General features: G+C 49.5%; 1 protein-coding gene and 1 pseudogene across 1 annotated transcript; both read right to left on the minus strand.

Annotated features, from left to right (window-relative positions):
- Positions 1 to 26,132: 26,132 nt before the first annotated feature.
- On the minus strand, positions 26,133 to 56,423 carry LOC139266949 (netrin-G1-like). Its single transcript, XM_070884587.1, has 8 exons — positions 56,212 to 56,423; positions 52,633 to 53,480; positions 39,115 to 39,758; positions 35,932 to 36,108; positions 34,817 to 34,836; positions 30,314 to 30,481; positions 28,136 to 28,270; positions 26,133 to 26,362 (listed from the first exon to the last, which is right to left on the minus strand). The coding sequence occupies exons 2-8, from the start codon at positions 52,873 to 52,875 to the stop codon at positions 26,133 to 26,135; spliced, it is 1,617 nt and encodes a 538-aa protein (XP_070740688.1). The 5' UTR covers positions 52,876 to 53,480; positions 56,212 to 56,423.
- Positions 56,424 to 62,557: 6,134 nt separating this feature from the next.
- On the minus strand, positions 62,558 to 62,791 carry LOC139267581 (U2 spliceosomal RNA; annotated as a pseudogene).
- Positions 62,792 to 72,089: the final 9,298 nt, after the last annotated feature.

A 72,089-nucleotide genomic window follows, 5' to 3' on the forward strand; every position in this document is an offset into this window, starting at 1 on the left:
CTTCGATAAGGTAGCCCATAATAGACTGATGAACAAGGCCAGAGAATGTGGAGTCAGGGCAGAAGTAGCAGAATGATTAATACAACCTGTGGTTAATGTCTGGTTATTGGATTGATTTCTATATTCAACAATCCAACACTAGAGGGTGCCATTGCCTTGGGAACTATGGGAGTGCGGGTTACATCCTCAGAGTGACTATTTGCACTCGGTTTTTCAGTGTCCTTCTGAGCATGCGCATTGGACTCCGCCCGCTTTTTGAGCATGGGCCCTCGACTCGGGCGTGCATGCGCAGTACGACATATGAGGAAGTCGGAAGTGGGGCGCGAGACAGAGAGACAGCCACTGGAGCTGGAGCTGGAGCTGCTTCTAGCTTTTGGATTATTTGGAACATTTTCGCAGCCTTTTGTGGGAGAGAAAACTTCGGAGCAGTGGCAGAGAGAGAGAGAGACTGGGGAGGGGGAGAGAGAGAGAGAGAGAGAGAGAGACTGGGGAGGGAGAGAAAGAGAGACTGGTGAGGGAGGGAGAGAGCGAGAGACTGGGGAGGGAGGGAGAGAGAGAGACTGGGGAGGGAGGGAGAGAGAGAGACTGGGGAGGGAGGGAGAGAGAGACAGACTGGGGAGGGAGGGAGAGAGAGGGAGAGACTGGGAAGGGAGGGAGAGAGAGAGAGAGACTGGGGAGGGAGAGAGAGAGAGAGAGACTGGGGAGGGAGAGAGAGAGAGAGAGACTGGGGAGGGAGAGAGAGAGAGACTGGGGTGGGAGAGAGAGAGAGAGAGAGACTGGGGAGGGAGAGAGAGAGAGACTGGGGAGGGAGAGAGAGAGAGACTGGGGAGTGAGCGAGAGAGAGAGAGACTGGGGAGGGAGAGAGAGAGAGAGACTGGGGAGGGAGAGAGAGAGAGAGTCTGGGGAGGGAGAGAGAGAGAGAGGCTGGGGAGGGGGAGAGAAAGACACTGGGGAGAGAGAGAGAGCGAGAGAGACTGGGGAGGGAGAGGGAGATAGAGAGAGAGAGAGACTGAGGAAGGGGGGAAGAGAACGATTGGGGAGGGGGAGATAGAGACTGGGGAGGGAGAGAGAGAGAGACTGGGGAGGGAAAGAGAGAGAGAGAGAGACTGGGAAGGGAGAGGGAGAGAGAGAGATAGACTGGGGGAGGGAGAGGGAGACTGGGGGAGGGAGAGGGAGACTGGGGGAGGGAGAGGGAAACGGGGAGAGAAAGAGAGAGACTGGGGGTGGGAGTGGGAGAGAGAGAGAGACTGGGGGTGGGAGAGAGAGACTGGGGGTTGGAGAGAGAGAGAGACTGGGGGTGGGAGAGAGAGACTGGGGGTTGGAGAGAGAGACTGGGGGTGGGAGTGGGAGAGAGAGAGAGACTGGGGGTGGGAGAGAGAGACTGGGGGTTGGAGAGAGAGACTGGGGGTGGGAGAGAAAGAGACTGGGGGTGGGAGAGAGAGAGACTGGGGGTGGGAAAGAGAGAGACTGGGGGTGGGAGAGAGAGAGAGACTGGGGGTGGGAGAGAGAGAGACTGGGGGTGGGAGAGAGAGACTGGGGGTGGGAGAGAGAGAGACACTGGGGGTGGGAGAGAGAGACTGGGGGTGGGAGAGAGAGAGACTGGGGAGGTGAGAGAGATATACTGGTGGAGAGAGAGAGGGAGACTGGGGGTGGGGGAAGTGAGAGAAAGACTGGGTGGGGGGAGGGAGTGAGAGCCTGACGTAGGAGAGAGACTGGGGGATAGAGAGACAGAGACTGGGGGAGAGAGAGGGAAAGCGGGAGACTGGATCGCAGGGGAGAGTGGGTACTCAGGGAAGACGGATCACGTTCTTCCATCCAATTTTACACCCACACCCTATTTCTCAGAATGCTCAGTGCGTGTGTGACTTGGGACATCATTGGAGCGGATAAAATGCGGAGTCACGACACTGTCACTATTCACTTCATACCCAATAAACCTGTTAACAATCAGTGACCCACGTACAATACCCATCTATGGTGGGAATGGGGCAGGAACTTGGGTTAGGATGGGGCAGGAACTTGGGTTGGGATGGGGCAGGAACTTGGGCTGGGATGGGGCAGGAACTTGGGCTGGGATGGGGCAGCAACTTGGGTTGGGATGGGGCAGGAACTTGGTCTGGGATGGGGCAGGAACTTGGGTTGGGATGGGGCAGGAACTTGGGCTGGGATGGGGCAGCAACTTGGGTTGGGATGGGGCAGGAACTTGGGTTGGGATGGGGCAGGAACTTGGTCTGGGATGGGGGAGCTTTATCCTGTCTGGGTTCTGAAGTCAGAATGGCTTGAATTACATTTTTCAAAGTCACTCAAAACTTGGGCTGGGCAGTTCCAATTACACATTCCAGAGAAACGTCTGGGTGTGTATTATCCTCCAAGGGGACCAATCAGCAATTAGGCCATGTGATCTGTGGTGTCCCTGCACCTTACTACAAAATCACATGAAGCGTGTACTGCAGACACAGTCACTGTGTGACCTGAACCTTGGCATGCGTCTCTGTCACCTGAAGTGATTCCGGCCCGTCCAGGCTGGCCGCGGGGACTGTGTATGCTGTGGACTGTCCTTATTGCTCGTCCACTGGCAGTGGTATGGGTGACAACTTATGCTCTTCTTCAGGTTACTCCGTGTCTATGCTGAACCTTTTCTTTACTTGGTCCAAATGTTTGCGGCATATCTGCCCATTGTTTAGTCTGACCACTATGATCCTATTGTCTTCTTTGCCAATTACTGTGCCCCCAAGCCACTTGGGTCCCAAAGCATGGTTAAGAACAAATACCGGGTCATCCATTTCTATACACCTCCTACTTGAGTTTCGATCATGGAGCTCGGTTTTGGACTGGCGCTTGCCCTCAACAATGTTTGCCAGGGCTGGGTGAATGCGGGACAGCCGCGTTTTAAGTGTGCGTTTCATGAGGAGTTCCGCTGGTGGGACTCCCGTGAGCGAGTGCGGGCGGGACCTGTAGGCCAGCAGGAGGCGCAATAGGTGGTACTGAAGGGAGGGTCCTTGGATGTGTAGCATGCCCTGTTTTATGACTTGGACCGCACGTTCCACCTGGCCATTGGAAGCCGGGTTGAACAGCGCTGTCCGGACGTGTTTGATACCATTGCCTGACATAAACTCCTGGAATTCATGGCTGGTGAAACACGGGCCATTGTTGCTGACCAGGATGTTCGGCAAGCCGTGGGTCGCGAAAACCATACGCAGACTCTCCACGGTGATGGATATCGTGCACAAGTTTAATATGATGTACCCGATCCATTTCGACTATGCATCGACAACGATCAGGTACATTTTCCTCATGAACGGCCCGCATAGTCTACGTGAATACGTGACCATGGTCTGGTGGGCAAGGGCCACGGGCTGAGTGGGGCCTCCCTGGGGGCATTGCCCAGCTGGACACACGTCGTGCACCTGCGAACCCAGTGTTCCAGGTCTGAGTCAATCCCCGGCCACCATACATGTGACCGAGCAATGGCCTTCATTAACACGATGCTAGGGTGCTCGCTGTGGAGTTCCCTGATGAACGCTTCCCCTCCTTTCTTGTGCATGACTACCCAGCTGCCCCATAGCAGGCAGTTGGCTTGGATGGAGAGCTCATCCATCCGTCTCTGAAACAGTCTGACCTCCTCAGGGCATGCCCCGTGTGCGGGCACCCAATCCCCAGTCAGAACACATTACTTTATCCTGGATAGGACGGTGTCTCTGTTGGTCCAGAGTTTGATCTGGTGAGCTGTGATGGGGGAGCCTGCGGTGTCAAAAGCCTCAATGGCCATGACCATCTCAGCGCTTTGCTCCGACGGCCCCTCAGTGGTGACCAGTGGGAGCCTGCTGAGCGCGTCAACGCAATTTTCGGTGCCTGGTTGGTGCCCTATGATGTAATCATACGCAGCCAGCGTGAGAGCCCATCGCTGTATGCGAACTGACGCATTGGCATTGACAGCCTTGCTGTCAGACAACAGGGATGTTAATGGCTTGTGGTCCGTTTCTAGCTCGAACCGTCTACCGAAAAGGTACTGGTGCATCTTTTTCACACCGTAAACACAAGCGAGTGCTTCCTTTTCGACCATGCCGTATCCATGCTCTGCCTGGGAGAGTGACCTGGAGGCATAAGCCACTAGTTGGAGTTGGCCATCATCATTGCCCTGCTGCAACACACACCCAACCCCGCAGGATGATGCATCGCATGTTAAGACCAGTTTTTTACAGGGGTCATACAAAGTCAACAGTTTGTTACAACACAGCAGATTCCTCGCCTTATTGAAAGCCCGTTCTTGACAGTCCCCTCAAAGCCATTCACAACCTTTACGCAGGAGCATGCGTCGCGGCTCCAACAATGTGCTTAGGTTCGGCAGTAAGTTCCCGAAATAGTTCAAAAGTCCCAGGAATGATCACAGCTCCTATGTGTTGCCGGGCCTGGGTGCCCGGCAGATCGCCTCTGCTTTTGATCCAGTGGGCCGGATCCCGTCTGCGGCAACCCTCCTGCCCAAAAACTCGACCTCTGGGGCCAAAAACACACACTTGGTCTTTTTAAGCTGCAAGCCTACCCGATCCAGTCAGCGTAGCACCTCAGGTTATGGAGGTGTTCTTCGGTGTCTCTACCCGTTATGAGAATGTCGTCTTGGAATACGATTGTTCCAGGAATGGATTTGAGCAAGCTTTCCATGTTTCTCTGAAAGATAGCTGCTGCCGAACGAAAGCCAAACGGACACCTGTTGTAGATAAATAATCCCTTGTGCGTCATGATGGTGGTCAGAAGCTTGGATTCTTCAGCCAGTTCCTGAGTCATGTAGGCCGAAGTGAGATCCAACTTCATGAACAGCTTGCCACCTGCCAGCGTGGCAAAAAGGTCCTCCGCTCTCGGGAGCGGGTATTGGTCTTGCAGCGGCACTTGGTTGATGGTGGCTTTGTAGTCGCCACAAATCCTGACCAAGCCATCTGCTTTAAGGACAGGAACGATGGGACTTGCCCAGTCACTGAATTCCACGGGCGAAATTATGCCCTCTCTGAGCAGCCTGTCCAATTCACTTTCAATTTTCTCCTGCATCACATACGGCACCGCTCTGGCTTTGTGGTGCACTGGTCTGGCGTCCGGGGTGATATGTATCACTACTTTGGTGCCCTTCAAAGTTCCGACACCGGGTTGAAACAGTGACCTGAATTTTTGAAGGACCTGTGAGCATGAACTTCGCTCCACAGATGAAATGGCGTGCACATCCCCCCATTTCCAATTCATCTCAGCTAGCCAACTCCTCCACAAAAACGCGGGGCCATTTCCCGGGATGATCCAGAATGGCAGCCGGTTCTGTGATCCATTATGTGTTGACACCAAGTTTGCACTGCCTAGCACTTGGATGATCTCTTTGGTGTACGTCCGTAGCTGCGTGTCAATGCGTTCCAGTTTGGGCCTGCTAGCTCTGTGTGGCCATAGTCTCTCAAATTGTTGGGCGCTGATAAGTGACTGGCTAGCTCCAGTATCCAGCTCCATGTGAACCGGAATGTCATTCAATAAAACTTTAATCATCATGGGTGGCGTTTTAATGTATGGGCTGTGGATGTCAGTCACATGAACCTGCTGAACTTCAGCATCGATGGTTTTTCCCCAGGCATCATTTGCATTGCAGACCCCTCATCTGGTTCCTCTGTCTCGCTACAGCCTCGCTACAGCCTTTTTGCACATCCTGGCCAAGTGTCCACTGACATTACAAATCCTACAGGTATATTGCTGAAACCTGCAGCTTTTCGCAGTATGTCTACCCCCGCACCTCCAGCATGAGCTCAGATTGTTGTTAACAAAAGGACTGTTACTAGGCATTCCTCTCTGATTGCCCATTTGGTTGTTTCTAAGCACTCTGATGGTGGGTGTTAATGGTCCCATCGCGGGACGCATTGTTCCTCGAGATGGCGTGAATTTCTGATCCCCTTTCCATTGTCCCTGTTGCGGGCCCACCCTAGAGTCTGTTGCTGCCTGGGCGGTTTCAAAATGCCCTTGCCTGCCTGCGGGGTCCCGAGCCGCATTCACCATGTTAACTCCCTGGTCCGTTGCCACGTTGGGACCAGGGCTGCGCGCGTAAATTAGCTTGGGAGAAATTTAGAACTCAGCAGAGGAGGACAAAGGGTTTGATTAGGACAGGGAAAATGGAGTACGAGAAGAAGCTTGCAGGGAACATTAAGGCGGATTGCAAAAGTTTCTATAGGTATGTAAAGAGAAAAAGGTTGGTGAAGACAAACGTAGGTCCCCTGCAGTCAGAATCAGGGGAAGTCATAACGGGGAACAAAGAAATGGCGGATCAATTGAACAAGTACTTTGGTTCGGTATTCACTAAGGAGGATACAAACAACCTTCCGGATATAAAAGGGGTCAGAGGGTCTAGTAAGGAAGAGGAACTGAGGGAAATCTTTATTAGTCGGGAAATTGTGTTGGGGAAATTGATGGGATTGAAGGCAGATAAATCCCCAGGGCCTGATGGCCTGCATCCTAGAGTACTTAAGGAGGTGGCCTTGGAAATAGCGTATGCATTGACAGTCATTTTCCAACATTCCATTGACTCTGGATCAGTTCCTATGGAGTGGAGGGTAGCCAATGTAACCCCACTTTTTAAAAAAGGAGGGAGAGAGAAAACAGGGAATTATAGACCGGTCAGCCTGACCTCAGTAGTGGGTAAAATGATGGAATCAATTATTAAGGATGTCATAGCAGTGCATCTGGAAAATGGTGACATGATAGGTCCAAGTCAGCATGGATTTGTGAAAGGGAAATCATGCTTGACAAATCTTCTGGAATTTTTTGAGGATGTTTCCAGTAAAGTGGACAAAGGAGAACCAGTTGATGTGGTATATTTGGACTTTCAGAAGGCTTTCGACAAGGTCCCACACAAGAGATTAATGTGCAAAGTTAAAGCACATGGGATTGGGGGTAGTGTGCTGACGTGGATTGAGAACTGGTTGTCAGACAGGAAGCAAAGAGTAGGAGTAAACGGGTACTTTTCAGAATGGCAGGCAGTGACTAGTGGAGTGCCGCAAGGTTCTGTGCTGGGGCCCCAGCTGTTTACATTGTACATTAATGATTTAGACGAGGGGATTAAATGCAGTATCTCCAAATTTGCGGATGATACTAAGTTGGGTGGCAGTGTGAGCTGCGAGGAGGATGCTATTAGGCTGCAGAGTGACTTGGATAGGTTAGGTGAGTGGGCAAATGCATGGCAGATGAAGTATAATGTGGATAAATGTGAGGTTATCCACTTTGGTGGTAAAAACAGAGAGACAGACTATTATCTGAATGGTGACAGATTAGGAAAAGGGAAGGTGCAACGAGACCTGGGTGTCATGGTACATCAGTCATTGAAGGTTGGCATGCAGGTACAGCAGGCGGTTAAGAAAGCAAATGGCATGTTGGCCTTTATAGCGAGGGGATTTGAATACAGGGGCAGGGAGGTGTTGCTACAGTTGTACAGGGCCTTGGTGAGGCCACACCTGGAGTATTGTGTACAGTTTTGGTCTCCTAACTTGAGGAAGGACATTCTTGCTATTGAGGGAGTGCAGCGAAGGTTCACCAGACTGATTCCCGGGATGGCGGGACTGACCTATCAAGAAAGATTGGATCAATTGGGCTTGTATTCACTGGAGTTCAGAAGAATGAGAGGGGACCTCATAGAAACGTTTAAAATTCTGACGGGTTTAGACAGGTTAGATGCAGAAAGAATGTTCCCAATGTTGGGGAAGTCCAGAACCAGGGGTCACAGTCTGAGGATAAGGGGTAAGCCATTTAGGACCGAGATGAGGAGAAACTTCTTCACCCAGAGAGTGGTGAACCTGTGGAATTCTCTACCACAGAAAGTAGTTGAGGCCAATTCACTAAATATATTCAAAAGGGAGTTAGATGAAGTCCTTACTACTCGGGGGATCAAGGGTTATGGCGAGAAAGCAGGAAGGGGGTACTGAAGTTTCATGTTCAGCCATGAACTCATTGAATGGCGGTGCAGGCTAGAAGGGCTGAATGGCCTGCTCCTGCACCTATTTTCTATGTTTCTATGTTTCTATGGTTTCCTCTTCCCCTGCCATGAAGGACTGAGCTATCAACGCGGTCCATTCTAAAGTCAAGTCCTTGGTATTTATGAGCTTCCCGAAAATCCCGGCATGATTAATGCCCTCAATGAAGAAATCCCTTAACACCTCCCCTCTGCAAGCATCTGTGGACTTACAGAGACAGGCCAAGCGCCGCAGGTCCGCAACGAAGTCCGAGATGTTTTGCCCTTCCCGACGCCGGTGTGTGTACAACCGGTCCCGGGCCATGTGTATGCTACTCGCCGGCTTGAGATGCTCACTGATCAGCTGGCTGAGCTCTTTGAAGGACTTGTCCGCTGGCTTTTGGGGTGCGAGCAGGTCTTTCATCAGCACATACGTCTGTGGTCCGCAGCTGGTCAGTAGATGCGCCCTCCGCTTGTCAACCACTGCCGCTCCCAGCCAGTCCTTCGTGACAATGCTCTGCTGGAGTCTCTCCATGAAGTCGTCCCAGTCCTCAGCTACACAGTAACTACCAGTGGTCATCCTCGTGGTTCAGTGATTCCCGTTTCTCGTTGCCCAATGTGGTGTCCCTGCACCTTGCTACAAAATCACACGAGGCATGTACTGCAGACACAGTCACTGCGTGACCTTAATCTTTATTCCCAGAACCAAGGAGTTTTAAACCTGGGTGGGACCTCCCCTTTTATACCTGGAAACCCAGATGAGGAGTGTCTCCCACAAGTTCACCCCCTGTGGTCAGGGTGTGCATTTCTAGGGTATAAGTACAGTGTAGAGGAGTTGCATAAAGTGTCCAGTTACATGAAGGTTACTGTTGCATGATGGTTATATACTACATACACACAATGCCCCATCTATGGTGGGGATGGGGCAGGAACTTGGGCTGGGATGGGGAAGGACCTTGGGCTGGGATGGGGCAGGAAATTGGACTGGGATGGAGCGGAAACTTGGGCTAGGATGGGGCAGGAACTTGGGCTTGGATGGAGCGGGAATTTGGGCTGGGATGGGGAGCTTTATCCTGTCTGGGCTCTGAAGTCAGAATGGTTTGAATTACATTTTTCAAATTCACTCAGAACTTGGGCTGGGCAGTTCCAATTACACATTCCAGAGAAACGTCTGGGTGTGTCTTACACTGCAAGGGAACCAATCAACAATCAGGCCATGTGATCAAGGAGAGCCAATCAGAGCATTTTGTAGTACAAATAGCTATGTCGTGGCATAGAAACATAGAAACATGGAAAATAGGTGCAGGAGTAGGCCATTCAGCCCTTCAAGCCTGCACCACCATTCAATAAGATCATGGCTGATCATTCCTTCAGTACCCCATTCCTGCTTTCTCTCCATACCCCTTGATCCCCTTAACCGCAAGAGCCATATCTAACGCCCTCTTGAATATATCCAGCCAACTGGCATCAACAACACTCTGCGGCAGGGAATTCCACAGGTTAACAACTCGCTGAGTGAAGAAGTTTCTCCTAATCTCAGTCCGAAATGGCCTACCCCTTATCCTAAGACTATGTCCCTTGGTTCTGGACTTCTCCAACATCGGGAACATTCTTCCCGCACCTAACCTGTCCAGTCCCGTCAGAATCTTGTACGTTTCTATGAGATCCCCTCACATCCTTCTCAACTCCAGTGAATAAAGGCCCAGTTGATCCAGTCTCTCCTCATATGGCAGTCCAGCCATCCCTGGAATCAGTCTGGTGAACCTTCGCTGCACTCCCTCAATAGCAAGAACGTCTTTCCTCAGACTAGGAGACCAAAACTGAACACAATATTCCAGGTGAGGCCTCACTAAGGCCCTGTACAACTGCAGTAACACCTCCCTATTTCTATATTCAAATTTCCTAGCTATGAAGACCAACATACCATTTGCCTTCTTTACCGCCTGCTGTACCTGCAGTGATTGATGAACCATGACACCTCGGTTTTGTTGCACCTCCCCTTTTCCTAGTCTGCCGCCATTCAGATAATATTCTGCCTTTGTGTATTTTCCCCCAAAATGGATAACCTCACAATTATCCACATTATACTGCATCTTCCATGCATTTACCCACTCACCAAACCTGTCTAAGTCACCCTGCAGCCTCTTAGCGTCCTCCTCACAGCTCACACCACCACCCAGTTTAGTGTCATCTGCAAACTTGGAGATATTACACTCTATCCCTTCATCCAAATCGTTAATGTATATTGTAAAGAGCTGGGGTCCCAGCACTGAGCTCTGCGGCACTCCACTAGTCACTGCCTGCCATTCTGAAAAGGACCCGTTTATCCCGACTCTCTGCTTCCTGTCTGCCAACCAGTTCCCTATCCACGTATATTACCCCCAATACCATGTGCTTTGATTTTGCACAACAATGTCTTGTGCGGGACCTTGTCAAAAGCCTTCTGAAAATCCAAATACATCACATCCACTGGTTCTCCCTTGTCCACTCTGCTAGTTACATCCTCAAAAAATTTCAGAAGATTCGTCAAGCATGATTTCCCTTTCATAAATCCACACTGACTTGGTCCGATCCTGTCACCACTTTCCAAATGCGCTGCTATTTCATCCTTCATGATCGATTCCAACTTTTTCCCCCTACCGATGTCAGGCTAACCGGTCTATAATTACCCGTTTTATCTCTCCCTCCTTTTTAAAAAAGTGGTGTTACATTAGCTACCCTCCAGTCCATGGGAACTGATCCAGAGTCGATAGACTGTTGGAAAATGATCACCAATGCATCCACTATTTCTAGGGCCACTTCCTTGTGCTATCAGGCCCCAGGGATTTATCGGCCTTCAATCCAATCAATTTCCCGAACACAATTTCCCGCCTAATAAGGATATCCTTCAGTTCCTCCTTCTCACGAGACCCACTATCAACTAATACCTTCAGAAGGTTATTTGTATCTTCCTTCATGAAGACAGAACCAAAGTATTTGTTCAATTGTTCTGCCATTTCTTTGTTCCCCATTATAAATTCACCTGAGTCCGACTGCAAGGGACCTACGTTTGTCTTTACTAATCTTTTTCTCTTCACATATTTATAAAAGCTTTTGCAGTCAGTTTTTATATTTCCTGCAAGCCCCGTCTCATACTCTATTTTCCTCCTCTTAATTAAACCCTTCGTCCTCCTCTGTTGAATCCTAAAATTCTCCCAGTCCTCAGGTTTGTTGCTTTTTCTAGCCAATTTATATGCCTCTTCCTTGGCTTTAACACTATCCTTAATTTCCTTTGTTAGCCATGGTTGAGCCACCTTCCCAGTTTTATTTTTACTCCAGACAGGGATGCACATTTGCTGAAGTTCATCCATGTGATCTTTAAATGTTTGCCATTGCTTATCCACCGTCAACCCTTTGAGTATCATTTGCCAGTCTATTCTAACCAATTCACGCCTCATACCGTCGAAGTTACCTTTCCTTAAGTTCAGGACCCTAGTTTTCGAATTAACTTTGTCACTCTCCATCTTAATAAGGAATTCTACCATGTTATGGTCACTTTTCCCCAAGGGGCCTCACACAACAAGATTGCTAATTAGTCCCTTCTCATTACACAATACCCAGTCTAGGATGGCCAGCTCCCTGGTTGGTTCCTCTATGTATTGGTCTAGAAAACCATCCCTAATACACTCCAGGAAATCCTCCTCCACCGCATTGCTACCAGTAAGGTTAGCCCAATCAATGTGAAGATTAAAGTCGCCCATTATTACTGCTGTACCTTTATTGCACACATCCCTTATTTCATGTTAGATGCTGTCCCCGACCTCACTACTACTATTTGGTGGTCTGTACACAACTCCCACTAGCGTTTTCTGCCCTTTGGAATTAAGTAGCTCCACCCATACCGATTCCACATCATCCAGGCTAATGTCCTTCCTTACAATTGCACTGATTTCATCTTTAACCAGCAACACCACCCTGCCTCCTTTTCCTTTCTGTCTGTCCTTCCTAAATGCTGACTACCCTTGGATGTTGAGTTCCCAGCCTTGGTCTCCCTGAAGCCATGTCTCTGTGATGCCAATCACATCATATCCGTTAACTGCTATCTACGCAGTTAATTCATCCACTTTATTCCGAATACTCCTCGCATTGAGGCACAGAGCCTTCAGGTTTGATTATATCCCTGAGGTAATAATTATACAGAGAGCTGTGAGATCCGATATATCAATGTTTGTACTCTGAGGTGCGGAGGGGGAGTGATATGTCAGTGTGTTTACTCTGAGGTGGGGAGGGGGAGTGATATATCAATATTTTTACTATTCTCTTCTATTCTATTCTAACAGTGAGCCGTTTGATATCAATTAGCGAGGCTGATTGATAGATTGTTGGCCCCAATTGTGTCCTTAGTCTCCTGACCTGCCCTGGTGTTAATCACATCGATTGATCACCAGAAATATCAGGCGGAGGGAGAAGGCCAGAAGGAGGCAGTAATAGGGGGTTGGATTTCTGTGCAGTTAAATGTTCTCTCAGATGTTCCCGTTCACACACTGAGCTGTGTTTGAAGATCGGAGATATGGGCGAGTGTTGCACTAAATCCCATGGACTGTGGGACCCGGGTTAACATAATGAGACATTAATTAGAGCGATGAACAGATCACTATTATTCAAATGTGGCCCAGAATCAGAACTGAGCATCAAAACGAGAGAGCGGAGCCCCCGGACTATGGGCTGTTTGGGAGGTCAGCTTTCATTCGCTGCCAGAGGCAGAAATCTTTGTGAAAGATCGCACTTAAAGACAATGTTCAGATGTTCAGTGTTGTTGTGTTTAACCAGAATCTTTAAACAGATTATTGAGGCTCAGCGGGTCTCAGATGAAACAATCTAATAACATTGAAGTGTGTGGGAGCTGTGATATATCAGCTGGTGAACACGGGGCATTTCATTTCACTGGAGGAGCGGATACAGCGGGAGCAGTAGATCGCATCGTGACCAGAAATGGGGGTGAACGTATTTAACCCCCGATCTCTCTGCAGCCGGCTCCTCACTGCTGCTCTTCTCTACCTTAGTGTCTGCAGCAACTCGTCAAGGCTTCTTCAACAGCACCTCCCAACCCACTCCCTCCACCCGCACCGCACCGTGGCTGCAGTGTGTACCATCCACAGGATGCACTGCAGTAACTCGCCAAGGTTTCTTCAACAGGACCTCCCAACCCACCAACTCCACCATCGAGAAGGACAAGGGCAGCGGGCCCATGGGACATCACCACCTGCAAGTTCTCCTTTGAGTCACATACATCATCCTGACTTGGAAATATATCGGCCATTCCTTCATCGTCGCTGGGTCAAAATCCTGCAACACCGTCCCTAACAGCTCCCTCAGTACTGTCCCCCTGACAGTGCAGCACTCCCTCAGTACTGCCCCTCTGACAGTGCAGCGCTCCCTCAGTATTGCCCCTCCAACAGTGCAGCGCACCCTCAGTACTGCCCCTCCGACAGTGCAGCACTCCCTCAGTACTGTCCCTCTGACAGTGCAGTGCTCCCTCAGTACTGCCCCTCCGACAGTGCAGCACTCCCTCAGTACTGTCCCTCTGACAGTGCAGTGCTCCCTCAGTACTGCCCCTCCGATTGTGCAGCACTCGCTCAGTACTGCTCTTCTGACAGTGCAGCACTCCCTCAGTATGGCCCCTCTAATAGTGCAGCGGTTCCTGATGACTGTGACATATCCTCCTGTGAATTTTGCAAATCTCTGTCACAAGTTTTAAGTTCATTTAAAAATATAATTCTTCTCACTTCTCCCCAATCTCCTTGGGATTGGAATCCTAGAGCAGGTAGATTCTGGTCGCCAGTAAATCCCAACCCTTTAAATTGAGACAAGGCTCCAGTGTTCTCACACTGTGCCTGCACTGGGAGCCTGTCCTTGTGTCCTGTTTTACATCGGCCTTTACTCCCATATTACTCCAGTGTTCCCACACTGTACCTGCACTGGGAGCCTGTCCCTGTATCCTGTTTTACATCGGCCTTTACTCCCATATTACTCCAGTGTTCCCACACTGTGCCTGCACTGGGAGCCTGACCCTGTGTCCTGTTTTACATTGGCCTTTACTCCCATATTTGTCTCCAGTATTCCCACACTGTGCCTGCACTGGGAGCCTGTCCCTGTGTCCTGTTTTACATCGGCCTTTACTCCCATATTACTCCAGGATCTCAGTCAGAGTCTCATTGAACTGAACCTGCTCCTCCGAGGAATCTCTCCCTATTCTGTGCTTTATAACTTCATCTTCAGACTGTCTCTCCCGAGACTCTTTAAAGACGGAGATTCAGTCCTCAATTGGCTCCCATCAGCCCTCCTCCCCAAGCTTTAAACTTCACTGCTCATTCCCAGAGGGAGAGTCATGGCTCAGAGTGTTGGTGCCAATCCCATTTCTAATTGATTCTACCACATCCTCCTTCCAGAAAATCTCTCCCCCAGAATCCCAAAGGAAGTGTCTGGGCCCACTGCCCCTCCCTGTGTAACCATAACGCTGAACAGGACCCAGATTCTGAGAGGGGACAACCAGCCTGGGAGACATTCCAACCATTCCCATTATCAATGACCAGCTTTACTTGAAATAAGATTGCTTTATCTCCTGATGATCCTTTTTGTCATGTATTCAACTGCCATTGTAACCCATGTATAAACTGACCCAGGTTGTACACTGTGAGAACATTGACCACTAGGTGGTGAACCTGTGGGAGACACTCCTAACCTGTTCTTGCAGGTACAAAAGGGGAAGCTCCACCCACCTTCATCTCTTCAGTGCTGGCTAATAAAGGTTACTGGTCACAGAGTGACCTTCTCTCAAGTATGGGCCTCGTGTGCATTTATACTGTATAGTAAGGACATATTATTGGCGACGAGAAACTGGGATTTAAACCACGTGAGCATGGCCACTAGCAGCACAGACCAGAGGTACTGTGTTGGTGATGATTGGGACGATACTATTGAGAGACTCCAGCAAAGTTTTGTCACCAAGGAATGGTTGGGACAGGATTCGGCCGACAAACACTGGACTCATCTCCTGACAGTTTGTGGATCCGGGACGTACTCCCTGATGAAGGACCTTCTAGCGCCAGAGAAGCCGGCAGTCAAAACTTTTGAAGAGCTCAGTAAGTTGATCAGGGAACACTTTAAACCGGCAAGCAGCATGCACATGGCAAGATATCGGGTTTACACGCACTGGCAGCGAGAAGGGCAAATCGTTCCAGACTTCATGGCAGACCTCCGGCGACTGGCGAGCCTATGTAAGTTCACAGATGCATGCAGAGCGGCAATGCTGCGAGACGTTTTTATTGAAGGCATCGGGCACGCTGGGGTTTTCAGGAAACTGATTGAGACCAAAGACTTGACCTTAGAAGCGGTGGCTCTGATAGCCCAGACATTTATCTCAGGGGAGGAAGAGACCAGAATGATGTTTGACAAAAATCTTGGTTTAAATGCAGCAAATGGATAGGGAGTCAACATTGTTAACATGAGACACAGTTCTCCAGGCAGGCAGTGGTAATCAGACATGCCCCAGCATGTAGGCGAATCCAAAGGGGGAATTCAACAGAGACAATGGCTAGCTGAACAGCGATTCATGCCATCGCAAGGGACAATGCGGCCACGAATGGGGCCATTAACACCTGTCAATGGTGTGCTTAAGAACAGTTACAGAGACAGTCGGAGACGATCGACTGGTAATGAATCTTTTGTTTCCAACAACGGCTCATGGAGGGTGGAGGCAAACACACAGCCAGAGCTTGCAGGTATCAGCAATATACCTGCAGAAACGGCAACATCTCCGGTCACTTGGTACGTATGTGCACGAAGCCTGTAGCCAGATTGAAGTACAAGGTGGATGGGCCCGATGTAAGCCCGATGAGGCCAGATGAACACTGGGGGAAATCGCTGGAAGCTGAAGTTCAGCGAGTTCATGTGTAGCACATATACAGTTCATACACCAGGACGCTACCGATAATGATGAAAGTGCTCTTCAATGTCATACCAGTATCAATGGAGCTAGACACAGGGGCCAGCCAGTCCCTGATGAGTATCAAACAGTTCGACAAGTTTTGGTTGTCCAACGCCAGGAGGCCAAAATTATTGCCCATTGACGCACAGATACGGACATATACAAAGGAGATGATTCCGGTGCTAGGCAGCGCCACGGTAGTCATCACCTACAAAGGTTCGGAGAACAGATTGCCACTCTGGATTGTCCCCGGGGACGGTCCCGCACTACAAGGGAGGAGTTGGCTCGCTGTCATGAACTGGAAATGGGGCGATGTCAATGCAATTTCTTCTGTGCAGTGAGTATCATGCTCACAGATCCTGGACAAATTTAACTCATTCTTTCAACCCGGCATTGGCACTTTCATGGGGACAAAGGTAGTGATTCACATAAACCCGGATGCCATGCCAGTACACCACAAGGCCAGAGCGGTGCCGTACATGATGCGGGAAAAGATAGAAGGCGAATTGGACCGCCTGTTGAGGGAAGGCATCATCTCACCAGTCGAATTCAGTGACTGGGCAAGCCCGATTGTGCCGGTGCTCAAGGCAGATGGGTCGGTCAGGATATGTGGTGATTACAAGGCCACCATCAATCGTGTGTCACTCCGAGACCAGTACCTGCTACCGAGAGTGGAGGACCTCTTTGCGACGCTATCCGGTGGCAAATTTTTTTCAAAATTGGACCTGACCTCAGCTTACATGACCCAGGAGCTGGCGAGTGAGTCAAAGAAGCTGACCACCATCATGACACACAAGGGGTTGTTTGAGTACAACAGATGTCCGTTCGGGATTCGTTCGGCCGCCGCGATCTATCAGCGAAATAGGGAAAGCCTCCTCAAGTCAATTCCAAGGACGGTGGTTTTTCAAGACGACATCCTCATCACAGGTTGCAACACTGAAGAACACCTCCACAACCTGGAGGAGGTGCTGCACAGACTGGACCGGGTAGGGCTGCGACTGAAAAAGGCGAAGTGTGTCTTCCTAGCTCCAGAGTTAGAATTCCTGGGGGTGAGGGTAGCAGCAGATGGGATCAGATCTACTGCGTCCAAAACGGAAGTGATCCAGAGAGCACCCAGACCCTGCAACAAGACGGAGCTGCGTTCATTCCTGGGGTTCCTGAACTATTTTGGTAACTTTCTTCCCAAATTGAACACGCTTTTAGAGCCGCTTCACGTGCTCCTATGCAAAGGTCGCGATTGGGTCTGGGGGGATAGCCAGGAAAGGGCTTTTGATAGAGTACGCAATTTATTATGTTCCAACAATCTGTTAACGCTATATGATCCATGTAAGAAACTTGTTTTAACGTGCGATGCGTCGTCCTATGGGGTCGGGTGTGTGTTGCAGCATGTTAATGCCAAGGGTCAGTTACAGCCAGTAGCTTATGCCTCCAGAAGTCTGTCCCAGGCAGAAAGGGGCTACGGGATGGTAGAAAAGGTGGCGCTTGCATGTATATATGCAGTAAAAAAAAAATGCACCATTACCTGTTTGGCAGGAAATTTGAGCTGGAAACAGATCACAAACTCCTCACGTCCCTTTTGGCCAACAACAAGGCCATAAATGCTAATGCATCGGCCCTCATACAGAGGTGGGCACTCACGGTAGCCGCCTATGACTATACCATTCGGCACAGAAAACTGCGCCGATGCACTCAGCAGGCTCCCACTAGCCACCAACTGAGCATGCTGCTGAGATGCTCATGGCTGTTGAAGCTTTTGAAAGCGAAGGCTCACCCGTGACAGCCCGTCAGATCAAAGTCTGGTTAAATAGAGACCCGCTACTATCTTTAGTCAAGAAATGTGTCCTCAATGGGGACTGGGCAGCCACGTACGGAGCATGCCCTGAGGAATTTAAACCATTTCACAGGCACAAGGATGAACTCTCGATTCAGGCCGATTGCCTACTATGGGAAAACTGAGTAGTCATGCCCCAGATGGGCAGAGAGGTGTTCATCAGAGAACTCCACAATGAGCACCCGGGCATTGTCATGATGATGGCAATTGCCAAGTCACACGTTTGGTGGCCAGGGATAGATGCAGACGTGGAACTTTGTGTTCGCAGGTGCAACACGTGTGCCCAGCTGGGCAATGCGCCCAGGGAAGCCCCCCTTAGCCCCTGGTCCTGGCCTGTCAAGCCATGGTCACGCATCCATGTGGACTATGCAGGTTCTTTCATGAAAAAATGTTTTTGGTTGTAGTAGACGCCTACTCCAAATGGATCAAGTGTGACATTCTCAATTCAAGCACATCTTCTGCCACGGTAAAAAGTCTACGGGCAACGTTTACCACCCATGGTCTACTGGATGTCTTGGTCAGTGACAATGGCCCGTGCTTTACAAGCATTGAATTCCAGGACTTCATGGCAGGCAATGGTATCAACCATGTCAGAACGGCACTGTTCAAGCTGGCCTCAAAGGCCAGGCGGAATGAGCAGTAGATAATCAAACGGGGATGCTCAGAATCCAAGTGGGTTCCCTACAAAGCCGCTTATCACGCCTCCTGTTGGCCAATAGATCCCGACCACTCTCGCTCACAGGGGTTCCACCCGCAGAGCTGCTAATGAAAAGGATACTCAAAACCGGGTTATCCCTTATACACACCAGCATGAAAGAAATTGTTGAGAGCAGGCACCAGCCACAATGTGACTACCATGACAGGATGCACGGGTGCGATGTATTGATGTCAATGACCCTGTCTTTCTCCTCAACTACGCTGCAGGGCCCAAATGGCTCACAGGCACTGTGATTGCCAAAGAGGGGAATAGGATTCTAGTAATTAAACTTACCAATGGACAAATCTGCCGCAAACACGTGGATCAAACAAAAAGGAGGTTCAGCAATACCAAAGAAGAAGCAGAGGAAGAACACGATGTAGACTTCACTCCACCACCGGTGACTGAACAGGCTGAGGCACCACAAACAGCAGACACTCAGTTCAGCGCCCAACAACCAGAGCCCCAACTCAGGTGCTCTGCAAGGGAGCATAAACCACAAGAGAGACTTAACCTGAGATCCCAATAAGACTTTGGGGGAGGTGATGTCATGTATTCAACTGCCATTGTAACCCATGGATAAACTGACCCAAGTTGTACACCGTGAGAACATTGACCACTAGGTGGTGAACCTGTGGGAAACACTCCTAACCTGGACTTTCAGGTACAAAAGGGGAAGCTCCACCCACCTTCATCACGTCAGTGCTGGCTAATAAAAGTTACTGTTCACAGAGTGACCTTCTCTCAAGTATGGGCCTCATGTGCATTTATACTGTATAGTAAGGACATATTACTTTTGTTTTTTGTGCTTCACACATTTGTTCATTTCAGAAACAAGGTTGGGATGTACATGGATCATTATTGTGAACAATGTGATAATTTGCTGGAACAGACTCACAGCCCAGGGACCGTCTGTCTCGGGATTCCCACTGTGAACTGGGAAAGAGTTAAAGGTCTAGCTCAGAAACTGGCAGAGTACCGGCAAATATTCACAAGGTTTGTGAAGGATAATTTCTGTTGAATATCCATTGGGATTTTTCCGATTGTTATTTTGTGTGAGTGGTAAATATCCCAGCACCAGGTCCGTTGTTGGAGAACAGAATTTACACTGAAACAAGACCTTTACATATTGAGAAGCCCAGAGCCATTGTCTTCAGTCCCCACCACAAACTCAATTCCCTGACCACCGACCCCATCGCTGACCACTGTCTGAGGCTGAACCAGACCGTCCACACCCTTGGAATCCTGTTTAACCGTGAGCTGAGCTTCCCACCCCAAATCCTTCCCACCAAGACCGTCTATATCCATCCCCGTAACATCACCCGTCTCCGCACCTGACTCAGCTCATCTGCTGCTGAAACCCTCATCCTTGCCTTTGTTATCTCTTGACTCCACTATTCCAAAGCTCCCCTGGTCAGCCTTCCATCTTTCACCCTCCGTAAACTACAGCTCATCAAAAACTCTGCTGCCTGAGTCCTAACTCGCACCAAGTCCCGTTCATCCATCACACCTATGCTCGCTGACTTACATTGGCAACACCTCAATGTTAACTTCTCATCCTTATTTTCACATCCCTCCATGGCATTGCCCCTCCCTATTTCTGTTAGCTCCTCCCACCCTCCAACCCTCTGAGCTCTCTGTGTTCCTCCAATTTTGGCCTCTTGTGAATCTCTAAATTATATCACCCTGCCATTGGTGGTCGTGCCTTCAGCTGCCTGGGCCCTAAGCTCTGGAATTCCCTCCCGAAACCAATCCATCTCTCTATCTCTCTCCTCCTTTAAGATGCTCCTTAAAACCTACCTCTTTGACCAAGCTTTTGGTCACCTGCCCTAATATATCGTTATGTGGCTCGGTGTCATATTTTGTCAGATTTACGCTCCTGTGAAGTGCCTTGAGACGTTTTACTACATTAAAGGTGTTATATAAATGCAAATTGATGATGTTATAGGATGGCCACTACACCAACCGTACCCCTCTGATACATCCCATGATACTGTTACCATAGTGATGAATGAAGAATTAATTGTGAGAGAGCGCAGAGTTAATTAACGATGGCCTGAATTGAGCCCAAACTCTCCAGGAATCAGTGAGTGCCTCCTTGCCTCGTGGATTGAGGCAGTGTGTTGAGGGCGGGCTCTCTGTGACTCTTCCTGTGATTATATTGATACTCAGATCTCCTGGTATTACTGGGAGCGCTAATAGTATCAATAACCTGACCCATAACCCTTACAGATTGTGTTAACACAATATCAATACTGAGAACATCAGTAACATTACACAGGCAATAAAATTACAGAGAATTACTGGATTAAGACAAGGTTAAGTCTCGCTCAATGCTCTCACTGAGTGGTCTAGTCCCATCTCTCGCAGTAATGGCCTGGTGCAGATCGAGAATTTCCAGCAGTAACGTTCAGTTATAGTGTGTGTTGGCCTCGATTTATTACAATCATTAACCATCGGATAATCCTCACTGTTTCCCAGAATTCCATGACAAATCTTTCATTTATATTATCCCAAGTACTAGACAATTATTCCCAATCACAGCATATCCCACACACTGTGCTGTATAATGAGCGATATAAACCATGCAAAACTCCCTCAGTACTGTGCCTCCGACACTGCAGCACTCCCTCAGTATTGACCCTCCAACAGTGCAGCGCTCCCTCAGTACTGAACCTCTGACAGTGCAGCACTCCCTCAGTACTGCACCTCCAACATTGCAGCACTCCCTCAGTATTGACCCTCCAACAGTGCAGCGCTCCCTCAGTACTGCACTGGGAGTGTCAGCCTGGATTCTGTGCTTGAGTCTCTGGAGTGAGATTTGAACCCACGACCTTCTGACCCAGAGGCGAGAGTGCTGCCCACTGAGCCACGCCTGACACTGAGCTGTTGGTTGAAATTGTTTTTTCGCTGATGCATCGAATGAGGAAACGAGGTCAGTGTGGAGATTGAAGAAAGAAATGTGGCCGAGGAGGGATCATGTCCGTTTAATTTCTCTAAACCCTGGGATTATTCTATAAAGTGCTTCCTACACACAAAGGAGCAGAGATTTCAGTGTTTGCAATCTGATGGGTTATTGAGATTCTCATCCTGCTTCTAGTCTCTGGATTTCAATTTTATTTCACTCCCGTTATTAAACTGTGATACAACAACAACTTTCCTTTCAACAATTCCCGGTCCAATCAACTTGATTGACCCTGGGGTCCATCACAGACCCTTGACCCCTGAGCCAAGTGATGTCCATCAGACTGACCCTTGATCCCTGGACCGAGTGGTGTCTGTCAGACTGACCCTTGGACCGAGTGTGACCTCAGACTGACCCTTGGACCGAGTGGTGACCATCAGATTGACCCTTGAACTAATGGGTGTGGAATTTTCAGGGATTATATTATATTATTATTGGGGTTTGGGGTCTGGTTGGGGTTGGGATTTGGATGATTGCTGCTTATTATCCTGTGCCAGCAATGTCCTGATTTATACTTTGCTCACACTGACCCTGGATACTGAACCCACGATTAGAATCTGATTTCTTTTTACATTTAGAGAGTGGCGGAATCCTGAACTCTGCTCCCTGCAGTTACAGAAATCAATGTAACCATTTTCTAATGACGGGAGATTGGTGGAAGGAGGTCACAAGCTGCAAAACCCAAGGAGTAAAATGAGAAAGTGTGGGAGCCGCTGTGATGTGAGGTGGATATGGGGGAAAGGTCGCTGGGTTTGAATGCTGGAGCTGTCTGATCTCAGGCACATCATTAGTTTAGTGAGGGGAGAAATCTTTCTTTGACAAATACCAGGAGAAATGAAACAGAAACCACATTGCAGCATCTGAGCTCAGACAGGAGACAAAAGAGTAAAGATTGCAGCCTTCGAGACTGAACCTATTACTGAGATTTCATATTTGTGGAAAGAGGATCAGGTTTTTATAATGGTGATATCAGAAAGGATTAGATATTGGAGGGGGATTGGATCAGTCATTTTCATAAGGAATTACGTTAATTTGCAAGAAATGATAGATAGTTAACAAGAGTGAACAAGATTTAATTATTTGAGGATTAGTATTCTCAACCTATGTCCCTTGTATTGTACAGACAGACAGATTGCCCTTTCATAAATCCAATCTTATTATTATTTTCTACGTGCCCTTAATAATAGATTCTAGAATTCTCCCTGCAACTGATGCCAGGCTAACTGGACTGTAGTTCCCAGTTTTCTCTCTCCCTCCTTTCTTAAATAGTGGGGTTACATTTGCTATCTTCCAATCTGCGGGAACCATCCTATAATCTATAGAATTTTGGAAGATGATAACCAATGCATCCACTATTTCTATAGCCACCTCTTTCAAAACCCAAGGATGTAGGCCATCAGGTCCAGGGGATTTATAGGCTTTCAGTGCCATTAATTTCTCCAGTACCATTTTTTGACTAATATTAATTTCTTTCAGTTCCTCATTCTCTACTATTTCTGCTAAGTTGTTTGCGTCTTCTTCGGTGAAGACAGACAAACACAAAATATCTGTTTAATTTCTCTGCTATTTCCATATTCCACATTATAATATCTCCTATTTCAGCCTGTCAGGGAGTCACATTTACTTTCACTAATTTTTTCCTGTTTCTATACCTATACCATTTTACATATCTATAGAAGCTTTTAGTCTGTTTGTACTCTCATATTCTAATTTCTCTTTCTTTATCAATTTCTTGGTCCTCCTTTGCTGAATTCTAAAATCCTCCCAATCCTCTGGCTTGCTACTTTTTATGGCAACATTATAAGCCTCTTCCTTTGATCTAATACTATTTTTACTATTCTCATTAGCCACGGTTGAACCATATTTCCTGTGGGGTTTTGGTACCTTAAAGGAATGTATTTTTGTTATAAATGATGTATTAATTCTTTAAATGCTATCCATTGCCTGTCCACCATCATACCTTTTAATGTAATTTCCAACTTAGCCAATTCACCCCACATACTTACGTAGTTTGCTTTATTTAGATTTAAGACCCTAGTTTCGGATTTAACTAAATCACTTTCAAACTTATGTAAAATTCTATCACATTAGGGTCACTCTTCCCTAAAGGCCCCTTTACTACAGCTTATTAATGAACCTTTCCTCATTGCACAATACTAGATCTAAAATAGCCTGTTCTCCAGTAGGTTCCTCAACATATTTTGTATACATTCCATGAATTTGTCCTCTACACTATTACTGAAAATTTGGTTTGCCCAGTCTATATGTAGATTAAAGTTCCCCATGATTACTGTATTACCCTTATTACATGTGCTTCCAAATTCTCATGATTTATACTCTGCCCTACATTACAACTCCTGTTCGGGGGCCAAAAAACAACTCCCACCAAAGTTTTCAGCCCCATGCTATTTCTTAGCTCCAATCAAACTGATTCTATTTCTGGATTTTCGGAGCTAAGGTCCTTTCTCTCGACTGTCTTTATCCCATCCTTTATTATCAGGGCTACCCCTCCACCTTTTCCATGTTGCCTATCTCTTTTAAAAGGTAAGTATCCTGTAATATTTAGTTCCCAACCTTCGCCACTTTGCAACCACGTCTCTGGAATGGCTATTAGTTCAAAACTATTAATTTCTATCTGCGCTATTAATTCATCTATTTTATGGTGAATGCTTCACGCATTCAGATATAGTGCCTTTAGCTTTGACTTATTTATATTCTTCCCTGATGTCACCTTAGTCACTGATGCCTTATTAACTTTGTTACTTTCTCCGTCTCTTCCTGACCCAGTCTGCTTATTTTTACCCAAAACTCTATTCTGCTCCAGTGCCTTGACATTTCTCTTGCTGCTTTTAAATTTACTCTTTCCTGAAATCTCCCATCCACCCTCCATTAGTTTAAATCCCAATTGGAGGTTCGAGAAATATTTCTATATTCAAGGACTTTCTATCTCCTGAGCACCATTTATATCAAGGCAAGGTCTTTCTTGCAAGGATGTTGGTGTTTGAGTCTAAGGCCCTTCCCCAGATGTTGCAGCAACTGTGTCAGAGACCTGGGAGGGAGTTACAAGCTCACCCTCCCATCCAGTCAATGTTGGGCAGTGAGAGGGAGGGAAAGGGAAGATGGAATGGTTGTAACAATGAAGGAGGAAGAAGTGAGAAGTTTACAAATAAACATCGACACTGATAAAAAGGTCGCTGGAAAGTGAACATACAGAAACCCAAATACTTTCCACAGACTCTCCCTGTCCCGTGTGTCCGTGCCTGAGATTTATATTTCAGCTGACTTCAGTCAGAAATAAGAAACACATCTTTGAATTATTGATCTTTCCAACCTGTATATTTCAACTTGTTTTAACTCTCATTCGACATCCTGTCAACAGAGGCAGTAAATATTTCATTGAGGAAGTCTGTTGATATCATTGTTTGCTCAGGTTTCTTCCTGACAGTCGATGAGAAACAGGTTCGGAGAAATTTCAGAGTTTTTTTTAAAGGAAAGTTGAACTTTAGGTATGAGCTGCGGTTCAGTGGCAGCACTTCACCTCTGAGTCAGAAGGTCGTGGGTTCAAGTTGGCCCCAAAAGAATTGAGCCCATAATCCAGGCAGATACTCCCAGTGCAGTACCGAGTGAGTGATGTCATCTCATCCATGCACTGTCAGAGGGGGCAGTACTGAGGGAGTGCTGCACTGCCAAATGGAGTGAGGGAGGGAGTGAGGAAAGGAGGGAGTGGATGGACTGAGAGTGATGGAGTGTAACTGTTATATATGCAGACCATAGATATACTCTCTGTGTAGTCACTATATAGTTACATAAGATGGAGACTTGTTAACTGATGTACCAGCAATAAGGTTTATACTGTGTATAAACTATGCTGGCGCCACCAGAGGGTGCAACTGGTGGAGACCGGGGTTTCCTGCTCCTGTGGCAGAGGCTGTCCACCAGAGGGCACTGCGGTGGGAGAACTGAGGGTCACCTGCATAGGTGTGCAAGGCCCAGTATAAAAGGCTGCCCACCAAGCTTGTGCCTGACTCTAGAGTTACAAATAAAGGACCAAGGTCACTACAGTTTGAGTACAACACATTGCCTTGTGGAGTCATTTATAAGTGCATTATAGACAAAACATTAACAAGTATGAGTGAGTGCTGCACTATCGGAGGTACCATCTTTAGGATGAAACATTAAACCGAGGCTCCGTCTGCCCTCTCAGGTGGGTGTAAAAGATCCCATTTCAAGATTTTGAAGAAGAGCGGGTGAATTATCCCCGGTGTCCTGGCCAATATTTATCCCTTGACCAACATCACGAAAACAGGTTGTCTGGTCATTATCACATTGCTGTTTGTTGAGAAAATCCTTCATTGTCTGTGAGGTGCTTTGGGCCGTCCTGAGAGGGTGAAAGGCGACGTAGAAATGCAAGTCCTTTCTTTCTTTCTTTGTCCCAAAGCTGGACATGGGCCGAGCAGCTGGCAATTACAGAATGAATATTAGCAGCTGCCTGGGCCCCGCGGGGAGTCCGAGAGTCCAGTCCCCACTGACTGCCCATTCCTTCCGGCCTCTCACATCCAGTCGGGCTGGGTGGGCTCCGGCCTCGGTTCCACTTTGCCTTTCCCAGGGGTGGGAGCGAGTGAGGGGAGCGTGTTTTACCGGCGACGCAGTAAACGCTGGATTCTCCTGCGCTCTTCGCACCTTCCCGTGAGCGGCCATGGCGCTGGAAGCCGGTCAGAGCGGCGGGCGGCCGTTAGCGGTGGTTAGCAGCGCAGTCAGCGACAGCAGCACCCGGTGTAAGGTGGGGTCCCGCGGGGATTGGGAGACACACCCTCCCACTTCCTCCCCACACTGGCCTTTCTCACACAGGAGCCCGGTGTAGGGAGCGGGGCACACACACCTCCCATTGTCCTCACACACTCCTCCGTTCTCACACCGTGTCAGAAAGTTATCACACACGCCCGCTGCAAGAGGTCAGAGAAAAGAAAGGTCAGGTCATAGAAACTCTCCCACGTTACAGATTGTTACAACTCTCTCTCACTTTTACAACAACTTGCATTTATATAGCATCTTAAATGTACTAAAACGTCCCAAGGTGCTTCACAGGTTATCAGACAAAATTTAACACCGAGACACAAAAGGAGATATTAGGACAGGGGACCAAAAGCTTGGCCCAAGAAGTAGGGTTTAAGGATTGTCTTATAGGAGGAGCGAGAGGTGGAGAGATTTAGGGAGTGAAATCCAGAGCTTCGGGCCCAAGCAGCTGAAGGCACGGCCCCCAACGGTTGAGCGATTAGAGTCGGGGATATGCAAGAGGACAGAACTGGAGGAGCACAGAGATCGTGGAGGGTTATGCAGCTGGAGGGGGTTACAGAGATAGGGAGGGGTGTAAGGCTGGAGGGGGTTACAGAGATAGGGAGGGATGTAGGGCTGGAGGGGGTTACAGAGATAGGGAGGGGTGTAGGGCTGGAGGGGGTTACAGAGATAGGGAGGGGTGTAGGGCTGGAGGGGGTTACAGAGATAGGGAGGGGTGTAGAGCTGGAGGAGGTAACAGAGATAGGGAGGGGTGTAGAGCTGGAGGGGGTTACAGAGATAGGGAGGGGTGTAGGGCTGGAGCAGGTTACAGAGATAGGGAGGGGTGTCGGGCTGGAGGGGGTTACAGAGATAGGGAGGGGTGTAGAGCTGGAGGGGGGGTTACAGAGATAGGGAGGGGTGTAGGGCTGGAGCAGGTTACAGAGATAGGGAGGGGTGTCGGGCTGGAGGGGGTTACAGAGATAGGGAGGGGTGTAGGGCTGGAGGGAGGTTACAGAGATAGGTAGGTATGAGGCCATGGAAGGATTTGAACACAAACATGATAATTTTAAATTCGAGGCATTGCCAGACTGGGAGCCAATGAGGATCAGCGAGCACAAGGGGGATGGGTGAACGGGACTTGGTGCAAGTTAGGATGGGATTAAATATTGAGGCAGAGACTGAGGATTAAATTCTGTGTCCAATTATTCTGTCTAATTCTGGGCACATTAGGAAGGATGTCAAGGCCTTGGAGAGGGAGCAGAGAAGATTTACAGGAATGATACTGGGGATGTGGGACTTCAGTTATGTGGAGAGACTGGAAAAGCTGGGATTCTTCTCCTTCGAGCAGAGAAGGTTAAAGGGAGATTTAATAGTGGTGTTCACAATTATGAAAGGTTTTTGATCGAGTAAATAAGTAGAAGATGTTTCCAGGAGCAGGAGGGTCAGGGACCAGAGGTCACAGGTTGAAGGTAATTGGCAAAGGACCAGAGGGGAGATGGGAAGAGTTTATTTATGCAGCGAGTTGTTGTGATCTGGAATGCGCTGCCTGAAAGGGCGGTGAGAGCAGATTGAATCGTAACTTTCAAAAGGGAATTGGATAAATATTTGAAAAGGAAAGATGTGCAGGTCTATTGGGAAAGAGCAGGGAGTGGGACTAATTGGATCGCTCTTTCAAAGAGCCAGCACAGGCCCGATGGGCCGAATGGCCTCCTTCTGCGCTGTCTGATTCTATGACCCGCCCTCACTGAACTCCAGGCCTCCCTTTGCGAGGAGCTGTGCCACTAATTGTGTGGCAGATTATGGGAGAGTCCAGGGGGATTCACTCACTAAAAGCCTCTGTGTTTCCCCCCACGGTATCTCTGCTATCGGATACTCTGCTGACCCTGACACCCAGAAGCCGGGGCGGAGTGAGGGGAGGGGCTGGTGCTGGAACGGTTACTTACCTCGACAGCCCCTGTGCCAGTAATATCCGGGCAGGCATCTGTCACACTTGGGCCCTGTCGCCCCCTCCTTACAGTCACAATACCCCGTGTCATTACAGCGATGGTAGAGCGAGCCATCAGGGTGACACTCACAGTCTGCAGAAACAAGACAACACACACACTGCACACGGCTGTTCCCAATAAACACAGCGACACAACCTCAGCGACAGGAATGAGTGCGAGCCGGGACAAGGGAGGCTCAGACTGTGGGGGTGAAACAAGTCTCCAACACTTTACAAACAGCTTCAATCCTCCACACACTGACTGCACACGGCCCATGTTCCACTCCCTGGGGCGACTGCACAGAATTCACGCAGGTTAACAAGGCCAGAACAAACAAACCAGGTTCATCAATAGAGGATAGAATGCACAAGCACAGAAGTGATGTTAAACTTGTATCGAACCTTGGTTAGACCGCACTTGGAGCACTGGGCACAGTTCTGGTCTCCGTATTATAAAAAGGACATAGAGACACTGGAGAAGGTACAAAGTAGATTTACAAGGATGATACCAGAACTGAGATGTTGTACCTATCAGGAAAGGCTGACCAGGCTGGGGCTCTTTGCTGGGAAAGAGAAGACTGAGGGGTGACCTGATCGAGGTCTTTAAAATTGTGAAGAGGTTTGATAGGGTGGACGTAGAGAAGATGATTCCACTTGTGGGGAGTCAAAAACTTGGGTCAAAAATATAAGATCGTCATGAATAAATCCAATAGGGAATGGAGGAGAAACTTCTTTATCCAGAGAATGGAACTCACTACCACAGGGAGTGATTGAGGCGAATAGTGTCGATGCATTTAAGGGGAAGCGAGATAAACACATGAGGGCAAAAGGAATAGAAGGATATGCTGATTGGGTGAGATGAAGAGGGGTGGGAGGAGGCTCGTGTGGAGCATAAACACCGGCATGGAGCGGTTGAGCCGAATGGCCTGTTTCAGTGCTGCACATTCTGTGTAATTGTGTGTGTGGAGAATGGGAGGAGATGAGGAAATGGAGAGAGAGGATTGTTGGTGGACACTGGGGGGGAGGGGTAACATTGAGCAGAGGGAAGCGACGCTGCTACAATGCAGGATGGTCGTTTACCGAGAGTACAAACAACATACAAATTCCTGAAAAACAATGGAGACAGGGAGACGATGATTATATCGTCAAAACACAGAGCTTTCGCTATAACTCAACAAAGCCTGGGACAGGACTCATCGCTACGGAAAGCCTCGGCCAGGCCTCATCGCGAGGGAAAGCCTACACCAAACCCTCATTGATGGGTTGGATCAGGGCCTCATTGCTGGGGAAAGGGTGGGTTGAGGCCGAGTTGCTGGGAAAAGGTTGGTTCAGGGCCGAGTTATTGGGGAAAGGTTGGGTTGGGGCCTAGTCACTGGGGAAAGATTGGGTCGGGGCCTGGTCGCTGGAGAAAGGTTGGGTCGGGGCCTGGTCGCTGGAGAAAGGTTGGGTCGGGGCCTGGTCGCTGGGCAAAGGTTGGGTTGGGGCCTAGTCACTGGGGAAAGGTTGGGTTGGGGCCTGGTCACTGGGGAAAGGTTGGGTTGGGGCCTAGTCACTGGGGAAAGGTTGGGTTGGGGCCTAGTCACTGGGGAAAGGTTGGGTCGGGGCCTAGTCACTGGGGAAAGATTGGGTCGGGGTCTAGTCACTGGGGAAAGGTTGGGTTGGGGCCTAGTCGCTGGGGCAAGGTTGGATTGGGGCCTAGACACTGGGGAAAGGTTGGGTTGGGGCCTAGTCACTGGGGAAAGGTTGGGTCGGGGCCTAGTCGCTGGGGAAAGGTTGGGTTGGGGTCTAGTCACTGGGGAAAGATTGGGTCGGGGCCTGGTCGCTGGGGAAAGGTTGGATTGAGGCTGGTTACTGGGGAAAGATTGGGTCGGGGACTAGTCGCTGGGGAAAGGTTGGGTTGGGGTCTAGTCACTGGGGAAAGGTTGGGTTGGGGTCTAGTCACTGGGGAAAGGTTGGGTCGGGGTCTAGTCACTGGGGAAAGGTTGGATTGAGGCTGGTCACTGGGGAAAGAGGAGCTGATTTCCGACGCGCTTTGCTCAGCCCTATCGAAGGTATTTTCTTTGTTTCTTTATCTTGTTTTGGGCTGAAAGCAGAAGGGTGAAAGAAGGAGAGAGCAGAGATTGTAACAGGAACTGACCTACGCAAACGTTGTGGTGGTCCAGCTGTGCTGAAGGGTTTCGGTGGTAGCCCAGCCGACATAACTGGCAGTGTCGGCCTCTAGTGTTGTGCTTACAGCTCACGCAAATGGCGGTGGTGAGCAGCTCGAGGTAACTGCACCGGTTCGAATGGCCGAAGCATTCGCAGGCTTGCAGGGAAAAGACAGAGAGTGTAGACGGGACACAGACAGTTTGCAGACTGTGAGAGGGTCACATGCTGCAGGAATGAGAGGTGGGGAGGAAATGGCTGGAATGGGAGGGAGGGAGGGAGGGAACACGGAGGCTTTTAGCAGTGAGGGGAAAACATCAGACTCCTGGCTAGTTACGGTTTGTATTGAATCAGGCAGATGGCAATGGATGGTCCCAATCCCAGGTTTATAGAGTCTGTGCCGGGTTTTACACAGCACTGCCAAGTTAGGGGCCTTTCAACAGTGGTTCAGTGGGCAGCACGCACGCCTCTGAGTCCGAAGGTCATCGGTTCAAGTCCCATTCCAGAGATTTGAGCCCATAATCCAGACTGACGCTCCCAGTGCAGTACTGAGGGAGCGCTGCAGTGTCGGAGGGGCAGTTCCGAGGGAGCACTGCACTGTTGGAGGGGCAGTACTGAAGGAGTGCTGCACTGTGGGGGGGGCTGTACTAAGGGAATGCTGCACTGCCAGAGGGGCAGAACTGAGGGAGTACTGCACTGTTTGAGGGGCAGTACTGAGGGATTACTGCCCTGCCGGAGAGGCAGTCCTGAAGGAACAATATATAAATGCAAATCCTTGCTTTCTCCTCTGCTCTGAGCCAGTCGCGGTGTTTGAGAGTTCCTACCTTGCTCTGGGGTCGTGACCTCTAGTGATGAGATTCTTGGCCGTGTGCGACCGAGCTTTGGGTCAGCTGCATGTGTCAGGAGAAATCAGCAATTATTAATCCCAGCTGGAGAACATCTGTACTGTGTGCACACACATCGAGTGGACACTGTCCGGGATGGCAGGAGTATCCGAGAGACAAGAAAACAGACATTTCCATCTCCGCTACACCGCCAATCAGATAGAAACTCACACCGAGACTCGGGAGGAGATATTAGGACAGGTGACCAAAAGCTCGGTCAAAGTGATAGGTTTTAAGGAGATTCTTAAAGGAGCAGAGAGAGATGGTGTGGAGAGGTTTAGGGAGGGAATTCCAGAGCTTCGGGCCCAGGCAGCTGGAGGCTTGGGAAGGTGTTAGGGATGGAGGAGGTTACAGAGATAGGGAGGGTTGTAGGGTGGGAGGGGGTTATAGAGATAGGGAGGGTTGTAGGGTGGGAGGGGGTTACTAGATAGGGAGGGGTGTAGGGCTGGAGGGAGGTTATAGAGATAGGGAGGGGTGTAGGGTGAGAGGGATTTATTGAGATAGGGAGGGCTGCAGGGTGGGAGTGTTTACTGAGAGGGAGGGGTGTAGGGTGGGAAGGGTTGACTGAGATAGGAAGGGGTGGGGCCACGGAGGGATTTGAACGCGAGGATGAGAATTATAAATTGGAGGCGTTGCTGGACCGGGAACCAATGTCGGATCAATCAATCACTCCCCCGGGTCTACTCACTGCCCGGGCTGTCGCTCGAAGTGGATCGATGGATAATTAGTGGGAATCTGGTCCGCGGAGAGATGATTAAATGGGGTGAGGCCGTGACAGGCTGTTATTGTGGGATTTCGGTACATTCGAGTGGGTTGAGGGTTTGAAAGGCAAACTGTGTAATGCCGGATGTGATGGAGTCTCCCTGTTATTATTCAGTGTAACTGAATCCAGCCACAACTCACTCAATAATTCAGCAGAAAATGGAGATTCATCGCCAGACATTGGAACTAGTTTGTCTTTAGTTCAGTTTGTGTCGGTGATTAAGGTTTTGAGTATCGGTTCTGGCTGTACCTGGGCAGGAAAGGAGCAGGTTTGGGGTCAAAGTGTAACGTTTCATAGACCCCCAGTCTCGGTCAGTGTGGTGGGTTATGGTCACTCCCGGTCAGTGTGGAGAGTTATGCTCACTCCCGGTCAGTGTGGGGAGTTATGGTCACTCTTGGTCAGTGTGGGGAGTTATGGTCACTCCCGGTCAGTGTGGGGAGTTATGGTCACTCCCGGTCAGTGTGGTGGGTTATGGTCACTCCCGGTCAGTGTGGAGAGTTATGGTCACTCCCGGTCAGTGTGGAGAGTTATGGTCACTCCTGGTCAGTGTGGGGAGTTATGGTCACTCCCGGTCAGTGTGGAGAGTTATGGTCACTCCCGGTCAGTGTGGTGGGTTATGGTCACTCCTGGTCAGTGTGGGGAGTTATGGTCACTCCCGGTCAGTGTGGGGAGTTATGGTCACTCCCGGTCAGTGTGGTGGGTTATGGTCACTCCCGGTCAGTGTGGGGAGTTATGGTCACTCCCGGTCAGTGTGGAGAGTTATGGTCACTCCAGGTCAGTATGGAGAGTTATGGTCACTCCCGGTCAGTGTGGGGAGTTATGGTCATTCCCGGTCAGTGTGGAGAGTTATGGTCACTCTCGGTCAGTGTGGTGGGTTATGGTCACTCCCGGTCAGTGTGGAGAGTTATGGTCACTCCCGGTCAGTGTGGAGAGTTATGGTCACTCCCGGTCAGTGTGGTGGGTTATGGTCACTCCCGGTCAGTGTGGGAAGTTATGGTCACTCCCGGTCAGTGTGGTGGGTTATGGTCACTCCCGGTCAGTGTGGGGAGTTATGGTCATCCCGGTCAGTGTGGAGAGTTATGGTCACTCCCGGTCAGTGTGGGGAGTTATGGTCACTCCCGGTCAGTGTGGAGAGTTATGGTCACTCCCGGTCAGTGTGGTGGGTTATGGTCACTCCTGGTCAGTGTGGAGAGTTATGGTCACTCTCGGTCAGTGTGGAGAGTTATGGTCACTCCCGGTCAGTGTGGTGGGTTATGGTCACTCCCGGTCAGTGTGGTGGGTTATGGTCACTCCCGGTCAGTGTGGAGAGTTATGGTCACTCCCGGTCAGTGTGGTGGGTTATGGTCACTCCCGGTCAGTGTGGTGGGTTATGGTCACTCCCGGTCAGTGTGGAGAGTTATGGTCACTCTTGGTCAATGTTGAGAGTTATGTTCACTCCCGGTCAGTGTGGGGAGTTATGGTCACTCTCGGTCAGTGTGGTGGGTTATGGTCACTTCCGGTCAGTGTGGAGAGTTATGGTCACTCCCTTTCAGTAAGGGGAGTTATGGTCACTCCCAGTCAGTGTGGGGAGTTATGGTTGCTCCCGGTCAGTGTGGGGTGTTATGGTCACTCTGCTCCTGGTCAGTGTGGGAGTTATGGTCACTCCCAGTCAGTGTGGGGAGTTATGGTCACTCCCGGTCAGTGTGGAGAGTTATGGTCACTCCCGGTCAGTGTGGGGAGTTATGGTCACTCCCGGTCAGTGTGGGGAGTTATGTTCACTCCCAGTCAGTATGGGGAGTTATGGTCACTCTGCTCCCGGTCAGTCTGGGTGTTGGTTCGGGGTTGCGATATGGCGGATGGTTTGGAATGACATGGACAGCATGCGAAGGGTTAAATAAATGGGAACAAGTTGATGTAAGATCCAGGAACAAAGGGGAACAGATTGAGGCCGAGACACTCACCCAGTTCCCATTCCTGTATCTGGGATAACGGGATTACAACAGGTCCCCATTGATCTCGGCCTCAGCCACCATATGGCTTTCTACAAATCTTCCCTCCACTTCTCACTGAACATTCTCACTGAGACAGTGTTAAGAAGCATTTTCATCTCAGCTGAGATGTGGGTCATATATATTACATCTTCCCTGCTTCATATCTGCTGCACCGCTCGAGGAGATTATACTTTACTCCATAGATGCACGGACAAGCAGAATCCTGATCCCAGCCCTGCTCACACATACACCTCCTCACACCTTCACCTGTTCACACCTTCACCTGCTCACACTCAGCCCCTGCTCATACCCAGCCCCCGCTCACACTCGGCCTCTGCTCACACCTACACCTGTTCCTCGCTCAGTGAGTGATGAGGGAGGTTTGAGGGAAGCGGATCATTCCCGATACAGAAATGGGCTCTGGGTCAGCAGGTCACAGGTCAGAGAGCATAGGTCCTACTTACGGCCACTCGCCACGGGGTCAGGGAGGCCTGGAGAGGGAAACGGAAACAGAATTATAGAGACGTCTGATTAACAATCTTTATCGATAAACACATTAACACAACCCATCACATGGAGTGTTCATCAGATCGATGTCAGTCAAACTCACGAACAAGGAACTGATGGGGGATTGGCGTGCTGCATCCTCTGAGAGCTCACACCAGCCCTGTGTGAGACCAGGTGGAGTTGCAAAAGTGCTCCCGGAAGGTAGTACATGGGGACGCTCCCACTACGTGCGATTAGTGTGTAAGTACGCAGGGTTAATACGTAAGGCCATCAGTGGTCACACACACCCCTCCCCCACTGCCCAGTCAGCTCACTATCTGGATATTGATCTCGGGACATTCCACACACAGCAGGCCACAGATGTCCCTCACAACCTTCACTTCCTGATCTGCTTCAGATATTGATTACACAGAGGCTTATTCTCCTCTCACCCTCCCCAGCTGTTCCCCAGATGTTCACCCAGCTGTGAACATTCCATTCTCACATCAGTCTGCACCTCACTGCTGGCTCTGAATCTGTGGGTGTCCGGAGTGAGGTTTCAGCAAATTCAACCCCTGCTATTACAACCTCACCCTCTACATAATGCCAGCGATCCCCCTCGCTCACTGACCCCGAAATTACATTGATAGAGGGCTTCAAAATGAGGAAGGGTTTTGATGGAGTGAATAAGGAGAAACTGTTTGCAGGGGCAGGAGGATGGATAACCGAAGGACACAGATTGAAGGTGATTGGCCAAAGACCCAGAGGGAGATGAGGATTATTTTTACGCAGCGAGTTGTTGTGGTCTGGAATGCGCTGCCTGAAAGGGCGGTGGGAGCAGATTCAATCATAACTTTCAAAAGGGAGTAGGATAAATACTTGAAAAGGCAACATTTGCAGGTCCATGGGGAAAGAGCGGGGAGTGGGACTAATTGGATAATCTTTCTTTCATTTTTATTTCCTTTTCTAGATTTCTTCCATTCTCTTTCTCACTTTCCTTTTCTCTCTCTTTTCTTCTCCCTTACTTTCCATCTCTCATTCTCAGTTACTTACTCTGCTTCTCTCTCTCCCTCTTTCTCACATTCTCTATTTCTCTGTTTCCCACTTTCTCACTTTTTGTTTGTTCTCTTTCATTCTTTATTTCTCTCTTTCTCTGTCTACACACCCCTCTCTCTCTCCCTCCGTCTCTCTTTCTCTCCCCCCTTTTTCACTCCCTCCCTCTGCCCTGCTCTCTCTCTCTCTCCCCTCTTCCTCTCTCCCCTCTCCCTCTCTCTCTCCCCACCCCCCCTCCCCCGCCCCTCTCAGTGTGGAGCTGTGGGCACGGACCCTATCTCTGTCCCTGGCTCTGTCCAATCTCCCGCTGTGACTCTCTGTTCCCACATGAACACAATGACAAAGATGGGTGGGTTGTATTTTGGAGTCGGCACGTTGCGGGAGTTGGGCTGAGAATGAAATGTGAAGGGAATCTGGTGCCGGCACTGGGCCGGGCCGGAGCAGCTCTGGTTACTCACAGACATTGGCCGTCCCTTTGGGGATTGGGAGGTACGAGCCCGCTCTCCACGCTCGGCCTTGAAAGCCTTTCTTGCATCTCCCGCAGTCCGGCCCCGTCGTGTTGTGCTCACACTCGCAACTCAGCTTCCCCTTCTCCCAGATACAGTTGTTGGCGTGAAGATTGCACTTACACCTGGCAAAAAACAACAGCAGGCTGGTTTCAAATAAGCTGAGCAGCCGGGTTAGACTGGGGACTGGCCGCTCCGCGAGTCCGCTCTCCCTTTCCCAGCTTCGCTCTGCAAACAGCAACATTTTTCTCCCACTTATTGCCTTTCAACCCAGGCGGCGGGTCAGTTTCTGGGTGTGTTTCCGCTGATTGACGATCAGATTCTGGGCAGCAACAAGAACACGTTAGGAGAGAGTTTCTGATCAGCTCCAGCCTTCCAGGCCCCTCAAAGGAAGAGCTTGCATTTATAGAGTGCCTCTCACAAGTTATTTCTTTACAACAACACCTGCAACTGCAACAACAACTTGCATTTATAAAGCGCCTTTAACTAGTAAAACGTCCCAAGGTGCTTCACAGGAGCATAAATCAGATAAACTGACACGAGCGACAAAAGGAGATATTTGGACAGGTGACCAAAAGCTTAGTCTAAGAGGTCGGTTTTAGGAGCGTCTTAAAGGAGGAGAGAGAGGTAGAGAGGGAGATGTTCAGGGAGGGAATTCTAGAGCTCAGGGCCCAGGCAGCTGAAGGCATGGCCACCAATGGTGGGGCGAAGGGAGTGGGGGATGGACAAGAGGCCTGTGGTGGAGGAGAGCAGAGATCTCGGAGGGCTGTTCCTGGTGTTGGAGGAGAGCAGAGATCTCGGAGGGCTGTAGGGTGGGAGGTGGTTACAGAGATAGGGAGGGGGAGAGGCCATGGAGGGATTTTTAGACAAGGATGAGATTTTGTTGTTGTTGTGGTTCAGTAAATGCGATTTGGAAAGGCCCAAAGTGCTGTGATGGTCTCTGTACCGTGAAGCGTGAGAACGCTGGTCTCGGTGACTCTGTGCTAACAGCATCGAGCCGCTGTTTAACTCACTGCGAGGGTGAAGCTTCACAATCCGCAGATTGTACGTTGCACATTCAGCAAATTGTCAGTTCTGGGCACTGTTTGCTGAACTAAGCAGATAACCAGACAGTTCCTTGGAGTCACATTAACGGCAGTGTAAACATTTTACTGCTCCTGTTCTCCAATTAGTGTCTGAAGATTGTCCTCGGCTAAAAGCTGGATCAAGCCTCCCAGAAGCTGAGTGTGGAATAATGAGGGAATGGCTCCGAGCCCTGGAGATTGTGTAATGTGAAAATGGGAACTCACCAACCCAGACTGAATATAGATCCAACACGAAGGAAGCCTTCAGTCACAATCATTCCTCAAATCAGGAAGGGCTTGGATCAAGTAAATGGGGAGCAACTGTTTCCAGTGTCAGGAGGGTCGGGGACCAGAGGTCACAGGTTGAAGGTAATTGGTAAAAGACTCAGAGGGGAGATGAGGAGAGTTTATTTACGCAGCGAGTTGTTGTGATCTGGAATGTGCTGCCTGAAAGGGCGGTGGGAGCAGATTTAATCGTAACTTTCAGAAGGGAATTGGATAAATACTCAAGGGCAAGATTTGCAGGGCTATGGGGAAAGAGCGGGGAGTGGGACGAATTGGATATCTCTTTCAAAGACCGGCACAGGCCCGATGGTCTGAATGGCCTCCCCCTGTGTTGTGTGATCCTCTCACTCTCTGAATCCTGATCAGACTGGAGCTCGGCAGTGTTGAGAGTAAAGGGACAGATTCTGCTCGCTCCGTGCTGCTCGATTGGCTGAACACTGAGCAGGAACTCGCTGACTCATCGCCAGCCAGCCAGCAGGACTGTGAAAGCTCGCTAATGGGCCCATCACCAGGGGCAGTGAGAGCTGGCACAATGCTGGTCTGTGCCCACTGTCGCAGGGCCATTCAGGGAAGCTCAAACACCCAACACAGGGGCAGCTGGCGGTGCCCAGTGGGCCGGGGGAGGGATCCCCATCTTTCGCTGTCAAACCTCCCCAGTTACCCAGCGTTCACATAGGAACAGGAGGAGGCCATTCAGCCCCTCGAGCCTGCTCCGCCATTCAATGGGATCATGGCTGATCTGTGACCTAACTCCATTCACCCGCCTTTGCACCATATCCCTCAATACCATTGGCAAATAAAATCTATTAATCTCAGATTTAAAATTAACAATTGGTCTTGCATCAACTGCGATTTGCGGAAGAGAGTTCCAAACTTCTACCACCCTTTGTGTGTAGAAGTGTTTCCTAATTTGACTCCTGAAAGATCTGGCTCTAATTTTTAGACTTTTCTCCCTACTCCTAGAATCCCCAACCAGGGAAATAGTTTCTCTCTATCTACCCTTTCAGTTCCCCTTCATATCTTGAAAACTTCAATCAAATCACCTTCTAAATTCTCGGGAACACAACCCTAGTTTGTGTAATTGCTCCTCGTAATTAGATGTTGGCCCTGATGGACTGCACTTCAGGTGTTCATTGAGATTGTGTGTCAGATGTTAACTCCGATATAGTGCCCTCCAGATGAGAACTGATAAGAGTGCCATGCCAGATGTTATCCCTGATAAAGTATCCCAGATGTAAGCTCTGATAGGGAACACCAGATATTTGCCCTGATGGAGTATCACCAAGTTGATAGACTATCCCCCAGATGGTGGCCCTGCGAATGCTCCCACATGTTGGTTCTGATACAGTGCCCCCAGATGTTGACACTGAGCTCCCCCAGATGTTGACCCTGTGAGTGCCCTCCCAGATGTTGGTCGCGTGAGTTACCCCCAGATGGTGACCATGAATGCCCCAGATGTTGGCCCTGTAAGTGCCCCCCCAGATGTTGTCCCAATGAGTTAACCCCAGATGTAGTCCCTGTGAGTTACCCCCAGATGTTGGTCCTGAGTGCCCCAGATGTTGGCCATGTGAGTGCCCCCAGATGTTGTCCCTGTGAGTACCCCAGATGTTGGCCGTGTGAGTGCCCCCAGATGTTGTCCCTGTGAGTGCCCCCAGAACGTGGCCGTGTGATTGCCCCAGATGTTGTTCCTGTGAGTGCCCCAGATGTTGGCCTGACACGGCACCCCCCGGGTGTGAAGTGTGGGGTCTGCGACTCTGGCCAGAAGGGGCAAGGAGCTCTCACCGGCCACGAATGTCCAGGTTGGAGATGGCGTAGAAGTATTTGGAGAGGTTGTGCTGGTTAACACTGGTGGCCCCAGTGGCCGGCCGGAGCAGCCTGACCCGCAGGTCGGTCAGGGTGAAGAAGTCCCTCAGCTCCTTGGTGGTGTCCAGCTGGCCGTACAGCGAGGCCATGTCCTGGAGACGGGGCCCCCCGAACAGCGCAAAACGCTCCTGGATCTCGAAGCGGACCATCTTGTCCACCTTCCACACGTAGCCCCTGGAATACTCCTCCGTGCAGATGATGTCCAGCATCGAGGCCGGGCTCAGATCCCGGGCGCTTCTCGGCTCCATCCCGAAGGAGGTGAGGCAGTCGGCCGCGTAGAACTGGTAGGGTTGCCACGTCCGGCCGTGGTCCAGAGACTTCTCCAGGACCATCTGCTCCGGCCGGCCCGACTCGAAGGTGATGACTATGTCCTCGGTCAGCTCAATGGTCTTGCCCCAGGACAGAGTGATGTTGATCAGGAGGGGCTCGGGGAAACTCCTCCAGGAGACGCTTTGCCAAAAGGTGTTGGGAATCCGCCCCTCGTCATCCAGCATCAGCTCGGGCGGGTGTGCGAGCTCGCGCGTGTGAGCATCACACTCGTTGTTGCACATGTACGGGTTCTCCTGGAAACAGAGATGGAACAACATGGGTTAGATACAGAGTAAAGCTCCCTCTACACTGTCCCATCAAACACTCCCAGGGCAGGTACAGCACGGGTTAGATACAGAGTAAAGCTCCCTCTACACTGTCCCATCAAACACTCCCAGGGCAGGTACAACACGGGTTAGAGACAGAATAAAGCTCTGCACTGTCCCATCAAACACTCCCAGGGCAGGTACAGCACGGGTTAGATACAGAGTAAAGCTCCCTCTACACTGTCCCATCAAACACTCCCAGGGCAGGTACAACACGGGTTAGAGACAGAATAAAGCTCTGCACTGTCCCATCAAACACTCCCAGGGCAGGTACAGTACAGGTTTGATACAGAGTAAAGCTCCCTCTACACTGTCCCATCAAACATTCCCAGGGCAGGTACAGTACAGGTTAGATACAGAGTAAAGCTCCCTCTACACTGTCCAATCAAACACTCCCAGGATAGGTACAGCACGGGTTAAATAAAACCACAGGTCTGGACGGAACACTTTGTGCTTTTTAAATGAATCTGGGGAAGAAATAGCAGAGGCACATATTTATTAATTCGTTAGAAAAAGGTGTCATACCCGAGGACTGGAAGATAGCTAACGTAATACTTATATTTAAGAAGGGAGATAGAACATGTCCAGAGAACTGTAAACCTGTCAACTTAATATCGGTGGTAGGAGAAATAATGGAATCCTTACTAAAGGAGAATATAGAAGAACATTTAGAGAGCAAAAGTATAATAATGAATAGTCAGCATGGAGTTCAAAAGGGAAAGTCTTGCTTGACCAACCTCATTGCATTCTCTGAAGAGGTAACAGAGAGAGCAGACAAGGGTAATGCAGTAGATATAATTTATCCAGATTTCCAAAAGAGCTTCGATAAGGGACCACATAATAGACTAATGAATAAGGTCAGAGAATGCAGAGTCAGGGAGCCAGTAGCAGAATGGATAGCTCGCTGGCTTCAGGACATAAAGCAGAGAGTAGGGGTAAAGGGCAGCTATTCAGAATGTCAGAAGGTAGAAAGTGGGATCTCCTCATCTCCCCTCTGGTACTTTCACCAATCACCTTCAATCTGTGCCCTCTGGTTACCGACCCTCCTGCCACTGGAAACAGTGTCTCCTTATTGACTCAATCAAAAACCCTTCATGATTTTGAACACCTGTATTAAATCTCCCCTTCACCTTTTCTGCTCTGAGGAGAAAATCGCAGCTTCTCCAGAGTCTCCACATAACTGAAGTCCCTCATCCCTGGGACCATTCCAGTAAATCTCGTCTGCTCCTTCTCCAAGGCCTTGACATCCTTCCTAAAGTGTGGTGCCCAGAATTAGACACAATTCTCCCGCTGGGCTCTGCCTCCACCACCCTTTCAGGCAGTGCATTCCAGATCCTAACCACTCACTGCGCAAAAACAATTTTCCTCATGTCGCCTTTGGTTCTTTTGTCAATCACCTTAAATATGTGTCCTCTGGTTCTCGAGCCTTCCGTCAATGGGAACAGTTTCTCTCTATCTACTCTGTCTAAACCCCTCATGACCATGAACACCTGTATTAAATCTCCCCTTAACCTTCTCTGCTGTAAGGAGAACAATCCCAGCTTCTCCAGTCTCTCCCTGGAACTGAAACCCCCATCCCTGGGACCAGGAACGAGCCCCAGCCTGTTCAGCCTTTCCCCAAAATTAGATCCTCTCAGTTCCCCAATCATTCTTGGGAATCGTTATGAGCAAAATAAAATGGACTGTAAAGAGACCAGGGAGCTGATATTTGGACAGATTTCTGACATGACGACATTTTGGACGTTTTCTTTGTTTAGATTTTCCAAAGTTCATGTTCAGTGAAAGAATCTCCGACCTCTGACCTTCAGAGATGGGAAATGAGTCTCACTGCAGCTGTCTGTTTGGGTTAGAGAGAGAGAGAGAAACGACGAGAGTTTTGTGAGCGGAATGATTGACGGGAACTTGTCTTTTTATCGTCTATTGTTAAAACAATCCCTTATTTGTGCTCAGGCCTTACCCCTGGGCTCTGTGTGTCGGACCCTCGCCCAGCCTGTGGGCCTAATGATGCTTTACCTCAGGCTGGTTTGTGAGGGAGCAGTCGGAGGTGGCAGGGCTCCCTCGGGGTCACTTCAGGTCATTGACCTTCCGCGGTGAAGCAGCGATGGACACAGTGGCAGCTCCACATGTTGTGATCTGGAATGCGCTGCCTGAAAGGGCGATGGCAGCAGATTCAATCGGGAATTGGAGAAATACCTGTAGGGGAAAGATTTACAGGGCTGTGGGGAAAGAGCGGGGAGTGGGGTTAATTGGGTAACACTTTCAAAGAGCCGACACAGGCACGATGGGCCGAATGGACTCCTTCTGTGCTGTATCATTCTATGATGCTGTGATTCTCAGTCGGGACACTGTGTGACTCGAGGGGAACTTGGAGGTGATGGTGTTCCCAGGCATCTGCTGCCCTCATCCTTCTAGATGCTGGAGGTGGCGGGTTTGGGAGGTGCTGCTGAAGAAGCCTTGGCGAGTTGCTGCAGTGCATCCTGTGGATCGGACACACTGCGACTCTACCTGACATCGGCAACACAGAATCAGCCCGACATCCTTTTCCAAATAATCAGACAGCTCACCTGTAACATCCTCATCCCCAGCAAGTGGCTGTTGCAGCAATCAATAAAACTAATGTGTGTGATAAAGATGGAGAGCGCGGCAATATACAGAGATCATAGAAATTAATGAATCTACAACCGTCACAGCATCGACTAAAGGCAGTGACTAAAGCCGCATATTGGATTGGTTATTTTTAATACTCGATGTAGAAGGAATGGGGTAACATTAGTACCACAATCCTAAAGCTGTGTAATGAATAAAGGAACGGTGCAGATGTGACGTGCTCCTGAATTGCCGTGTCCTCGGGACATAATTAACAGCACCGTGCCCCAGCGCTACAACTGACCTCCGACTGCTCCGTCACTGTGTGTCCCAGGCCGTGGTCTTTGTTGGTGAAGGCACCATAAATGTTCAGGCTCAGGTCACCAGCCATGCCCGGCCCATCCAAACCTCACTCACCTTCTGGTTCCCGACTCAGCCTCACCCCTCCTCACACTACCCTTTCACAAGACTTCAGCCTCATCCCTAATCTGAGGTCCTTCTCACCTCATCCCACCGTTCACACATGCACTGTGAGCAGCCACGCAGATTCAAATGCACGTTTACACACATCCACACAGCAGCAACTATTCAACTATGGAAGACACATGTGGCACACGATGAGCTGCACACTCACTCACACCTTCTTGTGCTTCTTACTGCAGGTGAAACTAGCTCAAACAGGAGAGAGCAGCAGTGCACCGGTGGAGGGGAGCCTGACATAGAAGCCCTCAGTGACATGGAGGAGCGAGTGTCCATCCCCATGGGCACACCAGTTGGTGCGGTAGTGGCCGGAGTAGCAGTGCCCCCTGTGGACCGTGACGGTATGTGAATGCCCTTTGGCATTTCTGTGAGATCCTTGACCCTTGACAGCAAACGCCGTCCACTTCGACTGACGGGGAAGATGATGAGGAAGGTGAGGAAAGTGTGGTGCCTATGAGGGACCCTCATCAGTTGCACCGAGTGGGGACACCACCTTGGTGGAAGAGCCAACATTCCTGGGCTTTGAAGAGCCTGAGGCTCCTGAATCCAGTAGCCTGTAGCAGCGCCCAGAGCGAGGGGAAGCTCGGGGGCCATCTCCCCGGACAGTGAGTCGACCCATCAATCCTGCTCAGAGACAGTCAGACGTGGACCTGGACTTGGAGGCTATGTCCAGAGAGTCCATGCAAATGCACTGCGAGCCAATGGGTGTATTAGAGAAGGTCCCGCAGAGAATGGATACACCTGCCCTGAGGTTGGGGGAGACCGCCTCAAGCATTGTCCCTGCCTCTCAGCAGTTCAATGAACCCATCCTTGCCCATTTACAGAGGGAGATGGACTCAACCAGTGACAGTGGAGTCGCAGAGGGGAGAGCACGTGCCATGGTTGATGTGGCAGCAGCTATCGCATCACAGACCCAAGCCACGCAAGGTCTTTGTGATGTGATACTGTCAATGATTGTGGCAACAACTCTCAGAACGCTGCGTTTGAGACTCAGGCTGTCCTGAGTCACTCGCAGAGTGATGCCATGCAAACACTGACTGCTGCCATCCTCTCTGTTCCCCACAGTCCAACGGGGAGGTAACGGTGCCGAAGCAGGCCAGTAATCTGCGCTCCCACATATTGCTCCAGATGTTGAGGCTCCGCCCTGGGGGAGTGGCAGTGGGCTGTGGGAAATGGAACGTGTTGTCTTTGCACAAGATGACAGCATTCTGGCTCCCACCGCTGCCACTCTGCCTTTGCACCTGCTGCGGTCTACACACCAGCCAACCTAGACTGCTGCCGCCGATGCTGAGGTGGTGCAGTCTGCAGCCGGGCCTTCCAGGCCCAGAGCTGGTCCAATGTATCCTACTCGGCCATCTGTAGTGTCTGTTACACACACAGCAGCCCTCAAGCAGCCTTGCTGCAGGCATTGAGGCAACATTGAGGAGGAGCAGGAGGTGTGGGAGGGGGTTAAGGTAAGGGGTAGCAAATGCCAGAGCTAGTCTCAATAAAAACTTTGGCCACAATGGACTGATGGCCTCATCCTGTAAATATGTTTGTCACGATCTGGTTGCAGTTTTTGAGGCCTGCTATTGTTGTAAGTGTATGTGCCTAATATGGCACATGGGTACTGTTGTGGAATGACAAATGGCAGGGGCCTGTGTACAGATATTGTTGAGGTTGATTGTGTGTTATGGTGTTTCAAGGGGCTGTTGTTAAATGTTTATTAGTTGCTGGTCAGGGGTTGTGTTGTGTTGTTGGAGAACCGATGTATGATGAGCCGCTGACATGTGGCCCTTGTATCGGGAGCAGTGCCACGGTGTCTCCTCCGTGGCTGCTGCACCTCCTCCTCTGGCTGGCCAGTCGGGGCCTCGCCAGGCTCCTGTTCCTCTTTCTCCTCCTCCTGAGTTGGTGCTGCACTCCCCACTGGTAAGGCCTGGGCCCTCATGATGGCCAAGTTGTGCAACATGCAGCACACCACAATGAATAGCGACACCTGTTGAGGGAAGTATTGAAGGCTGCCTCCAGAGTGGTCCAGGCTTCGGAAACGCTGCTTGAGCACCCCTATTGTCTGCTCGATGTTGTTGTGAGTGGCCATATCTTGGATCTTTGGATCCAGACCGCTCAAAATGGAGGAGAAGCATCCGAGAAGGCGACGAACACATCGAGTCTCTTTGCCGGGAGGATGCGGAAGCCAAGTACAAACAGCAGAAGGAACGTTCGACAACCCAAGCACCCCACCCACCCGTCCCTCTAACCACCATCTACCCCACCTGTGACAGAGACTGTGGATCTCACATTGGTCTCATCAGTCACCTGACAACTCATTTTAATGTGGAAGCAAGTCATCCTCAACTCCGGGGGACTGCCTAAGAAGAAGAGAAGAATTAAACCTCACCATACAGCCCAGGGAGAGAGAGATACAACGGGCTCCTGCTGTGTGTGGCTGCATCAACGCAGGAAGGGAAGATACTTCAATATAAGGATTATGTATTACAGAAACTGCTCCTGCAACACTGGAGCATAAACGGAGCATCTTATGAATCATTGTTCCTTCTACAAATCCACTCATTCCTTGACATTTATTTCAGGCTTTAAGTGTTGCTGTCTCGGATTTACACTGTGTGGTGTGACGAAGAGCCTGTCGTTATCACTAACTAAACCACTCGCTATCAGCACGGTTCAGTCCCCTGGTTAATGATGTTAATTAGTGTATTATTGAGCACAGAAGTTAGTAGCTCCATAAAGTGTAATCCCGCAGAGTGCTGTCACTTCCCATCACCCAGTAATCAGGCCCTTTGTTGGAGTTAATGTTTGAGCAGAGTTGCTCAGTTAACAGCATTTAGTGGGCCAGTACTGAGCTGAAAGATTACGTCAGATTACATATAGGATTACATATAGGATTACATAGAATATACGGCAGGGAAACAGGCCATTCGGCCCAACCAGTCCATGCCGGTGTTTCTGCTCCACTCGAGCCTCCTCCCGTCTTTCCTCATCTAAATCTATCCACAACCCTCTATTCCCGTCTCCCTCATACGCTTGTCTAGCATCTCTTAATGCATCTACACTATTCGCTTTAACCACTCCCTGTTGGAGCATGTTCCACATTCTCACCACTCTTTGGGTACAGACGTTTCTTCTGAATTCCCTATTGGATTTCTTGGTTTTCTCTGTATCAACTCTATCAAGGTTGGCATGCAGGTACGCAGGTACGGATAAGAAAGCAAATGGCATGTTGGCCTGCATAGCGAGGAGATTTGAGTACAGGGGCAGGGAGGTGTTGCTACAGTTGTACAGGGCCTTGGTGAGGCCACACCTGGAGTATTGTGCACAGTTTTGGTCTCCTAACTTGAGGAAGGACATTCTTGCTATTGAGGGAGGGCAGCGAAGGTTCACCAGACTGATTCCCGGGATGGCGGGGACTGACCTATCAAGAAAGACTGGATCAACTGGGCTTGTATTCACTGGAGTTCAGAAGAATGAGAGGGGACCTCATAGAAACGTTTAAAATTCTGATGGGTTTAGACAGGTTAGATGCAGGAAGAATGTTCCCAATGTTGGGGAAGTCCAGAACCAGGGGTCACAGTCGAAGGATAAGAGGTAAGCCATTTAGGACCGAGATGAGGAGAAACTTCTTCACCCAGAGAGTGGTGAACCTGTGGAATTCTCTACCACAGAAAGTTGTTGAGGCCAATTCACTAAATATATTCAAAAAGGAGTTAGATGAAGTCCTTACTACTAGGGGGATCAAGGGGTATGGCAAGAAGGCAGGAATGGGGTACTGAAGTTGCATGTTCAGCCATGAACTCATTGAATGGCGGTGCAGGCTCGAAGGGCCGAATAGCCTACTCCTGCACCTATTTTCTATGTTTCTATGTTTCTATCAAAACCTTGCATAATTTCAAAGATCTTCATTAGATCACCCCTCAGCATTCTCCTTTCAAGAGAAAAGTGACCCAGCCTGGTCATCCTTTCCTAATATGTATACCCTCTCATTTCTGGTATCATCCATCTCCCCACGGCCCACAGTGGGTCAGGGAGAGGGTCCATCTCCCCACAGCCCACAGTGGGTCAGGGAGAGAGTCTTCTCCCCACGGCCCACAGTGGATCAGGGAGAGGGTCCATCTCCCCACGGCCCACAGTGGGTCAGGGAGAGGGTCCTCTCCCCACGGCCCACATTGGGTCAGGGAGAGGGTCCTTTCCCCACGGCCCACAGTGGATCAGGGAGAGGGTCCATCTCCCCACGGCCCACAGTGGGTCAGGGAGAGAGTCCTCTCCCCACGGCCCACAGTGGGTCAGGGAGAGGGTCCATCTCCCCACGGCCCACAGTGGGTCAGGGAGAGGGTCCATCTCCCCACGGCCCACAGTGGGTCAGGGAGAGGGTCCATCTCCCCACGGCCCACAGTGGGTCAGGGAGAGGGTCCATCTCCCCACGGCCCACAGTGGGTCAGGGAGAGGGTCCTCTCCCCACGGCCCACAGTGGGTCAGGGAGAGGGTCCATCTCCCCACGGCCCACAGTGGGTCAGGGAGAGGGTCCATCTCCCCACGGCCCACAGTGGGTCAGGGAGAGGGTCCTCTCCCCACGGCACACAGTGGGTCAGGGAGAGGGTCCTCTCCCCACGGCCCACAGCTCAGGGAGAGGGTCCTCTCCCCACGGCACACAGTGGGTCAGGGAGAGGGTCCTCTCCCCACGGCCCACAGTGGGTCAGGGAGAGGGTCCATCTCCCCACGGCCCACAATGGGTCAGGGAGAGGTTCCTCTCCCCACGGCCCACAGTGGGTCAGGGAGAGGTTCCTCTCCCCACGGCCCACAGTGGGTCAGGGAGAGGTTCCTCTCCCCACGGCCCACAGTGGGTCAGGGAGAGGTTCCTCTCCCCACAGCCCACAGTGGGTCAGGGAGAGGTTCCTCTCCCCACGGCCCACAGTGGGTCAGGGAGAGGTTCCTCTCCCCACGGCCCACAGTGGGTCAGGGAGAGGTTCCTCTCCCCACAGCCCACAGTGGGTCAGGGAGAGGTTCCTCTCCCCACGGCCCACAGTGGGTCAGGGAGAGGGTCCTCTCCCCACGGCCCACAGTGGGTCAGGGAGAGGGTCCATCCCCCCACGGCCCACAGCTCAGGGAGATTGCCGTGAAATCCAACTGGTTCAGTAATGTCCTTTAGGGAAGGAAACCTGCCTCTGTAACCTGCCCGGGCCTATATGTGACTCCAGGCCCACACCAACGTGGTTGACTATTAATGACCCTCTGAAGTGGCCGAGCGAGACACTCAGTTTGTATCAAACCCGCTTCCAGAGGATCAAGAAGGCGGCCCACCCCCACCTTCTCAGGGCACCAGGGGATGGGCAATAAATGCTGGCCGTATCAGCGATGCCCAAATCCCCAGAATTAATTTAATAAAGGAACAGCGGTTTTAAGTCAACATCTTGCCAGGGAGCTCAATAGGATTCTACACTTTGGAATTTAATTATAAAGAACGTGAGCCGGCAGAAATTAATGTTTGTTCAAGTTAATGAAACCCAGAACTCTGCACCTGGTGTTTGTGTCTAAACATTTCAGCAATGAGAAGACCAGAGGGAGGTTTCAGAGAAAGAAACCAGACTGGGGAAAGATTGAGAATCTGCAGCAAATCTTCAACCAGCTGTGGTGTAATCCCACATTATTGACCGGCCTGTGTCGATCGGCCCTTATAGACAGGGTCAGGGGTCAGTCAGTCAGTGCCACAACAACAGTAAATTATTCTTCAAACATTCTCCTGTCTGAGCTGCTAAAGTGAGTGGAACATTGTCAGAGAGCAGTGCAGTGAGGGAGCTCTGATCCAGGAATCAAGAGACTGGGAAAGTTTAATGTGCAGCCGGTTTACTGGGGACAGTGGGCAGTGAGTGAGATATTGGGCAGGCGGAGGATTCATGGGGATAAAGTCTATGGCCTCAGGTTTATTCCACTTCCTGTAGGCCTCTCCCAAACCCTCGATTTCCCATCTGAGTAATAAAGGTTTAGTCCCAGACCCAATAGAATGGACTGCGATATTACAAAGAGAATGTTTGGCTCGTTCTGACTGAAATCCCATCTGCTGCTCGCATCTGCTGAAAATAAACTCCCTTAAAACAGGGGAAATATCACAGAATCTCACAGCACGGAAGGCCATTCGGCCCATCGTGCCTGTACCCACTCTTTGAGGAGCTGTTTGAACCTGCTTCAACTAAACTCCCTTAAAACAGGGAAAAATATACTTGATAAATTTGAGAAAAAGGATAAATTTGCAAGGCTATGGGGAAAGAGCAGGGAGTGGGACTAATTGGATCGCTCTCTCAAAGAGCCGGCACAGGCACGATGGGCCAATAGCATCCTGCTGTGCTGTGAGATTGTGTGAACAGCTGGCAGGGGAACGGATACAGATGTTAACAATCCCGAGAGGAAACTCTTTTTGGAGTTTATCTGAAAAACATAAAACATTAAACCATGCCACCCGACCTGGATGACACACCAGACATTTACAAGGCCCTTTTTTTTCTTTTTTGTGGGTTTTTTTTGTGTTTTTCTTTTTTTTTTTTTTTTTTTTGGGCACTAAAATCACATTGATCAGACACAATCTCCAGGCACCAGTTTACAATCAGTTCAAACTCAGCTTACAGAAATTACCCAGAAACTCCACGTTAACATTCACCAGCTGTCACCACTCGCTGGGATTTCCAGAATTGGTGATCGGATTCAGAAATAATTAGCTGTCAGAATTTTACCCGAGCAAGGCACAGACTGTGTTTCTACAGAAGTGGTGACGATTCTCCCTTTAATTCGACTGTTCGAGCTAACCTCATAACACAGTCCCTCACCCCCTCACCCCTGGTCACACTGTGTCACTGTGCCCCGTGTCCCATTTCTTACTCCCCTCACCCCCGGTCACACTGTGTCCCTGTGCCCCATGTCCCATCTCTCTCTCCCCTCACCCCTGTTCACACTGTGTCACTGTGTCCCGTGTCCCATCTCTCTCTCCCCTCACCCCCGGTCACACTGTGTCCCTGTGCCCCATGTCCCATCTCGCCCCTACAATGGTCCACAAGTGGAAGGCAATAATCATCTCCAACAAGCCAGAGTCCAACTACCTCTCCATGACATTCAACGGCGTTACCATTGTCGGATCCCCCACTATCAGCATCCTGGGGATCGCCATTGACCAGAAACTTAACTGGACCAGCCACATAAATACTGTGGTACAAGAGCAGGTCAGAGGTGAGTATTCTGCGGCGACTGTCTCACCTCCTGACTCCCCAAAGCCTTTCCACCACCTACAAGGCACAAGTCAGGTGGGTGATGGAATACTCTCCAATTGCCTGGATGACTGCAGCTCCAACAATACGCAAGAAGCTTCACACCATCCCGGACAAAGCAGCCCATCCACCACCTTAAACATTCACTCCCTCCACCACCGGCGTACCGTGGCTTCAGTGTTTACCATCTACAAGATGCACTGCAGCAACTCACCAAGTCTTCTTCGGCAGCACCTCACAAACCCATGGCCTCCATGGGAACACCACCACCTCCACGTTCCCCTCCAAGTTACACCGCATCCTGATTGGGAAATATATTCAATGTTCCTTCATTGTCACTGGGTCAAAATCCTGAACTCCCTTCCTAACAGCACTGTGGGAGTACCTTCACCACACGGACTGCAGCGGTTCAAGAAGATGGCTCATCACCACCTTCGCAAGGGCAATTAGGGATGGGCAATAAATGCCGGCCTTGCCAGCGACGCCCACATCCCAGGAACAAATAAAAAACTGAAGGATGTGCCTGGGACTGAGTCTCCCAGCAGGACCGGCAGTATCTCCCTCTGCCCAGTCTCAAAGCCCATGGAGGGATTGGAAGTGCGGTTCTGTGGATTACTGGTCCAATCACAGAAGCCCTGCACCACCGTGCCCCGGTACATTCGATCACAGCAGTTTATGACCAGGAATTCGTGTCTTTGCACCAAGGTTACAGCCACAGTCTGAATACATTCTCACCCTGGAGTCTTTCCGTCTCACTCACAGTCAACACACAATCAGGGAACACAAGTTCAGGAGTCGGGACACATCGGGAAAGAAGGAGCGAGTACACCTGTCAAAAACTGTTACATATTAAAAAATGCAAACTATGAGATAACGGCCGATAAATTCAGCCGCGTTTTTATCGGTGAAAGAAAAATGATTGCGATTTCAAAAAGTCCTTCATTGTCTGTGAAGCACTTTGGGACGTCCTGAGGTGTGAAACTGAGACAGTAACATCTAGTGTGGTCTCACTGGGTCCGGGCCCTGTTTCACACACAGCTCCCACAGTGGGATATGGGACAGATGGAAGATTTACCTCAAAGACTCGTAATATTTTTACAACAGATTACTAATTGAGCTGGAGAATAATGCCCTCTGATGAACTGCATGTTCTGCAATAAATTATACATTTTCAATTATTGCTGAAACGTACGGCTGATTATTAAACCAGGCGTTTCCCCTCGAACAATGATGTAGGAACCAATTATCCTGAGGAGATGATTCACTCAACAAGAGCATCATTAATATTTAGAAACAGGCTTGAATTTACATCTCAAGGACATATTCCTCACTGGGGATATTGGGCAGGGCTCAGACACAATGGGACATATTCCACACTGGAGATATTGGGCAGGGCTCAGACACAATGGGACATATTCCACACTGGGGATATTGGGCAGGGCTCAGACACAATGGGACATATTCCCCACTGGGGATATTGGGCAGGGCTCAGACAAAATGGGACATATTCCCCACTGGGGATATTGGGCAGGGGTCAGACACAGGGGTCAGGAGCTCCAGGGAGTGTTTATAAACATTCGAACTCCCTCCTCACATCTATTACGTGTCTAATTTTACAAACACTGCCACCCCTTATGGTGAGTCACTGGGAAGCAGCGAGTTTTGTGGTTTTCGTGTCCTGACCTTTCCTGTTCAGCCCAGCAGTTTTACATCTCCTCACAGTTCCACGAAATGCAACTTATCAGATTGTTATTCCATCCCCATATCTCCTCCTTCACCAAGCCCGCCTACTTTCACCTCCGTGATATCGTCTGTCTCTGCCACTGGCTCAGAGCTGTCCAGTTAGTCCCACTCTCCTACTCCTTCCCCATAGCCCTGTACATTTCTCCTTTCCCAGTATTTATCCAATTCCCTTTTGAATGTTATTCTTGAATCTCCTTCCACCTCCCTTTCAGGCAGCACATTCCTGATCATAAAAACTCGCTGCATTAAAACATTCTCCTCATCTCCCCCCTTGGCTTTTTTGCCAATTATCTGAAATCTGTGTCCTCTGGTTACTGGCTCTCCTGCCACATGAAACAGTGTCTCCTTATTTACTCTTTCAAAACCCTTCATGATTTTAAACACCTCATCAAATCTCCCCTTAACCTTCTCTGCTCTGAGGAGAACAATCCCAGCTTCTCCAGTCTCTTCACATAACTGAAGTCCCTCATCCCTGGAAACATTCCAGTAAATCTCCTCTGCACCCTCTCCAAGGCCTTGTCATCCTTCCTAAAGTGTGGTGCCCAGAATTGGACACAATACTCCAGCTGGGGCCTAACCAATGATATATAAAGGTTCACCATGACTCCCTTGCTTTTGCACTCGATGCCTCTGTTAATGAAGCAAATGTAGGAGTTTGGATGGAATTCACTTTGATAAAGGCCGTTCAGTGAGCGTCCATTCACAGCGCGACACACAACAGAGGCTGTCTCAGAAAGGCTTCTACTCACCAGCGTGCAGTACATCTCGGGGGTCTCTCCACACGTACTGTCGGAGGGATCCAAGCTGACCTTCAGTGACCTGGTGAGCAGGGTGACCTCGGGCTGGCAGGCCATGTAATCCCAACTCATGGCCTGGTCCCAGTGAAGCTGGGCCTTACACAGGTCGTAGTGACCCCAGGACGGGAAGTGCTGCGCGGCGAGAGACAGGGCTGCCCAAAGGGCCTGAAGGGGCAACAAACCGGACAGACGCATTGCTCCGACTGGACCACGCTCAGAGAGGGGCCATCTCGGTCCGTCTGTGGATGATTCAGTGAGTCCCCGCTCCGACTGGACGTGCTCACAGAGGGGCGATCTCGGTGCGTGCAAATGTTACAGGTGTTGGGATTGCGGATGTTTTCCCAGTGTTGGTGCCGGTGTTCCAGGTATCGGGATTCCAGCTGTTTTCCCAGTGTTGGTGAAGATCTTTTAGGTGTTGAGCTTTCAGCTATTTTCCCGGTGTTGATGCAGATGTTCCAGGTGTCAGGATTCCAACTGTTTTCCCAGTGTTGTACAAATGTTCCAGGTGTTGGGATCCCAGCTGTTTCCCAGTGTCGGTACAGATGTTCCATGTGTTGGGATTCCAGCTGTTTTCCCAGTGCTGGTACAGATGTTCTGGGTGTTGGGATTACAGCTGTTTTCCCAGTGTTGGTACAGATGTTCCAGGTGTTGGGATCCCAACTGTTTTCCCCCCAGCTGCCCGCTGTATCAGACAGATGCTCTGATAGGCTGATCAGTCAGTATTGGGACCCAATGTGATGATTGTCTCCTGACCAGAGTCTGTTTCCCATCGATCATCTCTTCCTTCTCCCATCAGTTCCCTGTGAGGAGAGAAATAAAATCAATGCATTTCGGAACAGGTGCTGCTCCTGATCTTCGAGCCCACCCTCCAACATCGCCTCCCATTAGCTGCAGCGTTACACAGAAATAATCACCAGTTGGGAATCACCGCAGCCAATAGGAGGTGGCTAAATCACTTTTGTTAATATACCAAATGAGACAAATGAACAATTATCCTATTTTAGTGATGTTGGTTGAGGGATAAATATTGCTCAGGATACTGGGGAGAACTCCCCTGTTCTTCTTTGAAATAAAGCCAGGGGATCTTTGATGTGAAGCTGAGAGGGCAGACGGGGCCTCGATTTACCGCCTTGTTCGACAGTGCAGTGCTCCCTCAAGACTGCCCTCAGAAAGTGCAGCATTCCCTCAGTACTGTCCCTCCGAAAGTGCAACACTCCCTCAGTACTGCCCCTCCAAGGGTTCAGCACTCTCTCAGTACTGCCTCTGTGACATTGCTTCAGTCCTTCAGTACTGCCCCTCCGATACTGCAGCACTCCCTCAGTACTGCCCCTCCAACAGTGGTGCACTCCCTCAGTACTGCCCCTCCGACAGTGCAGCACTCCCTCAGTACTGCCCCTCCGACAGTGCAGCACTCCCTCAGTACAGCCCCTCCGACAGTGCAGCACTCCCTCAGTACTGCCCCTCCAACAGTGGTGCACTCCCTCAGTACTGCCCCTCCAACAGTGGTGCACTCCCTCTGTACTGCCCCTCCGACATTGCAGCGCTCCCTCAGTACTGCCCCTCCAACAGTGCAGCACTCCCTCAGTACTGCCCCTTCGATTGTGCAGCGCTCTCTCAGTACTGCCCCTCCGACAGTGCAGCACTCCCTCAGTACTGCCCCTTCGATAGTGCAGCGCTCTCTCAGTACTGCACTGGGAGTGTCAACCTGGATGCTGGGCTCGAGTCTCTGGAGTGGGATTGAGTCAGCTCCTTCAGCAAAATCTATTCTCCTTCCTCCATTATCGCACCTCAATCTCAGAGCTCTCACTGGAAAAGCAAAATTATTCTACTTCTTAGTGCAATCAAGCAGACGCAGCATGGATTCATGAAGGGGAAATCATGTTTAACTAATTTACTAGAATTCTTTGAGGATATAACGAGCATGGTGGATAGAGGTGTACCGATGGATGTGGTGTATTTAGATTTTCAAAAGGCATTCGATAAGGTGCCACACAAAAGATTACTGCAGAAGATAAAGGTACGCGGAGTCAGAGGAAATCTATTAGCATGGATAGAGAATTGGCTGGCTAACAGAAAGCAGAGAGTCGGGATAAATGGGTCCTTTTCGGGTTGGAAATCGGTGGTTAGTGGTGTGCCACAGGGATCGGTGTTGGGACCACAACTGTTTAAAATATACATAGATGACCTGGAAGAGGGGACAGAGTGTAGTGTAACAAAATTTGCAGATGGCACTAAGATTAGTGGGAAAGTGGGTTGTGTAGAGGACACAGAGAGGCTGCAAAGAGATTTAGATAGGTTAAGCAAATGGGCTAAGGTTTGGCAGATGGAATACAATGTCGGAAAGTGTGAGGTCATCCACCTTGGGAAAAAAAACAGTATAAGGGAATATTATTTGAATGGGGAGAAATGACAACATGCTGCGGTGCAGAGGGACCTGGGGGTCCTTGTGCATGAATCCCAAAAAGTTAGTTTGCAGGTGCAGCAGGTAATCAGGAAAGCAAATGGAATGTTGGCCTTCATTGCGAGAAGGATGGAGCACAAAAGCAGGGAGGTCCTTCTGCAACTGTATAGGGTATTGGTGAGGCCGCACCTAGAGTACTGCGTGCAGTTTTGGTCACCTTACTTAAGGAAGGATATACTAGCTTTGGAGGGGGTACAGAGACAATTCACTAGGCTGATTCCGGAGATGAGGTTACCTTCTGATGATAGATTGAGTAGACTGGGTCTTTACTTGTTGGAGTTCAGAAGGATGAGGGGTGATCTTATAGAAACATTTAAAATAATGAAAGGGATAGACAAGATAGAGGCAGAGAGGTTGTTTCCACTGGTCGGGGAGACTAGAACTAGGGGGCACAGCCTCAAAATACGGGGGAGCCAATTTAAAACCGAGTTGAGAAGGAACATCTTCTCCCAGAGGGTTGTGAATCTGAGGAATTCTCTGCCCAAGGAAGCAGTTGAGGCTAGCTCATTGAATGTATTCAAGTCACAGATAGATAGATTTTTAACCAATAAGGGAATTAAGGGTTACGGGGAGCAGGCGGGTAAGTGGAGCTGAGTCCACGGCCAGATCAGCCATGATCTTGTTGAATGGCGGAGCAGGCTCGAGGGGCTAGATGGCCTACTCCTGTTCCTAATTCTTATGTTATGTTCTTACACTTTAAAAAGTTGCCCCTTTAAACACTGACAGATTCTGTGTTTGGTGACCCTCCCACGGCCTGTTTTATGACACAAGGTGTTACTCTGGGCTGTGACTGATATACAGACTAGTAACGGGGATATTTATAATCTTTTTTCTACAATGAATTCAATGAGCTTTTACAAACTGCTCCACCGCGAGCAGGAATAGTCTCTGAATGTCTCACTTCCTCCCCCGTAATGCTGTTCCACTTCAGCTCAAGCATCACAATCCACAGTCACCTTCTGGGCCTGACGTCACTCCTCCTGCTCAAACCCCAACACACGCTCACCATCTCCAGTCACACCCCCAACACACACTCACCATCTCCAGTCACAACCCCAACACACACTCACCGTCTCCAGTCACGCTGATTTACGCTCCTGTGAAGCGCCTTGAGATATTTTACTGGGTTGAGGCGCTATATAAATGCAAGTTGTTATACAATGCGTTCCTTCATTGTACAGATTGCTGCAGCGCTCCGATACAATGCACAGCTCTCCTGTACAATGCCTGCAATCCTCAGCTACAATACACTCTTATCCAATGGAAGATTGCTGCTCGAGAATGCACACAGAATCGTCCTCTCCAATTCTCCAGCCCTCCGATACAATCCACACAGGAACCAGTCTGATCCCCGCGCCAAGCCGCCAATCGCTGCTGGAAACAGCAAGGCGATCCCGGGAGATCCCGGGACAGAGTCTGACTCACTCTGGGGGAGATCAGCGAGCTTCGGGCGCGGCGAGGTCCCGGAGCCAGCTCCGCATTGCTCAGCAACAAGTCCAGGAGCCTCCTCAATGGACCAGAGGAGTTTAGCACAGAATCCGCACTCAAGGGGAGGGAAAGAGAGAGAAGGGGAGAGGGAGAGGGAGGGGGAAACAGAGGGAGGTAGAGAGAGGGAGAGGGGGGGAAAGAGGGAGGGAGAGGGAGGGGGGAAAGAGGGAGGGAGAGGGAGGGGGGAAAGAGGGAGGGAGAGGGAGAGAGAGTTCGGGAGAGGGATGGAAAGAGAGGGAGGGAGATGGCGAGAGAGGGAGGGAGAGAGAGGGAGGGAGGGAGAGGGAGCGAGAGAGGGAGGGAAAGAGAGAGGAGAGATTGAGGGAGAGGGAGAGATTGAGAGAGAGAGAGAGAGGGAAAGAGAGAGAGAGGAGAGATTGAGCGAGAGGGAGGGAGAGAGCGGGAGGGAGAGGGAGCGAGAGAGGGAGGGAAAGAGAGAGGAGAGATTGAGGGAGAGGGAGAGAGGGAGAGGAAAGGGAGAGAGGGAGATTGATGGAGAGGGGAGAGGGAGAGAGAGAGAAAGGGAGAGGGGAGGGAAAGAGGATGAGGGAGAAAGAGAGTGAGAAAGGGAGAGAGAGTAGAGAGATTGAGGGAGAGGGATATTGAAGGAGCGAGAGATGGAGAAAGAGCGGGAGTGGGGAGAGAGGGATGGGAACAAAAGAGAAAGACACCGAAGTGAGGTAAGGGAGTGAGAAATCGAAAGAGAAAATTTGACTGAGAGAGAGAGAAACAGAGAAAGAGAAAAGGGGAAAGAAAACGAGAGAGAGAGAGAAATCGCGATCCCGAGACTCACAGAGAGAGAAAACTGAAATCTCAATCCAGGGGCTCAGACTGGGAACGTCGCCCCAGCTCAGCATTCCGCGCGGTCCTAAAGCCCGCCAAGTTCCACTGTCCAATTACTTGGCTGCCCCAATCAAAACGAATCGGATATTCAGCTCGGTTGTGAGCTGGGAAAAGTGTTCTGCTGTTATTTAAATATAAAAATCCACATGAAATGCGGTAATGAGAGATTTAATAATATGGGGGAGGGGAGCTGACAGGGAGCTGTCCCTGTCCAGCCCATTCCCCATCCCATAATATCTCTCTGCCCCTGTCCAGCCCATTCCCCATCTCATAATATACCTGTCCAGCCCATTCCCCATCCCATAATATCCCTGTCCAGCCCATTCCCCATCCCATAATATCCCCCTGCCCCTGTTCGGCCCATTCCCCATCCCATAATATCCCTCTGTCCCTGTCCAGCCCATTCCCCATCCCATAATATCCCTCTGTCCCTGTCCAGCCCATTCCCCATCCCATAATATATCTCTGCCCCTGTCCAACCCATTCCCCATCCCATAATATCCCCCTGCCTCTGTCCGGCCCAATCCCCATCCCATAATATCCCTCTGTCCCTGTCCAGCCCATTCCCAATCCCATAATATCCCTCTGTCCCTGTCCAGCCCATTCCCCATCCCATAATATCCCACTGTCCCTGTCCAGTCCACTCCCCATCCCATAATATACCTCTGCCCCTGTCCAGCCCACTCCCCATCCTATAATATCCATCTGTCCCTGTCCAGCCCATTCCCCATCCCATAATATACCTCTGCCCCTGTTCAGCCCATTCCCCATCCCATATCTCTCTGCCCCTGTCCAGCCATTCCCCATCCCATAATGTCCCTGTGCCGGGCCCTTGGACCTTCTGAACCATTACCCACCCCTCCTGATCTGGGACCATCCGCAGATTTCCCGCTCCGAAGCCTCAGAGACTCGCCGAATAAACTTCTGTCCTTCAGGCATGTCAATTGTTGCAGCGGCAACTCCTCAGCCCGTCAATCCGGATCAGAGCGTCGCCACACACCCAGATCGAGCTGCTTCGGATCGCTGGCTGGACCATCGACTCGATCAGACCCTCGGCCGTGCGGTTAGATACGGTGAAAGGAATTCTCTCCCAAACTCTGCTCCACACTGTTCCCCCAAGGAACAATGTACAACAATCAATGTGTCCGTTTGATAAACCCCAGGACAACACAAGCAATAGCTCGCGATTTATTGGTATTTAGAGAGACTTCGGTAAACTGATCCTTAGATTAGATTCAAAAGATATTTGAGGACAAAGAAATCGATCCAAATATAAACAGAGCTTCAAAATTCCATACTCTGCTGTCACTGAAATAAAACTGGGATCTATGCAACGCCTCGATTTTACAATTCTCATCCTTCCAGGGCCACGCCCCTCCCAATCTCTGTAACCCTCTCCAGCCCGACACCCCTCCCTATCTCTGTAACCACTCCCATCATACACCCCTCCCTATCTCTGTAACCCCATCCAGTCCTACACCCCTCCCTATCTCTGTAACCACTCCCATCATACACCCCTCCCTATCTCTGTAACCCCATCCAGCCCTACACCCCTCCCTTTCTCTGTAACCTCCTCCATGTTACCTGTGAAAAAAATTCCGGGTCGCGCGACCTTTTCAAAATACCGTGCATGTGCAGCCGTGCACCTTCCAGGGGAATGTGGGACTGTGCTGGGATACTGGGCTGTGTCCCACAGGGGAATGGGGGACTGTGCTGAGATACTGGGCTGTGACCCACAGAGGAATGGTGAACTTGCTGGGATACTGGGCTGTGTCCCACAGGGGACTAGGAGACTGTGCTGGGATACTGGGCTGTGACCCACAGGGGAATGGGAGACTGTGCTGGGATACTGGGCTGTGTCCCACAGGGGAATGGGGGACTGTGCTGGGATACTGGGCTGTGTCCCACAGAGGAATGGGAGACTGTGCTGGGATACTGGGCTGTGTCCCACAGGGGAATGGGGGACTGTGCCGGGATACTGGGCTGTGTCCCACAGGAGAATGCAGTGTGAGAGGATTAAACACTTACAGTGACAGTTCCATTCTGCAGTCAGTGATCGAGAGTAACCAGGTTACCATCAATCTGCAGTCAGTGATCGAGAGTAACCAGGTTACCATCAATCTGCGGAGCTCCAGTCACAAGCCAAGCTCTCAAGCAATGAATATTTGCTGATAAAGGAATGAATTATTTATGGTCTGGGACTGAATAAAGTCACATTGCATTTTTATCACATGAGAATCTGGAGTTTTTTTCATTCATTTTATGTTCCTGAAGGTTGAAGGATGTTGGTGCTGGGACAGAAACATATCCCCATTTCATTACCCAGTGTCGGCATCAAACATTCCCAGGGCAGGTACAGCACGGGTTAGATACAGAGTAAAGTTCCCTCCACACTGTCCCATTAAACACTCCCAGGGCAGGTACAGCACGGGTTAGATACAGAGTAAAGTTCCCTCTACACTGTCCCATTAAACACTCACAGGGCAGGTACAGCACGGGTTAGATACAGAATAAAGCTCATTCTACACTGTCCCATCAAACACTCCCAGGGAAAGTACAGTACGAATAGATACAGAGTAAAACTCTCTCTACACTGTCCCATCAAATACTCCCAGGGAAAGTACAGTACAGATACAGAGTAAAACTTCCTCTACACTGTCCCATCAAACACTCCCAGGGCAGGTACAGCACGGGTTACATGGAGAGTATGGTGAAACAGGCTCGAGGGGCTGAGTGGCCTCCTCCTGTTGCTATGTAACTAGGGATGGGCAGTAATGCCAGCCTGGCCAGCGACATCCACATCCTGAGAATGAATTAACGATGATTGTCTGTTGATTTCCCACTACACACACCGTGATTTCCCTGAATCACTCCGTGTGATATTAGTCCCAATTCCCCAACTCCCAGCTCTGCTCATTTCACATGATTTACAGCACTACACTAAGAACATAAGAACAAAAGAAATAGGAGCAGGAATAGACCATTTGGCCCCTCGATCCTGCTCCGCCATTTAATAAGATCATGACTGAATTGATCATGGACTCAGCTCACTTCCCTGCCCGCTCCCCATAACCCTTTATTCCCTTATCGTCAAAAATCTGTCTATCTCAACCTTAAATATATTCAATGATTCAGCCTCTACTGCTCTCTGGGGCAGAGAATTCCACAGATTTACAACCCTCTGAGAGAAGAAATTTCTCCTCATCTCAGTTTTAAATGGGCGGCCCCTTATTCTGAAAATATGCCTCCTAGTTTTAGTTTCCCTATGAGTGGAAACATCCTCACTGCATCCACCTTGTCGAGCCCCCTCATTATCTTATATGTTTCGCTAAGATCACCTCTCATTCTTCTGAACTCCAATGAGCATAGTCCTGACCTACTCAACCTATCTTCATAAATGAACCCCCTCATCTCCGGAATCAACCTAGTGAACCTTCTCTGAACTGCCTCCAACGCAAGTATATCCTTCCTTAAATACGGAGACCAAAACTATACGCAGTACTCCAGGTGTGACCTCACCAATACCCTGTATAGTTGTAGCAGGATATCTCTGCTTTTATACTCCATCCCCCTTGCAATAAAGGCCAATCTGTAAACAGGGCGAGATAAATGAGTAAAGCTCGATGGAATTCGATCCTCGATGGACAGCCCGATCGATCAAAATAAAAAGTAGGAGAATTGAGAAACGCGACGGGAAACATCAGCTGAGGCCGAGACTCGGGGGCAGAGCGGAATCTGAAATCTGCCGTCATTTATTGTCTGTCCCCAGGGAACAAAGGCAGTCGTTTCACTCTGAACGAGAACCAGGTCTGAAACCCTCCAGCTCTGGGCCACAGACAGTAAAGAAAGAAAGGACTTGCATTTCTATAGCGCCTTTCACCACCTCAGGACGTCCAAAAGTGCCTCACAGACAATGAAGTATTTTTGAAGTGTAGTCACTGTTGTAATGTAGGAAACGTGGCAGCCAATCTGCACACTTTAAGATCTTCATCAAGAATGCAGTGAGATCTTATACATTTAACTGAAAAGACAGATGGGACCTCGGTTTAACATCTTATCTCAATGACGGCACCTCTCAGTATTCTCTCAAAACTGCCTCTCCAACAGTGCAGCGTTCCCTCAGTACTGCCCCTCCAACAGTACAATGCTCCCTAAGTACTGCCCCTCCAACAGTGCAGCTCTCCTTCAGTACTGCTCCTCTGACAGTGCAGCTCTCCCTCGGTACTGCCCCTCTGACAGTGCAGTGCTCCCGCAGTACTGCCCTGCTGAATCGAGCACTCCCTTAGTACTGCCCCTCCGACAGTGCAGCGCTCCCTTAATACTGCCCTTATGAATCCAGCACTCCCTCAGTACTGACCCTCCTATAGTGCAGCTGGGAGTATTGCACTGGGAGTGTCAGCATTAATTATGGGATCTGGAGTGGGACTTTAACCCACGACCTTCTGACTCAGAGGCGAGGGTGCTGCCCACTGAGCCATGGCTGATATCTAATTAGTGCCAAACTCACTATTTCCACCACCGGCGCACCATGGTTGCAGAGTGTACCATCTACAAACGCACTGCAGCAACTCGCTAAGGCTTTTTCCCTTCAAACACTCCCTCCCTCACAGCCCTGTGAGAGAACCTTCACCACACGGACCGCAGTGGTTTAAGAAGGTTCACCACCACCTTCTCAAGAGCGACTTGGGATGGGCAATAAATGCCGGCCTTGCCAGCGACGCCCACATGCAGAGAATGAATGAAATGGTTCTCCCTCCTGCCTGCCCTCTGTCTCTGTCCTGCTGTGGGTGTCAGGAACAAACCATCGATTTTCTCCACAATTGCAGAGAATGTCAATGAATGAAATGACTGCCCTGATCTCAGCATCCCAGCAACATCAGTCACTGCTCCTACAGCGCAGTTTACATTGAATTAAAAGGTTGGTGTTTAATTGTAAAAATTTTTTTTTAATGTTTTATTCATTGCCAATCTTTCCAATTCTTTGTCAGATCAACTTGTCAGATCATAAACGCCAAAGGTCACCATACGCCCAAACAAAGATCACTCTGCGCCAATGATTTTGCTCTTAGCCAAAAGGCCTAGAGCCAAGGCTGCACCGTTCCTGGAAGTACTGCAATACCAGGTTCGTGCATGGAGTTGAATGCGACGTCCCCCACCCATCTCCATGGAGGTGGACGGGGCAAGCCCCCCACCCACCTCCTATTTCCAAAAAGCATAGGAGAACCACCTTCCTGATCCAGGGAGAACCACTTTCTGGTCATGGTTACTCCCCTGTCAGGTCAGTTACGCATGATCTTAGCCAAAAGGCCGAGAAGGGGGCAGGTTGCTAGCGCTGTTGGGGAGGGTTTCAACTAATTAGGCTGGGGATGGGCAACAGGATGTATCATTAGTCATGGAGGCCGGGTCATTGAATATATTAAAGGTGGAGAGAGACAGATTTTGAACGACAAGGGAGTGAAGGGTTATGGGGAGTGGGCAGGGAAGTGGAGCTAATTCCAAGATCAGATCAGCCATGATCTTATTAAATGGCGGAGCAGGCAAGAGGGGCCAGTGGCCTACTCCTGCTCCTATTTCTTATATTAGAAAGGAGAAACAAGGTGCACGAAGGATTGGGGAGACAGATAGCACTAGAGTAAGAAATAGTACGATATTCGGTAGGGTCAGACTAAGAAAGAACACAAGAAGGTGTAAGAGCGGTTTACAGTGCATGTGTGTGAATGCATGAAGTGTGGTAAATGACGTTGGTGAGCTGCAAGCACAAATAGACAGATGGGAATATGATGTTGTGGCGATAACAGAGATCTGGCTCAATAAAGGGCTGGATTGGGTATTAAATATTCCTGGAAATAAGGTGTTCAGGAAAGAAAGGGAAGGAAAGAAAGGAGGTGGGGTGGCAGTATTGATTAAGGAGATTATTACAGTGCTGGAAGAGAGGATGTCTTGAAGGGGTCAAGGACAGAATCTATTTGGTTAGAGTTGAGAAACAATCGAGGTGCCATTAAACTACTAGGTGTATTCTATAAGTCACCAACTAGTGGGAAGGATATAGAGCAGCAAATCTGCAGGGAAATTACAGAGAGGTGCAAGAACTATAGAGTACTGATAGTAGGGGACTTCAACTATCCTAATATAGGTGGGATAGTAATAGTGTAAAGGGCAGAGAGGGCGAAGAATTTCTGAAGTGTGTTCAGGAGAACTTTCTTGAACAGTACGTTTCTGGCCCAATGAGGAAGGAGACATTGCTGGATCTGGTTCTGGGAATGAGGTGGGTCAAGTAGAGCAAGTGGCAGTAGGGGAGGATATAGGGAACAGTGATCATAGTATCATAAGGTTTAGATAGGGAGCAATCTGGAGTAAAAATACTTAATTGGAAGAAAGCCAATTTCAGTGGGTTGAGATTGTTATGTCCAGAATAGAGTAATGTGATTGAGTACTGTCGACGTGAGTAAGTGTGACCAAAGTCTCTTTATTCTAACTTCAGAGTGTTGGAACAGCATGGGAGGCCTGCTTATATACAGTGCTCCCAAGGGATGCTGGGATCCCTTGGAACCCCAACAGACATGCCCTCTGGTGGCGGTAGAATGCTGGTTACACAGGGTTGCATATATAACATCACTCCCTCCCAAAGTCAATAGTACACTTATTTACAGGGTGAGACGATCTGGGGCTTTTCGCTCTCTTGTTAATCACCTCGGTACAAATGCAGGTGCAGGTGAGTTGGTTGGTTCTTCACTGGGCTGCTGCGTAGCTAATCTTTCTGGGCTGCAGAGGGTGATGAGTTCAGCTTCATGGTCAACTGCGATGTCGGTTGCCACTTGTGTGTGCGTCGGAGGGTCGAAATTGGTGGTGTCCTCTTCAGGATGCTCATGGCTTTCTGTGAATCGCAGTTTGGTTTAGTCCAAGTGCTTTCTGCAAGTTAGTCCATTTGCGACTTTGACCTGAAACACCCTACTCCCTTCTTTGGCCACGAGAGTGCCAGCAAGCGATTTTGGACCATGTCCATAGTTGAGTACAAATACAGGGTCATTGACTTCAATATGGCATGACAAACTTGCGCGATCATGGTACATGCTTCGTTGATGCCGCCTGCCCTCGACATGATCATGGAGATCAGGGTGGACTAGAGAGAGCCTTGTGTTCAGTGCTCTTTTCATGAGCAGTTCGGCATGGGGAACCCCGGTGAGAGAGTGGCGTCTGGTAGCTGAGCAGGACTTGGGACAGGCGGGTCTGCAGGAAGCCTTCCGACACGTGTTTCAAGCTTTGCTTGATGGTTTGGACTGCCCGTTCTGGCTGGTGATTGGATGCGGGCTTGAACGGGGCAGATGTGACAAGCTTGATCCCATTGCAGGTCATGAATTCCTTGAATTCAGCGCTGGTGAAGCACGGCCCATTGTCGCTGACAAGGACATCAGGCAGGCCGTGTATGGAAAACATGGCTCGTAGGTTTTCGATGGTGGCAGTGGACGTGCTTTCAGATATTATTACACACTCAATCCACTTTGAATAAGCATCCACAACAACCAGGAACATTTTGCCTAGAAACGGGCCAGCGAAGTCAACGTGGATCCTAGACCACGGTTTGGAGGGCCGTGATCACAAACTTAGCGGTGCCTCCCTGGGTGCATTGCTCAGTTGAGAGCAAGTGTTGCATTGGCGCACGCAATACTCCAAATCTGAGTCAATGCCAGGCCACCACACATGGGATCTGGCTATTGTTTTCATCATTACTATGCCAGGGTGGGTACTGTGTAGGTCGCGTATAAATGTTTCCCTGCCTTTCTTGGGCTAAACCACGCGATTACCCCACAAAAGACAGTCCGCCTGTATGGACATTTCGTCTTTACTCCGCTGGAACGGCTTGATCTCTTCATGCATCTCCACTGGGACGCCGGACCAGCTCCCATGGACAAGGGACAGGAAAGGATCCTGACTGGTCCAGCTCCTGATCTGGTGGGCCGTAACGGGTGACTATTCATTTTCAAATGCATCGATCACCAAGAGCAAGTCTGCAGGCTGTGCCATTTCCACACCGGTGATGGGCAATGGTAGCCGACTGAGGGCGTCAGCGCAGTTCTCTGTGCCTGGCCTGTGACGAATTATATAGCTACATGCAGACAGCTTGAGTGCCCATCTTTGGATGTTAGCACAGGCATTGGTATTGATACCTTTGCTCTCTGAGAATAGCTATATGAGTGGCTTATGGTCAGTTTTTAACTCAAATTTAAACCCAGATACTGATGCATTTTTTTTACCCCGTAAACGCATGCTGGAGCTTCTTTTTCAATCATGCTGCAGGCCGTTTCGACCTTGGACAAGCTCCTGGATGCATTAGCGACCGATTGCAATGTTCCCAATTCGTTTGCTTGTAACACACACCCGACCCTGTACGAAGACACATCTCAAGCTAGCATTAACATTTACAAGGATCATGCAGGACAAGCAGTTTGTTTGAACATAACAGATTTCGGGCTTTCTCAAAGGCTGTCTCTTGTGATTTCCCCCATACCCAGCCATGTCCCTTGCGTAGCAACATGTGTCGAGGTTCGAGCAAGATGCTTAACCTGGTTAGGAAATTACCAAAATAATTGAGGAGTCCCAGGAACGACTGCAACTCCGTCACATTCTGTGGTCTCGGCGTGTTCTTGATGGCCTCCATCTTGGCGTCAGTGGGTATGATGCCATCTACCGCAATTCTTCTCCCTAAGAACTCGACCTCTGTCACCAGGAAAACATACTTCGAGCGTTTAAACCTGAGTCCCACACGATCTAGCCGAATTAGAACCTCTTCCAGGTTCTGCAAGTGCTCGATGGTGTCCCGACCTGTGACCAATATGCTGTCCTGAAAAACCACGGTGCGCGGAACCGACTTTAGCAGATTCTCCATGTTCCTTTGAAAAATAGCCGCTGCCAATCGAATTCCAAACAGGCATCTATTGTAGATGAACAGACTTTTGTGCGTGTTGATGCAGGTGAGGCCTTTCGAAGATTCCTCCAGTTTCTGCGTCATGTAGGCCGAGGTCAGGACCAACTTGGTGAACACCTTTCCTCCTGTCAGCGTCGCAAATAGGTCATCTGCCTTGGGTAGTGGGTACTGGTCCTGCGGCGAAAAACAGTTAATCGTTTATTTATAGTCGCCGCAAATTCTGACCGTGCCATCGCCCTTGAGAACCGGAACAATCGGACTGACCCACTCGTTGAACTCCACCGGCGTGATGATGCTCTCTCGTTGCAGCCTGCCTAGCTCGATCTCCACTTTCTCTCACATCACAGATGGCACTGTCCGTGCCTTGTGGTGGATGGGTCATGTACCGGGAATCAAGTGGATCTGCACCTTCGCCCCGAGAAACTTCCGATGCCTGGCTCAAACAACGACGAAAACTTGCTCAGAATCTGGGCACATGAGGCGTTGTAGATGGACGAAAGCGCTCGGATGTCATTCCAATTCCCACAGATTTTTCCCAGCCAGCTTCTGCCGAATAGTGTGGGGCCAGCTCCCAGTACTATCCAGAGTGGTAGTTCGTGCACTGCTACATCATAGGAGACTTTTACTGCTGCACTGCCAATAACAGGGATCAGCTCTTTAGTGTAAGTTCTCAGCTTGGTGTGAATGGGACTCAGCTTGGGCCTGAGTGCCTTGTTGCACCACAGCCTGTCGAAGGCCTTTTTGCTCATGATGGACTGACGAGCACCCATGTCCATTTCCACGGATACTGGAATTCCATTTAGTTCAACTTTTAACATGATCGGTGGACATTTCGTGGTGAAGGTATGTACCCCATACACTTCTGCCTCCTCGGTTTGAGTCTCTAGTTCAGTTTGATCCGCCATGGATCTGTCTTCCTCTGCAACGTGGTGGCTTGCAGAGTTTGCAGCTCGTCTGCACATTCGCTGAAGGTGTCCCATTGTTCCACAGCCTTTGCACGCATCGTGTTTGAAGTGGCATTGATGGGTTCGATGATCACCTCCACAGGTGTTAACTGCCTCGCATTAACGCTTGATAGTGGTGTCTGAGTCATCTGAGGTCATGCAGCTGCAGGCGTGTACATTCTGCCATATGCATTCCTGCCTGAAAACGACGTTACTTCGTGTACAGTACTTGCCGAAACATCTTCATGCTGCGAAATTTGTTTGGTGTTCTGTCTGGAGGACATAAATGCCTGGGCTATTGTTATGGCTTTGCTCAGGTTCGGTGTTTGAACAGTCAATAGTTTGCGAAGGATAACCTGATGGCCAATGCCAAGCACAAAAAAGTCTCTTAGCATTTGCTCCAAGAATCCATCAAATTTGCAATGTCCCGCAAGGCACCTTAGTTCGGCAACGTAGCTCACCACTTCCTGGCCTTCAGACCGTTGACAAATCGATACCTTGCCATCAGAATGCTCTCCTTCGGATTTACATACTCCCGGACCAGCGTGCACAGTTCTTCATACAATTTGGTTGTTGGTTTCACCACAGCAAGAAAATTCTTCATGAGGCCATAGATTGTTGCCCCGCAGACGGTGAGGAGTATCGCCCTTCGTTTGGCAGCATTCTCATTCCCTTCCAGCTCATTGGCCACGAAGTATTGGTCGAATTGTTCCACGAAGGTCTCCCAATCGTCCTCTTCTGAGAATTTCTCCAGGATACCAAAAGTTCTCCGCATTTTCGCATGATGGTGCGTTATCTTGTCGCCAGTTGTTATGTCCCGAATAGAGTAATGTGATTGAGTACTGTAGACGTGAGTAAGTGTGACCTTAATCTCTTTATTCTAATTCCAAATTGTTGGTACAGCATGGGAGGCCTGTTTGTATACAGTGCTCCCAAGGGATGCTGGGATCCCTTAGGACTCCAACAGATATGCCCTCTGGTGGCAGTAGAATGCTGGTTACATAGGGTTGCATACATAATAGATATGGTCTGTGTAAATTGCAATGTGTGGACACATGGCTGATGACATTTAATGCATAAAAGTGCGGAGTGATACATTTTGGCAGGAAGAACGATGAGAGGCAATATAAACTATAGGGTACAATTCTAAATGGGAGAGACCTGGGGGTATATGTCGACAAACCATTGAAGGTGGCAGGGCAGGTTGAGAAAGCCGTTGAAAAAGCATAAGAGATCCTGGGCTTCATCAATAGATGCATAGAATACAAAACCAAGGAAGTGATGATGGATATTCCAGGATACTTAAATTGGGAACTAAATATTCCAGGATACTTAAATTAGGAATTAAATATTCCAGGATACTTAAATTAGGAATTAAATATTCCAGGATACTTAATTTTTAGAAGAGATAGGGAAAATGGAAAAGAAGGATGGAGAGCCCTGATAATACATAGAAACATACATTGAATCATACATAGAAAATAGGTGCAGAAGTAGGCCATTCGGTCCTTCGAGCCTGCACCACCATTCAATAAGATCATGGCTGATCATTCCCTCAGTACTCCTTTCCTGCTTTCTCTCCATACCCCTTGATCCCTTTAGCCATAAGTGCCATATCTAACTCCCTCTTGAACATATACAATGAACTGGCATCAACAACTCTCTGCGGCAGGGAATTCCACAGGTTAACAACTCTCTGAGTGAAGATGTTTCTCCTCATCTCAGTCCTAAATGGCCTACCCCTTATCCTCAGACTATGTCCCCTGGTTCTGGACCTCCCCAACATTGGGAACATTCTTCCTGCATCTAACCTGTCCAGTCCCATCAGAACTTTATATGTTTCTATGAGATCCCCTCTCATCCTTCTAAATTCCAGTCAATAAAGACCCAGTCGATCCAGTCTCTCCTCATATGTCAGTCCCGCCATCCCGGGGATCATTCTAGTGAACCTTCGCTGCACTCCCTCAATATCAAGAATGTCCTTCCTCAGATTAGGAGAACAAAACTGAACACAATATTCCAGGTGAGGCCTCGCTAAGTCCCTGTACAACTGCAGTAAGACCTCCCTGTTTCTATACTCAAATCCCCTAGCTATGAAGGCCAACAAACCATTTGCCTTCTTCACCACCTGCTGTACCTGCATGCCAATTTTCAATGATTGATGTATCGTGACACCCAGATCTCGTTGCACCTCCCCTTTTCATAATCTGCCACCATTCAGATAATATTCTGCCTTCGTGTTTTTGCCCCCAAAATGGATAACCTCATATTTATCCATATTATACTGCATCTGTCATGCGTTTGCCCATTCATCTAACTTGTCCAAGTCACCCTGCAGCCTCTGAGCATCCTCCTCAGAGCTTACACTACCACCCAGCTTAGTGTCAGCTGCAAACTTGGAGATATTACACTCAATTCCTTCATCTAAATCATTAATGTAGATTATAAATAGCTGGGGTGCCAGCAGTGAGCCCTGCAGCACCCCACTAGTCACTGCCTGCCATTCTGAAAAGGACCCATTTATCCCGACTCTCTGCTTCCTGTCTGCCAACCAGTTCTCTATCCACGTCAGTACATTACCCCCAATACCATGTGCTTTAATTTTGCACAACAATCTCTTGTGCGGGACCTTGTCAAAAGCCTTTTGAAAGTCCAAATACACCACATCCACTGGTTCTCCCTTGTCCACTCTACCAGTTACACCCTCAAAAAATTGTCGAAGATAATAAAGGATGGGATAAAGACAGTAGAGAGAAAGGATCTTAGCTCGGAAAATCAAGAAGTAGAATCAGTTTGGGTGGAGCTAAGAAACAGCAAAGGGCAGAAAATATTGGTGGGAGCTGTTTACAGGCCCCGATGCTGTAGTTGTAATGTAGGGCAGAGTATAAATCAGGAAATTAGAGGCGCATGTAACAAGGGTAATACCGTAATCAAGGGGGACTTCAATCTACATACAGACTGAGCAAACCAAATCTGTAGTAATAATGTGGAGGACGAATTTATGGAATGTGTACAAGATAGTTTTCCAGATCAGTATCTTGAGGAACCAATTAGGGAACAGGGTATTTTACATCTAGTATAGTGCATTGAGAAATGGTTCATTAATAACCTTGTATTAATGGGGCTCTTCAGGAAGAGTGACCATAATATGATAGAATTTTATGTAAGTTTGAAAGTGATGTCGTTAAATCCGAAACTCGGCTCTTAAATCTAAACAAAGCAACTACATAGGTATGAGGGGTGAGTTGGCTCAGGTAAATGGGGAAACTATATTAAAATGTATGATGGTAGACATGCAATGGATAGAATTTAAAGAATTAATATATAATTTACAACAAATATACATTCCTTTAAAACACAAAAACCCCACAGGATAAGTAGTCCAACCGTGCCTAACAAGAGAAATTAAATATAGTATTAGCTCAAAGGAGGAGGCTTATAATGCTTATAATGTTGCCAAAAAGAGTAGTCAGCCTGACGATTGGGAGAATTTTAGGATTCAGCAAAGGACTACAAAGGAATTGATAAAGAAAGGGAAAATAGAATATGAGAGTAAACTGGCAAGAGACAAAAAAACAGACTGTAAAAGCTTCTATAGGTATGTAAAAATTAAAAGATTAGCAAAAGTTAATGTGGGTCCCTTGCAGGCTGAGACAGGAGAAATTATAATGGGGACTAAGGAAATGGCAGAGAAATTAAACAAATAATTTGTATCTGTGTTCACGGAAGAAGACGCAAGAAAGCTCCCGGAAACGGTGGAGAGTTGGTAACCATTGGACACAGATTGAAGGTGAATGGCCTCCTCCTGAGCTGTATCATTCTATGATTCTATTACATTACAATTATATTACATTACAATTCTATTACGAGACTTTTCACCAACTAGCGAATCTAAAGGCCAAAAAGGAGATAAGAGTCGCTGTTAATGATACGGAGAATCTTAAATAACAGATTCTCCTTTCCGCAAGTGACTGATCCGACCATTAGAAGGAAATCCGAGATCTTACTCGCTCTCAGAAAATGCGTCTGGCCGTGTAATTTCATATTTCTCAATGTTGTTGACATTTCAGTGAATGAAATCTCAGTGTGGCCGCCTTTATCTGTGGGCCTGGTCTCCAGCTCGCTCCAACCAGCTCCTATTGAGGGTCAGTTGTTGTTTTTCACAGGCCCAAAGCCTGAGATTGAGGCCCATCGATTTAACACAAAGGGCACGAAATTGCCCCTTTCCTTAAAGCCTGTTACCACCGCAAATCAGCGGCCAGGCTGCGGAGTGGAATGTCCGCTGACTTTTGGTGGAATGGCCGCTGATAGCCCAATTGCCCTCCCGAGTTTTCCTGGCGGTGCCACGATTCCCCACTTACCACTCCACTGCTGCCGATCCATCTTAAACGTGTCATCACCGTGTGCATCGCCGATCTAACCTCCCCGACAGCGACAATCCCCTCGGAAAATCTTCGGCCTGCCTGATGGTGACAAAACAAGCTTTTCCCAGTGGTCCAGTGAGGCTGTGGCCTTCTGCAGCGGCGGTGCAGCTTCCGTTAAAGGGGAGGGCGCACTGCCACCATGTTTTTTTTGTCGGCCGACGAACATGTTGGCCCGACAATTATGTCCCCGGGTTCAGCAGGGCCACCAACAGGCAGCCTGATACACCCTCTTGAGTGTCGGGTCGCTGGCCCGGCTGAAACCCTCCCTGGTGGCCCAGTGGGTCGAAGTTTTGAAATCGTGGTGAAGCAGCGCCATGATGATGTCA

This window comes from Pristiophorus japonicus, chromosome 7 (genome assembly GCF_044704955.1).
Source record: "Pristiophorus japonicus isolate sPriJap1 chromosome 7, sPriJap1.hap1, whole genome shotgun sequence".
NCBI lineage: Eukaryota > Metazoa > Chordata > Chondrichthyes > Pristiophoridae > Pristiophorus > Pristiophorus japonicus.

Coding starts and splice junctions, on each gene's coding strand:
- LOC139266949 (XM_070884587.1), bottom strand. CDS start 52,875: ATGCGTCTGTCCGGTTTGTTGCCCCTTCAGGCCCTTTGGGCAGCCCTG. Junction 34,837..35,931: donor GGGACGGCCAATGTCTGTGA/GTAACCAGAGCT, acceptor CAATATCTGAAG/CAGATCAGGAAGTGAAGGTT. Junction 30,482..34,816: donor CAGATCAGGAAGTGAAGGTT/GTGAGGGACATC, acceptor TTTCCCTGCAAG/CCTGCGAATGCTTCGGCCAT.